Source organism: Lissotriton helveticus, chromosome 4_1 (assembly GCF_964261635.1).
Source record: "Lissotriton helveticus chromosome 4_1, aLisHel1.1, whole genome shotgun sequence".
NCBI lineage: Eukaryota > Metazoa > Chordata > Amphibia > Caudata > Salamandridae > Lissotriton > Lissotriton helveticus.
Genome location: NC_136063.1, coordinates 1,842,633,081 through 1,842,705,169, shown reverse-complemented (window position 1 = coordinate 1,842,705,169; position 72,089 = coordinate 1,842,633,081). Strand labels below are relative to the sequence as shown.

Sequence of the window (72,089 nt, the reverse complement as noted above, 5' to 3'; positions counted from 1 at the left end):
TTTTTTCATTTCAAACTCTCATTTTTTCAACTGCCATTTCATTGCCACACTTCATCTGACTGCAGGAGAACCTTCTCTCACCATGTTTTCTGTCTGGATTGTTGGTCATAGTTATATTCACTGGGCTCAAAGGTACGTTGAAAGCAGGAATTTACCTAACCTCAATTTACAAGATGTGGAAATTAAGTGGTTTGGCCACAGAGGATTAAAATGTCACCAATTGATACCATTGGTGAAAACCTTTATGCATTTGCCAAAACCTGACCTGTTAATTGTGCACTGTGGAGGTAATGACTTGGGCACTTTGACTGGTGTAGGTCTGGAAATGCTTTTAAAGGACACCTTTGAGCAATTAATGGCACTTTTTCCTCAGACTGCCTTGGTATATTCAAATATATGCCAAAGACAGAAATGGAGGTGGTCAAACCAATTTTGTCCACAAATTGAGAAGTCGAGGAAGCATGTAAACAAATCTGTTTCAGCTTACATGAGAGACCATGGAATGGGCTCCCTGTACAACAATAACTTGCGTTACTACATGCAAGATATCTACAGAGGAGATGGAGTTCACTTCTCAGATGAGGGCAACAGAATTTTCACTCTGAATTTAAAAATGTGCATTGGTACCTACTTATAAGTACCTAAATGTACCATAAACCCAAAAGCTCTTCTCAGAGCTACCCTACATCTAATCACTCACAATTATTATTTTACTCTAACTTTTTTCACTAATTTTCAACAAAGTACACTCCCTGGGGCGCTACCCGGTACGCGTACCGGGAGCTAACCTCGCGAAATTTTAAAAAAAAATGTTTTTTTTTCGCACATATAAACCTCCTCAGCCACCCTCAGAAAACCTAGGGGGTCAAGATAACTCTACCGTGCCCCCTTCTACCCATTCTGAACATTATTTGCCCTCCATCTTGTATCTTAATTCGACCGAAACACAAAATGGTGGACTCCCGGAACGCTTAAGGTACGCGAACCGGGGCGCTCAACGGTTCGCGTACCGGGTCGCTCCCTGGGAAGCGCACCATCAAAAAAGGTGGGAAAGTAGTTCACAGAAAAGCCACTTGAGACAATTTCACCAAATATAGATTAGCTCATACTACATACCAATCCCTACCATTTTCACAAATTTGATTGGAATTCCATTTAGCCATTTAGCCTGTAGACCTCTCTAAATACCGTGAGGTAAATTACTTCACAAAACACATCTGAAATGTTGGAATTGACAACCAATTAAAATGTTACTTTCATTTTATACTTTTTTTACCTGACATTTGATTGGTTATGTACCCGAATATATATAAAGGAAGAGAAGGAAACACAGCCATTTTGACTACTACTTCCTGGTGTACATTTCAATAGGATTTTCATTAATAACTTCAACTTCTTTTTAAAGGTAAGTTGTTATTTTTAAAACTGAAGTATATTGTGCACTTTAAGTTAATATGGCAAACTTTTTCTGTTAGTTATATACTATCCCTCTGTAGTACTTATACATTTAGATACACTTTTTTATATTCCTACTTCCACTCTGATACTATACACTGCCCAAAGATAAATTCTCTGTTAAAAACTGCCTATCTAAAATTAATCCCAACAGTGCCCTACCTCTACTAATATATATTTTTTTTATGCAAATTTCAGGGAAAATGGAAAGTGAACAAAACATTTCATTTGAAATTGTCCTTCCAGAGTCCAACACAGAAATCATTGATCCAAATGAGATTGAATTTATGGATGAAACTTGGGACCAAGAACTACTGCAATGTGTACAAGCAGTAGATAACCTCCTTGCAAATGAGGACATTTTACAACCTCAGAGACTACAATCTATATTCCATGATAATTATGAAATATCTGACAATGAAATGTTAGAAAGTTTAATAAATTATGAAACACAATAAAAAAAGCTTAAAAAATAAAAAAAAAGAAAAAATAATCAACAAAACCAACAATCAATTAACATACAGCATTTGAAAAGTCTATCATTCATTTTTCATTGTGGTACGCTCCCCAGAACGCTTCCCGGTTCGCGTACCGGGCGCTAACCACGAAAAAAAACAAAAAAAAAATTTTTTTTTTTTGCTTCGCGGGGCCCCTTTAAAACCTCCACATTAAACCTAGGGGGTCAGCGAGGATCTACTATGCCCCCTTATAGTTATTTCCCCCTTTGTTTTGGCCTCCTCTTGTCTCTCGATCCTACCGAGAGACAAGATGGCGGCCGCTCCGGACTGTTTAGAATGTTGACAGACACCGGAGAGCCAATCAGCTTTGCTACGCGAAGTTCCGTTACGCGTCAAGTACGCGAACCGGGGCGCTGCCTGGTCCGCGCTTACAGATATATATCTTTTTTTGAACGTTAATTTCTCAAAATCCACTGCAGCACATATATTGAGACCTACAAAAGGCACATCGGGCTACCAGTCCCTACAATTTTGCCAAGTTTCGTGCAAATCCATTCAGCCGTTCGGGCTAAAAGTGAGGCTAACCGCCCTATGGAAAACTCAATGTTAAAAACACGTTTTGGGACCCCCCTTTTTTCTCGGCCCCCCCTGGACCAACTCCCCCCAAATTTCCAGGGGCTGCTCAGAAACAAAATGTTCCATTTTCCAGAAAATTTCAGCCAATTCCGTCCACAAACGCCAAAGTTATTAGACATAGAATTTTCAAAAATCCCATAGGGAAAAAATCCTAACTATATATACCTACTGGCGACCGCCAGTAGGTAATATATATATATATATATATATATATATATATATATATATATATATATATATATATATATATATATATATATATATATATATATGCACTGGAAAACTAAACACCCACTTCCCTTATAAAGAAATGGAAAGATTGCATGTCTGCAGCCTTTTTTATTTTTCACCTTATTCATCTTCCACTCAATCAACACATCATCCACACATACACACACCTACTTGCTGCCTTTCTTGGCAGGGTTATCAATTATTCTTCTTTAATTCAAATTCAAAGTGCAGGCCCTTTATTCAGCCTTCTTGGTAACTACTACCCATGAATGGCAGTGGGTAATTTGCACACTTGCGTCCTTTCTTGCATCCTTTCTACCGCACACTGTGTGTACTTTGTGCACTAGCTTGCTTCCTTAGATGTGGTACTCGTTTCTCTTGCTCCCACTGCGGAATCCAACACCCTATCTGTGTAATGAGCTGTAAATCCAAAGATCCACTTCACTGACAAGGCAGTGGGTAGTTTGCGAGTCTCCAGCCTTTCTCATTTTTCACCTTTTTCATCTTCCACTCAATCAACACATCATCCACACATACACACAACTACTTGCTGCATTCCTTAGCTGTGATTATCAACTATTCTTCTATTTCATATTCCTATTCAAAGTGCAGGCCTTTATCAAGCCTTTTTATTGTAACAACTACCCCGGCCGAAGGCACAGTGAAATTTGCACATTTGCTCCCTTTATTGGCCGGGGTTATCAATTATTCTTCAATTTGATATTCTGATTCAAACTCAAAGCCCTTTATCGAGCCTTTTTGTTGTAACTACAGTTGCAGGGATTCTGCTCCTACACAGAACTGTGCATAAAGACTTAGGACCTCAGTGAATTACGGTGTTCCAAAACCCATCTTAGTATCCAAACCCCCTAACAGACTAACAATCAGTGACTCATTGGTTCTTCGTCCTATAGCAAAAACACCAATGACTAGTCAACCCAGAACATGCGACTTAGATTACCTTAAGTAAGGTGAATAACAAGTGCACTCTTTCGTTATAGTCTTACACTAGTCCAAAACAAGGAGTAAATAAAGACACGTGCAAGTTTGAAATGTTTATTTCTAACCCCGTTGCAGTACCTTAGATAATACAAGAAAACATATTATCAGAAACAAGGTTGTCAGCATTGCTACTATTCCTTAAAATACAAAGGGAGAAAGCATCTCATAATGCTAAAGGGAAACAGATTTAAAATATACCTAGATTTCACCCTCCCTACCTAGCAGGTTAGTTTATAACTACAGAAGGTCTCATAGGATTACATGGGCGGACCCATACATCTGGTACTCAGCAGTAGTGGATCACATTGAGTTCTGCACAAACTGTCAGGAAATGAATGCTCTCCAACTGTGTGTAATCATACCTGCACAGTGCATTATTAAACGCGCCAGTATCAGAGGTGGCCACAGCTGCATATGTGTTATGGCTCGAACGTGCGAGGATCATTCCGAATAACAGACACAGTGTCCAAAATAACCTTAATGTTCCATGCTCTCACTATACACACTAAACTAGCGAGGCAGTCTACAAATGTAGCATACCAAATTATTCTCATGTGAAGCAAAATACTCAACCTTCGCTAAACAATATCGCAAGTGTGTGTCGTGTGCAAAGCAGAGCAGGAAAGCAAAAATGGCGTTTAAGCTTCTAATAAACCCATGCTAAATTAACACGGTGTGAGTGCAAGGCTCAGCCCCACGGCACCCTTCCTTGATCGAAGCACGTGATATAAACGTGGGCGAATTACGAACGCAGAGTCCAAGCCTGAAAAGCAGAGTCAAGTTCAAATTTGCAAAAAAAAGTATTCGCTGTTCCATAGAAAGCAGTAACTAAATAATAAAGAATAGGTAGAAAAATCAAAGACTCTTATTCCAACAGAGTATAAGCACAGTATGTAGCAACAGCCTTCAAGAGGAAGTCATTGTTCTCATCTGAAAACATTTCAGCCATCCAATTCAATAGTGGGAATGAACATACATGTTCCTCAATGACCGGAGCCTCTATCACCATCGGAGGAAAACTCGGGTCATCTTCAATGTAACTACGTGCCAAGAAGTCATGCACCGCTGCAAAAACATTCCAACGTCCCATTATTCCATGAATCGCTGCTAAGGCCATAATCCCGCCGCCAGAACAGAGCAAGTCATGAACCACTAAGGGGCTCATCAGCTGGTCATAATCCACGTTGGGAGACACCGTACTGCAGAGACACAAATCCAGGGCCCAGTTGAAATCGCAGCTCAGGCAATGGAAGACAGGTTGAACGCATGTGAAAAACGAAAATCAAAATGATAATCCATAAGCTGCACTCAATGTAGCCACAGGCACCGCTCCGTAATAATTAAGCATTCGGTTGCGGACAAGAACCAGCCGAGAAATATTGTCGTGTGCTGCAGGATGTGCATCCATATTTAAGTAAACAAATTAATAAAAGCACACCGGCAACTAATGCGAGTATTAAGGGGAATCCACCAAAGATGCTGGAAAAAATCGAATGGAAAAATGCAGAGAAGACACCAAATATAGTTTGAAAAGAAGTCACAAGGCCACTGCTTATAACTTAAAAAAAGTAAGGTAACTCCGTAGTCAAGGACGCATTAACGATAGTCAAAATTAACTCCCCGAAATGCAGGGGCATGTCTGTATTTAATAAAGCATGCACTTCTGTGTGGGTGTTTGCTACATGAAGGACAAATGTTTCTCTAGCAGATGTAAGAGCAACCTCTTTTTGAGACAATAGCGCTCTTATACGGCTCATTTGGTTGATTCTGCTTTCAAGGTCTGAATCGATGGCCAGATAGAAACATCCAGCTTCTCATGCAGAGGAGTAAACACAACTTTTTTATAGCAAACCACACACTCAGTTACCGTAATCATGTAAGCGATGCCTGCTAACATCGCACAACAATCTGCATTATTACAAAGTAAATAACTCCCGTTTGCCAGTAAACTCAACGTTGTTATGATAGCAGGTGTCGGAGTGCCTTTCAAAACTCAGGCCTAATTAGGCGCATCTTGATTACAAGAGCCATGCAATTGTATGTGTCTACAAATTAAGGAGTGATCTGGTGCTATTGTGCAATCCTCGTCATTCAGATAAACTTATTTTCCTTCCCTCAGGCACCTATATGTAAATGGTAATAGCCAAGCTTCAAGGAGATAAGCGCTGCCTAAAGATCCATATCTGCCTATAGCATAGTATTTCATGCAAACCTCAAACTTAAACAGGCTAAAAGGTAACGTTGTGATACCGTGGATAAGCCACACAGCTGAATCGGATCTCCAATGAGTGACCACTTATAACCATTCTCATAGCGCGCCCTGTGCTCTGATTTGACAGTGAGAGAGTGAACGCACCATAGTTTGTACTGCTAATCATTCTCAGCATACGCTATGAATACGCTTTCACGTTACGCGTCACATTAAAGCTTCCATGTGACGTCATGTACGGCGCCGCGTACGCGAATGACGCAAATATTTTTAATTATTTAAAAACATATATTCATGTATTTAATGAACATACTAACAGAATACATTATATAGGGTAGTTATTAAAATAGTTTTTTTAAACTTTGAACAATCGTATATTACTTTTAAAAGCAATTACACAAATCACGGTGGAACGTCATGCGTACTCGCATCATAAGAGCACCGTAAGTACAGCGTAAGCGTACACACAGCCATGTGACTTTAAAAGAAGAGATTTGGCTCATAACACTTCCTAATCAAACTGTTGAAAGTTCCGTCCCATTTTAATCATTCTACTTTGACTTTCTAAGAAGAAGCATCTCAACTGAGAATCTTGTCAAATAGAAGGAAGATTACCATAATAACAGCAATGGACTCATCTTCCAGCCATTCTTCAGAGGAATATTTCATTCCTGAAGAACCTCCAAAGCAGACGAAAGAATATCTAATTTGGCAGTTTTTTACTTTTCCAGAAGGGCAAAAAAAGGTTAATGCTCCAAAAGTAACCTGTAAAATTTGCCAAACAACTCTTTCAAGGGGTGATCCATCTAAAAAATACTCCTATGGCACAGCAAATATGGAGCAACACGTGGAGAACTTGCACCCCAACAACTTTGCTCAAGCTGCAACATGGAGGTTGCAGGACAACTCCCCTGCTACTGCACCAAGCACATCAACTGGTGCAGCAGCATTTTCAGCAAGCAAGCCCCCCATTTCAGAAATAAATTGCCCCCGGGATTTGGCCCCCCCCGGGAGCTAATTAAGAATAAAATGGATTTCTAGTTGTTTTTTTTTCCTTTTCCACCGCGTACAAGTACCATACGCGTACCCCGCGTTTTTGGCCTAAAGATCAATGTGGGACCCCCTGAGCAGGCCTAGAGGGCCAATATGTTTCTACCCTCCCCACTTTCCTTATTTTTCAACTTTCTTTTACTGTTTTCTTGTGACTCTGTGCTACCAAGGCACAAGATGGCTGCCAACACTTCCTGGGTTGGAGTGTTGACAGACAGTTGACATCCAATCAGCATGCAGCTCGTGCTCGTAATTGTACAGATTTCCGGACGCGTGCAGTACTTCGTCTCTAGATGTCACTATGATTTTACTTTTGATTTTCTCAGGAACTACTGAACGGATTTACGCCATTTAACAAAAAGCACAATCTGCAAACCGAACTCTAACTCTCTGCCAAATTTGGTGTAATTCCGTTCAGCTGTTCGGACTGTAGCCATGGCTAAAGGTCCCTATGGAAAATTGCATGGGGAAAACACATTTAGGACCCTCCTTTTTTCTCGGCCCCCACTTAATGAATCACCCTCAAACTTTCAGGGAAGTAGCGGAACGGAGCAGGCCATTTTCTTTGAGGAATTCACAAAGATTCATTCACCAGCGCCAAAGTTATTCCAAATAGAATGTTGTGGCTCTCCTGTAGAAAGTAGGTCCTAACTATAACTACCTACTGGCGACCGCCAGTAGGTAATATATATATATATATATATATTACCTACTGGCGGTCGCCAGTAGGTATATATAGTTAGGATTTTTTCTCTATGGGTTTTTTGAAAATTCTATGTCTAATAACTTTGGCGTTTGTGGACGGAATTGGCTGAAATTTTCTGGAAAATGGAACATTTTGTTTCTGAGCAGCCACTGGAAATTTGGGGGGAGTTGGTCCAGGGGGGGCCGAGAAAAAAGGGGGGTCCCAAAACGTGTTTTTAACATTGAGTTTTCCATAGGGCGGTTAGCCTCACTTTTAGCCCGAACGGCTGAATGGATTTGCACGAAACTTGGCAAATTTGTAGGGACTGGTAGCCCGATGTGCCTTTTGTAGGTCTCAATATATGTGCTGCAGTGGATTTTGAGAAAATAACGTTCAAAAAAAGATATATATCTGTAAGCGCGGACCAGGCAGCGCCCCGGTACGCGTACTTGACGCGTAACGGAACTTCGCGTAGCGAAGTTGATTGGCTCTCCGGTGTCTGTCAACATTCTAAACAGTCCGGAGCGGCCGCCATCTTGTCTCTCGGTAGGATCGAGAGACAAGAGGAGGTCAAAAGCGAAGGGGCAAATGACCTTAAGGGGGCATAGTAGATACTCCCTGACCCCCTAGGTTTGATGTGGAGGCTTTAAAGGGGCCCCGCTAAGCAAAAAAAAAAAAAAATTTTTTTAGTTTTTTTTCGTGGTTAGCGCCCGGTACGCGAACCGGGAAGCGTACTGGGGAGCGTATCACAATAAAAAATGAATGATAGACTTTTCAAATGCTGTATGTTAATTGATTGTTGGTTTTGTTGATTATTTTTTTTTTTTTAATTTTTTTTTATTGTGTTTCATAATTTATTAAACTTTCTAACATTTCATTGTCAGAAATTTCATAATCATGGAATATAGATTGTAGTCTCTGAGGTTGTAAAATGTCCTCATTTGCAAGGAGGTTATCTACTGCTTGCACACATTGCAGTAGTTCTTGGTCCCATGTTTCATCCATAAATTCAATCTCATTTGGATCAATGATTTCTGTGTTGGACTCTGGAAGGACAATTTCAAATGAAATGTTTTGTTCACTTTCCATTTTTCCTGAAATTTGCATAAAAAAAATATATATTAGTAGAGGTAGGGCACTGTTGGGATTAATTTTAGATAGGCAGTTTTTATCAGAGAATTTATCTTTGGGCAGTGTATAGTATCAGAGTGGAAGTAGGAATATAAAAAAGTGTATCTAAATTTATAAGTACTACAGAGGGATAGTATATAACTAACAGAAAAAGTTTGCCATATTAACTTAAAGTGCACAATATACTTCAGTTTTAAAAATAACAACTTACCTTTAAAAAGAAGTTGAAGTTATTAATGAAAATCCAAATGAAATGTACACCAGGAAGTAGTAGTCAAAATGGCTGTGTTTCCTTCTCTTCCTTTATATATATTCGGGTACATAACCAATCAAATATCATGTAAAAAAAGTAGAAAATGAAAGTAACATTTTAATTGGTTGTCAATTCCAACACTTCAGATGTGTTTTGTGAAGTAATTTACCTCACGGTATTTAGAGAGGACTACAGGCTAAATGGCTAAATGGAATTCCAATCAAATTTGTGAAAATGGTAGGGATTGGTATGTAGTATGAGTTATTCTATATTTGGTGAAATTGTCTCCAGTGGCTTTTCTGTGAACTACTTTCCCACCTTTTTTGATGGTGCGCTTCCCAGGAAGCGACCCGGTACGCGAACCGGTGAGCGGCCTGGTTCGCGAACCTTAAGCGTAACGGGAGTTCACCATTTTGTGTTTCGGTCGAATTATGATACAAGATGGAGGGCAAATAATGTTCAGAATGGGTAGAAGGGGGCACGGTAGACTTATCTTGACCCCCTAGGTTTTGTGAGGGTGGCTGAGGAGGCCCATATGTGCGGAAAAAAAAACATTTTTTTTAAAAATTTCGCGAGGTTAGCTCCCGGTACGCGTACCGGGTAGCGCACCAGGGAGCGTATTTTGTTGAAAATTAGTGAAAATAGTTAGAGTAAAAAAATAATTGTGAGTGATTAGATGTAGGGTAGCTCTGAGAAGAGCTTTTGGGTTTATGGTACATTTAGGTACTTATAAGTAGGTACCAATGCACATTTTTAAATTCAGAGTGAAAACTCTGTTGCCCTCATCTGAGAAGTGAACTCCATCTCCTCTGTAGATATCTTGCATGTAGTAACGCAAGTTATTGTTGTACAGGGAGCCCATTCCATGGTCTCTCATGTAAGCTGAAACAGATTTGTTTACATGCTTCCTCGACTTCTCAATTTGTGGACAAAATTGGTTTGACCACCTCCATTTCTGTCTTTGGCATATATTTGAATATACCAAGGCAGTCTGAGGAAAAAGTGCCATTAATTGCTCAAAGGTGTCCTTTAAAAGCATTTCCAGACCTACACCAGTCAAAGTGCCCAAGTCATTACCTCCACAGTGCACAATTAACAGGTCAGGTTTTGGCAAATGCATAAAGGTTTTCACCAATGGTATCAATTGGTGACATTTTAATCCTCTCTGGCCAAACCACTTAATTTCCACATCTTGTAAATTGAGGTTAGGTAAATTCCTGCTTTCAACGTACCTTTGAGCCCAGTGAATATAACTATGACCAACAATCCAGACAGAAAACATGGTGAGAGAAGGTTCTCCTGCAGTCAGATGAAGTGTGGCAATGAAATGGCAGTTGAAAAAATGTGAGTTTGAAATGAAAAAAACTGTGGAGTTTCTGTGTTCATGAAGTAGTAACAGTGATTGGTGGATTTTGATTGATGAAAACAGAAAGTTAGGGTGTAGAGATGTGTTCTTTGAAAGATGTATTTTGAGTGGTCAATAAAAAATCATTAAATGAAAGAAAGCACTGGATATGCAGGTGCACTGAGAGTTCAGAGTTCAATTGCAACATTGTTGTGTGAATTTGCAAACACCAGAGTTTCTCCAAGAGGTGGTTGCTATGGAAAATAGGCAGAAAGGGCAGAGGGGGAAGGGTTTTCATTTGAAAAAAAGTGAGGGAAGAGTTTTGATTGGGTGACATGAGAAATATGTGTGAAGAATTACACCATTTCTGTGCTTTTGATAGCTGCAGACTCTGGAGTGCATACCTTTTGCTCTGCTGAAGACAAATTGGTGTGTTTCTGAGACTGTTTTCAAACTCAAAGTATTTGCTAAGGTGAGAAAATATTTCTTTACTTTAGATAGAGAATAGTGTGCTTTAAGGAGAAAATTATGATTTATGTGGCGCAATTTGCTGGTAAATATGCTCTCACATGTGCATGGAAATTTTTGATTTTGAATGTTTCTGTTATATAGCCATGTTAAAAGTGACTCAACCATGCTGGAAAGTCAATCAAAAAATGATTTCATGTATTTTAATGACATTTTAAGTCATTTTCTGATGTGCAGTGTTTAGAAATTATGATTTGAAAATCGTTTTTGTGGAAAAGGAATTGATTTTAAAATCATGACAAGGAAATAATGGTGTATGGTTATTTATAAGGCAATTGACTGTCCTTGATGTTATTTTTCTCATTTTATTGTAAGACCTTTCTCTGTGGCGCAAATTGCTTGTAAATATGCTCTTACATGTGCATGAAAATTTTAATTATCAATGTTTGTGTTACATAGCCATGATAAAAGTGAACCAACCATGCAGGAAAGCCAATAAAAAAACGCTTTCATGTGTTTCAATGACATTTTAAGTCATTTTCTCATGTGCAGTTTTTTGAAATTATGATCTGAAAATCGTTTTTGGGAAAAAGGAATTGTTTTTAAATTCAAGAGAAGGACATAATGGTGTATGGTTCTTTATAAGGCAATTGACTGTCCCTGATGTTATTTTTCCCATTTTAATGTCAGACCTTTCTTTGTGGCGCAAATTGCTTGTAAATATGCTCCCACCTGTACATTGAAAATTTTGATTTTGAATGTTTATGTTACATAGCCATGTTTAAAGTGACCCTACCATGCAGGAAAGCCAATCAAAATACGCTTTTATGTGTCTTAAGGACAATTTAAGTAATTTTCCCATGTGTAGTGTTTTGAAGTTATGATTTGAAAATCGTTTTTGAGGTAAAGGAATGTTGTTAAAATTTATGTTCGCCATATGCCACCAAATTTCTTTCTCAGGGTTGCAGCAGGGTGCTGTTGAGACACCCCTGCACTTTTGGAATAAATTCCTAATTTGTGATGAGCAAATTGTTAATCGCAAATTGCACCTTCATTTATATGAGCCTCCTAGCCCATGGAAATGAATGGGTAATTTGTAATTAGCAATTTTCTCATCGCAAATTTGGAATGGTAAAGAATCGCTATTTATTCCTTAAAATTCGCTTTTTTGGAAATGCAAAATAGTTATATGATACATATGGCGGTTGATGTCTAACAAGATAAGAAGCTTATGGATACATTTATGATGACTGGTGCAATGAAGTAGAAATCACTTACTTCATTGGTAGGCCTTTACAATAAATTATCTCCTCTGTATTCTTCATCAAGCATAACTTTAATCTGCAATCCTGAGTAGGCCTCACCTTAAACAAACCTCTGGATAGGCCACATCTTATTGTCATCCTGATTTAATCATTTATAATTCTAGGGACAGATTTATGATAGGTGTATACCTCTTTTGTGCCACTTAGAAAACATTGTCCATGGGGAAATGAATTAAAATGTCATTAAGACACATGAATGTGTTTTTTTTAAACGTTTGCAATTTTTTTGGGTCACTTTCAACATGGCTATGTGTCTGAAACAGTCAAAATCTAAATTTGCAATGCACTGGTGGGAGCATATTTACAAGGAATGTGCTTCATGGGGAAAGGTCTTATAATGTAATATGGGAAAAATGACATTAGAGATACTGAAATGCCTTATAGAGAAGCATACACCATTATGTCCTTGTCATAAATTTGCAAACCATTACTTTTCCCCAAAAACGATTTTCAAATTATATTTAGAAAACAGTGCACATGTGGAAATTACTTAAAATGTCAATAATTCAAAAATTGTGATTCCTTAAATGCAATGTATAAAAAAAAAATATGTAAAAAATGATATTAAGGATTTGGAAACTACCACCAACTTGTAGTTTGTGGTAATTTGCGAATTCTTTTCAAAAAGAATTTTTTTTTTAAAAAAAAAAAGGTCCCATATGACGCCCATACATGCCATTAGGGCATGTAGGTGTGCCATGTGCTCCCAAATTTCTTTTTCAGGGGTGCAGCAGGTTGTTCTTGAGATACCCCTGCACGCTTGAAAAAAATCCTATTTTGTGATGAGCTAATTGCTAATCACAACTTGCAACATTAATTCCTATGAGCCTCCTAGCCTATGGAAATGAATGGGTAATTTGCAATTAGCAATTTGCTCATTGCAAATTAGGAATAGTAAAGAATCGCTATTTATTCCTTAAAATTTGCTATTTATAATATGTAAAATATTTTGATGATACATATGGCAGTTCATCTGTAACAAGATAAGAAGCTTAGGGATAGATTTATGATGAGTGGCGCATCCCCAGGGATGTGACAGTCATCCTGCGCCACTGTTCCGCCACCCATGGTGTGCTGCATTTACAATGCGGCGCAGCATGGGGCAAAAAAGGCACAGATGTGTGACGCATCTGTGCTGTAAAGGTGGCGCATTGCTGGAGTTGTATCGTAAGTGCGATGCAGCTCCAGCAAGGATCAGGGGTGCCCCATCTATACAATGCTGCGTCAAGACCTATGCCAGCTTCAAGCAGGTGCAGGGTTTTGAAGCAGCTTTCTCCTATCTGATTGTAAATGCGGCACACCATGGGTGGTAAAGCAGTGGTGCACATTAACTGGTGCATGCCTGGGGATGTGCCATTTAATATAAATCTGCACTTTAACATTTGAGTATGTGCAGGGGACACAGAGTCGTTGAGGCTTATCCAAGGTTAAGAACAGATGAGTCCTGTCCAGTGAAAAATTAGACATAGGCTTCACCTGCTCAGCATCGCTGGACATGGCTAAATAATAGCTGCAAAATGTTACTCTTGTTAAATAATTTTACTATTATAATCTGTGAGATTTGTCTCTTACTCTGCAACATCTCATTGTTGTTGTCTTTCTTTAAAGATAAAGACAACCTCAACATGAGCGACAATCTGCAATCAGTTGATTTTGACCTCATCATTGAACTTGTAATTGAAACATCAGTGGATGTTGATCCATTGGATGATTTAAATCCTGAGGATGAAGAAGAGCGTGATGAGGATGCAGATTTGTCCGAATTATATGATATAGGATGGGAAGATGACCTGCTTGAGCCTTTGGAATTATAAACATTTATTTTTAAAATTTATAATCAATAAAAAGTAAAAAGGTAAACCGTTTAATTTAAAAATAAAGACACCTTCAAAAACAGGTTATGTGTAGTGTCTTCAATAAAATATTAAAATATGCTCATAAAATTAGATCAGATTCACATATAAAATAGCATAGGTAACATAAATATAAATCTCATTTCTTTTCTGCTACTTCTGTATTGTAAATTTGCAAGGACTAAAAAATCTTCTATTTAAAATGTCAAGTAGTGTGTTATGTTTTTGATCACTATTACTGATTTACTGTTTGATAATATTTTATTATTAACATTTTTATTATATTTTTCCTCAGATTCAACTATGCCTACAAAAATAAGAGAGATGAAGGCTGCAAAACGTCAAAGACAGCAGGAGAAAAAAAAAATGCAGCAGTCCTCTAACAAAAAGATTTCTCAAGCGATGAAGAAAGCACCGGGTAAGAGCTCTAAATATTTCATAAAAAATATTTCAAATAAAAAAAATATTAGTACAGAAAATGTTTCAATCCATAACAACAGAAGTAAATCAAATGGAAAGAAAAGGACAAATGAAAATGTTACTGCTAGAGCAAGAGATAAATCTGTGCATGATAGTAGAAGGAAACAACAGTTTACGGAGATTCGTAAACGAATGTTCCGTAACAGGATAATTGGCAATTTGTTAAAAAATATTAAGAAAGGTCAACAGAAATTAGTTTTTTATAGGAGAAAAAAAAAAGTTGAGAAAGTTATTGATCAGGCTTTTGAAATTAAACGTAAGTTATTTATTTTGATAATCAATAGAATTAGGAAGCTAAACAAGGCAATTTTTGATTTCAAAAGAAATAGTAGATGGAAGAGAATAGTTAATCGTAGTAATTTTTGTGAAGTTTTTTCTGGAGAATGGATACATAGTTCAAGCTGTGAGGCATTTTTTAATGAAGAGAGTTATTTCCAGGATAATGATTTGGTGCATGCAGTTGACATCAGTGGTCGTGCTTATGAAGTGAAAGATGGTTGTCCAGTTGAAAAAGAAAAACTTGTGACAACAGAGGCAGAAGAGTTGTTAGGTAATGAGGTTTTAGGAAGACGTGCTAAGGGTCCTGTGTACACCTGGAAGTGTAGTAGTATTTGCAGTGTGCGACAGGATTCTATCAATTTGCTTTGTGATTTTGTACGGTCATTTAACAAGAAAAGTTTGAAGCAGAAAATGAGGTTGTTGCAAGAATTAGATCCTTGCAGAGTGAGAGAAGTGACAGGTTTGCATGGTCATTCACTGGCTTGTCTTTCCAGGAGAGTATGCCAGAGTGTTTTTCATCATTTCAGGATGCTAGCAGTGCATCATAACAAAGTGAGGAAGTTAGTTAGACTGTTGTATTATGCTAAGAGTCCAGCAATTATGCTGAAACAATTATGTGCTGCTCTTCTGCATGGTTCTGAAATAGATGTGAGGAATATATGTGAAGAAATTGAGTTTTGTTACTTTGGAAGTAAAGAGGAGAATGTTGAAATTGAGCAAGAAATAGAGGGTCATTTGGAAGATACTGTACATGTTTCCAGTACAGATAATTTCCAGAGGGAAATTGCGACGTTTGACATGAAATCAAGTGAGAGGCCTAATTTCACTTGTGTGTGTTGTCGACGCACTTATTATAAGAATCAGACTAAGTTAGTGGATTTATATGCAAAAAGTGAAAGGGAAAATAATAGTGAATGGAAGGATTTTGCAACATACTTGATGGTAGAAAATTGTTTTGATTTGGGATTGGATCAACGTGTGTGTACTTATTGTTGTAACAAATTAAAACAAAACCAGATGCCTGCTAGAGCAGTTCATAATAATCTGGAATTGGTTGAGATTCCTTCTGAATTGAAGGATTTAAATACTTATGAATCTATTTTGATTCAAAGTATCCATCCCTTTCAGGCTATTGTAAGAATGGAGCCAAAGACAGGGAAATTGCCTCCATCAGATTTACAGAGAGGATTAAAGGGAAGAGTTGTTTATTTGCCTCTAGATTTGAAGAAAAACATTAACACAATTGGAGTAGAAAAAGTGGAAGAGGAACCTCTGGTTATCTTAGTTAATGGGGTTCCGACAAAGAATAAGAAAATATGGCAAGATTTAGTAGATGTTAGGAAAGTTAAAAAGGCAACATTGTATTTGAAAAAAAATAATAAATACTATAAGAATGTATATGTTGAAGAAGAGGAAGTAAGTGAGGAAGAGGATAGCGATTTGTGTGCTGGTCAAATTGAGAAAGTAGAACCCTCTACTAGTGAGGAAATATATGAACATTATAGTGTTCATCCTTTGCATTCAAAGGAAGTCATGGGGAATGCTATTGAGTTGTTTCAAATGAAACAAGCCAAAGGGAGTCCCATTAGTGTTTGGGAGCAAAGTTTGGAAGCTCGGTGTTTCCCACAGCTTTTTCCAACAGGTCAGGGAGGAAGATATGATGAGCGACCTCATCAAATTCCTGCTTCTGAATACCGGACTTTGCGATTGTATGCAGGAGATGCTAGGTTTCGACAATGCATTCCATATTTGTTTCATCTCCTGTTTGAAAGCGATCTGTCTGGACTGTCATATGCAGTGAACCACATCTTGAAAAGTGGTATACACATGCAAAACATCTCGGCAAGTGATTTTATGGATAAAGTGAATGTCCAAGATAGTATTTTGGATTCTCACCTGATTAATCTCATGGCGTGTCAGCGTGGTACTAATGAGTACTGGTACCGTCGTCATGGTGATTTAAAATGTATGCTGAGGAACTTAGGTACTCCCACATGGTTCCTCACTCTGAGCTGTGCCGAGTATGGCTGGGAAGACTTACTTGAATTTCTACGAGAGGCAAATGCTAACGTAGAAAACATCGAATTCAAGACACCCGGAGAACTGTGCTCTTTGGATCCAGTCAATGTATGTAGGTACTTCAATCATAGATTTGAAGCTATGATGTCTTTCATCATGAATAAGAAGAATCCACCTCTTGGAGAGGTGTTGGATTTCTTCTGGAGAAAGGAGTACCAAGCAAGAGGTGCTCCTCATATACATATGTTGCTGTGGATCAAGGATGCACCTAAATTTGGAACGGATCCAGATGACTCAGTGATGAGTTTCATCCAACAGTATTCTACGTGTGCTGTTCCAAACGCAAAGGAGAAGAAAAGCCTAAGAGAAAAAGTTCTGCGTTTCCAAAGCCATCGATGTGGAAAGTACTGCCGTCGTAAATTCCGAAACAAGGACAAGTTCTACACTAAATGTCGTTTCGGCTATCCACGACCGGTGATTTCTAAAGGAAGAGTAAACAGTTTGATGTCTTCGCTGCGACACAATGTCATGAAGAAATCACCTAAAAACACTTACAATTTGAAGAGGAACGAAGAGTCCAAGTACATCAACGACTACAACCCGGTGATTTTGTCCATGTGGAATGCTAACATGGATATACAGTTTGTGGCTGATAACTGTATGGCTGTGGCTCGGTATGTGACGTCTTACATCACCAAAAAAGAGAAGACAGAATTGAAGGATATGTGGGAGGACATTTCCCATGAAAAGAGCCTCAGCAAGAAGTTGTACAGTTTCAGTCTGAAGATGTTGTCGCATCGAGAAATCGGAGCGTACGAATGTTCTGACCGGTTGTCTTCAGCAAGTCTCTATGCCAAGTCCAGGAGTATCGTTTGGGCGAGTCTTGGTCTTGCTGCAACGCGTAATCGAGTTCTCAAACCTGTGCGGGAAATTGAGTATTTGGCGGAAAAGGAGCCAAACAGTACCGACATTTTGAAGACAAACATGTTGGATACATATTATCCAAATCGAAGCAGTCACCTAGAGAATGTTTGTCTGTATGAGGTTCTGCAAAATTACATGTTCAAGAGGAACATCAAAGAAGATACTGAGAAAGGAGTGTATGCTGTAATAGGAAGTGAGGGATGTCTGGTGAAGCAAAGAAAATGCCACTTGATAAACCATCGAAAATTGAGTGGCGAATCTCCTGAAAAAAAGGAGTTTTTCTATTTAGCACTTTTGCAACTTTTCAAGCCTTGGCGTGCAGAAGAGGAACTGCTTGGAGATTTCCTCTGTTATGAAGACTCTTTCAATGCCGCCAAGGAGACCATAGAATGTCCTGCTTTTCCCAAATATGTAGAAATGTTGAATGCGGAAATTGAGCAGGAAGCAACAATTGCAGCCGAGATTGCCAGAGACAGTTCTCAGGACAGTCAGAGTTCTGCTTCATTGAGTCAGGATCCACTAGGAGGACCTCTTATTGAAAATGAAGCTGCCACTGCTATGAATGAGGTGGAAAGAGCCATGGCACATGCTCAAGAGGATGTGGTTAACTTAGAAGAGTTGGAAAGGCAACTCAACGTTGAGCAGAGGAAAATATATGACGAAGTTACCATGCAAATTGATCATGGATTAAGTCATGATAAGAAAGAGTGCTCATGTACGTCGTTGAAGCCTGTCCGACTGTACGTGAGTGGAGAAGCGGGAACTGGAAAAAGTTTCCTCATTAAAGCAATTTCATGCTATTTGCAGGAAAGGACAGAGTCATCGCTGTCTTGTGTTGTCACTGCTCCAACTGGACTGGCAGCACATAATATTAAAGGGATTACTTTACATCGTTTACTGATGCTGCCAGTGGAGCATGACAACAAATTAGAATATCACAAGCTATCTGGAGATGCTTGTTTTGAAGTTTCAAGAATCTTGAGGAAAATGAAACTTCTTATCATTGACGAAGTAAGCATGGTTTCCAATGTCATGCTTGCCTTTGTGCATTTGAGGATGCAAGAAGTTCTCAAAACAGAGTATGATGTGTTATTTGGTGGCAAACACATCATTGTTTTCGGAGATCTTCTGCAGCTGACACCAGTGAAAGGGCAACCTGTGTTCAAAATGCTCACGCATGAAGATACCAGGAAGTGCCTAGGCAGCATTGGCAACGTCAATATATGGTTAAACTTCAATTATGCTGAACTGCATGAAAATATGCGTCAGGCAAAGGATGAAGTTTACAAGACTATTCTACAAGATGTTAGAATTGGAAAAGTGACCGAGCATGGAAAAGAAGCTTTACATGCACGATTACTGTCAAATTTATATCCAGAACAAGATGTTGTGCCTGAGAATATTTTTCAGAAAATTACTGATAAGAAATCTGGAATATGTTTGATGCCAACTCTTGCAGAATGTGCCAAATTTAACAACAAAATGTTGCATTTAGAAAAGCAAGAGATTGTGAAAGTGGAAGCTATTGATAGAGTAGAGCATATGGGATCAACAATTATTTTGTCTGAGAATCTGAAATCAAAATTGGATTCATTAGAGAAGACTATATCTAAAACTGCAGGTTTTGAAAAGACTCTGAATGTGTGCTTGAACTGCCGTATAATTTTAAGAAGGAATTTACATGTTGAAAGAGGTCTGGTAAATGGATCAATGGGTAATGTTGTTGATTTTGTGAAATACAGAAATAGAGATGGAATTGAATTTTTAAAAATTAAATTTGATGGCATTGAGGAAGTACAGCTAATTGCTCGTTGTTCTGCTAGATTTTTGCTTGTAAAAGACTTATATGTTCGCCGTAAGCAGTTCCCTGTTTGCTTGGCATATGCGGTGACAATTCATAAATCGCAAGGTTTAAGTGTAGACACTGCATTGGTGAATATTGGCAGTTCTGTGTTCAAGGAGGGTATGGCATATGTGGCATTGTCACGAGTTAGAACTTTATCGGGATTGTACTTGATTGAGTGTGATGTCACAAACATTTGTGCAGATCTAGATTGTGTTAAGGAATACAATAGGTTAAGAAGAGAGTATGCGCCACATTTGCCTCAGTTTCCTTTGTTTGAGAAACGTCTGGTAGGCCGGAAACGAAGAAATGAGAACAATACTGGGGAGGTTGTAGCAAAAAGACAAAAAGTGAATGAACCTAAAATTACAAGCAGAAACAAAGAGGATTCTGTTGAAGATGTTGTTGGTTTTCAGTTTGAAAACAGTTCTGGTGTCAACTGCTATGCTAATGTAGTAATGAATGTTTTGTTTTCTCTAAAAAATGTAAAAGAAGAGATTGTGGTCAATTCTGATCAAAGATTTTGCAGTTTGTTGAATTCTGTGTTAGAGAAATGTAGCACAGATAGAACAAAAATAGAAAGTGTGTCTGAAATTCGAAACCTGTTAGACAGATGTTCAGGGCAAACACAATTCTCTCAAAATATTCAGCAAGATTGTCAGGAGTTTTTAATGTATATGCTTGATGTATTACATGCTGAAGGTGTAGATGTAGATCAGCTGTTTGGGCTTTCTTATCAATGGCAGCATGACTGCGAGAACTGTATGGTATCAAGTAGTACTAGTGTAGACTCAGAAAGATTTATATATTTAACTTTGCCAGACAGTAAATCAGTCTCCTTTAATAAGCTAGTAAAAGCTGCTAATCACAGCATGGAGTGTAGCCAATGTAAATCTGAAATGATGTCCACATTATTTATACGAAAATATGGCCAGTACGTCATTTTAATGTTCCATCGATGTAGGCCTGATGGAACAAAATTGACAACTTTAATAAAAAATTTTGTAGCTTCGCAGTTGTCAATATCAGGAAGGACTTTTGTAACTACAGCAATTATATATCATGACGGCCCTTCAATATCATCAGGACATTACACAGCTTATTTAAAGTCTAGAAATGGCTGGTCATTCTGCAATGATTCTGTTTTAATTTTCAAAAAAAAATTGCCGTATGACCTTAAAAACTCTTACCTGGTGTTTTTAAAACCAAAATTTTAGGAAAATAATCTCGGGATATGATCTGTGGAATTTCAAGAAGTTCTAATGGCTCCTACACAATTTGGCCTTGAGGATAAGTGTAGTTCAGAGACATAACTTCTAATCAAAGGATTGGACATCATGGAGATGTATGTGCACTTTAAATGAGTTCAGAAAAATTGTTTCTTTTCATAAGCTAATTGAAGCAGCCAATCAAAACATGGAGTAGAGGGAATGTAAGTCTGCAATGCTGTCTACTGTTTTACATTGCTTTGTGATTAAAAGTGATGTAGAGAATTAAATAATTGTAGTACTCATAGAGGTAGTGTAAGTCTGCTTCATATTAAGCAGTATCAGTGTCATAGGAAATGTAGAACATGACTGACCAAGAAGGGGAAGATATTACTATTCCAGGATTGTGAAAATGATCTTCAACATTTTAATTCTGAAAGTTGCGGAAATGCCAAATGATGGGATTGGCTTACAAGAAATCCAAGAGTTATAAATATCTCTGACTAGATTTGGCCTTGTGGAAAATAGTGGTAGAGAGCAAGAAGTCATTTATTGCATGTAACGTGTTTTTAAAAACGATGGAGGTTTTCTTTCAGAAAGTGGCGGGCTGAAAGTAATAACAGCACAAAAGAGTGTAAGCTGTTCATAGGACATCCTTGGACGTCATGGAAAGTAAGTTAACTTTAAGGAGTTCTGAATTTTATTTTCTGATGTTGTATGGGTTTTTTAAACACAATCATTTTGATTGTGTTTTTTTTTCCCCGCTGTTACATGATGAATACCTTCAAGTCACTGTTTTTAGTGAATTTTGATACATTCTGAGAACAGCAAAAATAAACCATTTAACATGTATAATTAATTCTGTACTGTTTGCATTTATGATGTATATGTAGAACTGTGTAGGAGGCATGGAGAAGGTGAGTTTTCTGTAAGTGTTAAATTTATTGTATGCAGTGCTGCACTTCTACGTAATCTTTCATATGCTGGACTACATCTGCACAATGAGATACCTAAGCAAAGGAAACACAAGTGATGTGATTGTGAAATGAGCAAAATAAATTGCACATATTTCAATTACATCACTTGAGTTTCCTATCATTACGAATCACATTGTGAAGATCAAGTTTAGGTCTGTCCAGGGAAACATAGGAGGTTTCTACTTTGTTGAAGAGTGCAGTGGACATGACTCACTTCATTAGTAGACTTTCACAGATATTATCTCCTCTGTACACTTCAACAAGTGTAAATCTTATCTTGAACTCTGAGTAGGCCTCACCTCAAACAAATCTTTGGATAGGAGACATGTTATTGGCATACTGAAGCGACACTTTTCTGAAACAAGAGCAATGCAAAAGATGCACCATGTTTTAAGATAGTCCTCACTTCATCTGCATCAAGATACTGTTAGTTTAAAATGTATATCTTTAGCATTGTGTAGAGGACCTGGAGAAGCAGAAGCTTCTGTCAGTGTCAAAGTTGTTGAAAAACTATTTGTCCTTCAATATTTTCCCTTGTCTTTTGTAATTTTTAAATACATATTTTAATTTTTTTTTAAATGTTGGTTCTCTCTTTCACAGATTGAAAGTATAGAAATAAAATGTGATTAATTTAACAGCAATTACAAGGTAAATAGTTGTACTCTTTTCGTTACATTTCTATCACATTCACCTACTATTAGATCCACTGCTTCACTTCTTTAATCCTCAGTTTCCTGCCTTTGCTACTTTCCTCATTCCTTTCTCTATTACCTATTTACTCAACTCCTTCCACTCTTTTTCTCAGTCCCTCTGTTCTCATAGTTCCTCAGTCTTGTTCACTCACTCCATCTCTATTACTCTTAGTGTCTGTGAATTACTTTCCCAACTTTTTTTTTTTGGGGACCGCTTCCTGGGAAGTTGCCCGGTTCGCAAACCAGCAGCGTTATGGCAGTCCACCATTTTGTGTTTCGTTCGAATCAAGATACAAGATGGAGGGCAAATAATGTTCAGAATAGGTAGAAGGGGGCACGGTAGATGTATCTTGACCCCCTTGGTTTTCTGAGGGTGGCTCAGGAGGACCATAGTTCTTCACTCTTGTTCACTCTTTCTGTTTCTATTAATGTCACTGTTTATGACTGATCAAAAAAATGTTTTTTAAAAAAGAACAGTAACTATAAGGGAAGGAAATAGACAGTTATGTTAAAAGAAAGACAGCTAAAGGGAGTAAACTAACGATACTGTTACCTACAATCCACTGCTGTTGATGTTACTGACCATGTCATGAATGATGTAATATGTGAAATCATCAACAGTGGATTGTAGGTAACAGTATCCTTATTTCACTCCCTAGAGCTGTCTTTCTTTTAACATAACTGTGTATTTCCTTCCCTTATAGTTACTGTTCTTTTTTAAAAAATATTTTTTTGGTTAGCTTCCGGTACGCGTACCGGGTAGCGCTCCGGGAGCGAACTAAGAGAAATACAGGTTGGCAGAGTTCCAAATTTTCTACCAATTTTTTTATAATGGGGAGTTAGTTCTGAAAATAACTTTTTTTTTTATGTTTTTGTTGTTTTATATTTTTTTTAGTATTTTTTGAACATTTTTTTACTTTTTTTGTATTTTCTGAACGTTTTTAAAATTTTTTTGGTTTTTTTGGGGGGGGGGAAACAAAAACGATCCATTATAAAGGGCTCAACAGGAGCAAAAAAAAAAAATGAATTTATTTTTTGGTGCGTTTTGTGCAAACATTAATATGATTTTGAATTGCTCGCAAAATCAAAGTGATGCTACTTTCTCTGTAGCAGATGAAAGCGCCACATTCCACGCACACTTGTTTTACGTGACCAAACAACATTTGGATGTTTGCAATCACCTCCCTCGCCTCTGGTCCCGACACCTCTGGAACCACCGATCTTCTTGCCATTTTGAGGGGATGTTGTTGTTGGTCACGTAGCTGGGCAGCACTATAGTTATTTGGGTGCCACCTACTCATATGCCGATGCATAGTATGATTCCCATAACTATATTTTTTATCGGTGCCCCTTGACAATCTGTCACCGCATATGCGGCAAAACACGTAACGAGCATTCACTTTCTTTTGCCCCTCAGGAATTCTGTAGAATTGCCAGATATAATTCTCCTGTCGATTGTACCTCCTGGCCTCCTCTGGCAAAAACTCATGCTCTTCCTCCTCTTCCTCCTCTTCCTGTTCTTCCTCTTCTTGCAGAATTACTTCTGCAGGTGGTCCTCTCTTTCTTGGATTTGGTGGAGGTGGTGGGCTAGCACCAGCTGAAGCTACTAATGAAGCCATCACAAAGTCTCAATAAAGGGTCTTTCTCTCACCAAGATGAAAGTCAGAGTGATGAAAGAAGGAGGGGTTTTCATCATTTGGGAAAAACAAAAGTTCTAAACCAATGACAAGTGTCCATTTTAGATCACATGACCTTGTATTACATCATTAGGAAACCAAAAGTGAAATGAACCAATGAAAAGTGTTATTATCGAGTCACATGACCTGCTATGTTTACATTACGCGGTCGGCGCCGCGCCGCGGATCGCTTCCGGTTCGCGTACCGCTGCGCTTCCGGGTACGCGAACGTAGCACGTAATATGACGTATTACGCGAGAACGCGAAACGTCATGCTGACGCGAAGCGTCGCGATGTTGTTTTGTAACGCGAGAGGTGCGCAAAAGGAACGTTTACCAGTTCGCGTACCGGGTCGCGTCTCCGGATTGAGCTAACGGGGAGCTAACCGGTACGCGTACTGGGAGCGAAACAAAAAAAAATAAAAAAAAAATTGTATAAAAAACATGTAAAAAATATTTTTCTTTTTAAAGAATAATACATTGTAAAGGTTTTGATATTAGCTATTAAAAAACCAATGAAATTCACTGAAAAAACCATAGGTTATAGACCATATATAGTTAGGAATTAGCATTTAAAAAACCTTATTTTACTCACACAAAACCAATGAAATTCCATATATAGTTAGTTGCACTAACTATATATCGCGCACCCGCAATCCACTGCTGATCATGTCACATATTACATCATTCATGACATGGTCAGTGACATCACTGATGACATCACTAATGACATCTCAAATGACATCACTGATGACATCACTGATGACATCTCATTTGACATCATTCTTGTGCTAATACGATAAACCTCTTCAGACTCTAATATAACCTTAGATACACTCAGTGTATACAGACACTCACACACTGCCACTCATCCATGGAGTTACTCACACACCCAGTCAGTCATGCAAAGAAACAATCTCACCTCCATTTCTTCAACTATACAGTTAAACACACCTTACTTATTGAAACATATACTAACACATATTTACTCTCTTATACAATCCCTGATACAAGTTCACAATGATCGATACAACTACTCACTCATTCAGTGGCTCTCATGCACAGTTATTTATATATGCCAACTCTCACATGTACTGTGTTTTACATATGTACTTACTATGACATGTAGCATTGAGATATCCATTCACTCATCAATACACTCATGCACACAGTCAACTGCCCATGTAGCTGTTTCCACATGCCCTCTTGAACTCATACACCTAGTGAATAAACTGCTCACACATCTATGCATAGAGTCACACACCTTCCAGCCACCCCTACACAAACTCAATCTCCCATAGAAATACTTGGGCAACCAATTAATAACACATATAGCCTCTCGTATAGCTAATGATCAACACATGCAGCAGTTTACATCACAACAGACATAATGATGCACAAATTAAGACAGTTTAGTCACTAACCCGTGCATTCAGTAAGACGCATTTAATCACTCACTCATACAGTCAATCACGCACCTACTAAAACCTTCATTCAGACACTTATACATCCACTCATTCTTCAATATGTAAAACATATTTAAACTTTACAGAAACACATAATCACTGGATGTTGTCATCAGTGATGTCATCAGTGATGTCACTGACCATGTCATGAATGATGTAATATGTGACATGATCAGCAGTGGATTGCGGGTGCGCGATATATAGTTAGTGCAACTAACTATATATGGAATTTCATTGGTTTTGTGTGAGTAAAATAAGGTTTTTTAAATGCTAATTCCTAACTATATATGGTCTATAACCTATGGTTTTTTCAGTGAATATATATATATATATATATATATATATATATATATATATATATATATATATATATATATATATATATATATATATATATATATATATATATATATATATATATATATATATATATATATATATATATATATATATATTACCTACTGGCGGTCGCCAGTAGGTATATATAGTTAGGATTTTTTCTCTATGGGTTTTTTGAAAATTCTATGTCTAATAACTTTGGCGTTTGTGGACGGAATTGGCTGAAATTTTCAGGAAAATGGCACATTTTGTTTCTGAGCAGCCCTTGAAAATTTGGGGGGGGTTCGTCCAGTGGGGGCCGAGAAAAAAGGGGGGTCCCAAAACGTGTTTTTAACATTGAGTTTTCCATAGGGCGGTTGGCCTCACTTTTAGCCCGAACGGCTGAATGGATTTGCACGAAACTTGGCAAAATTGTAGGGACTGGTAGCCCGATGTGCCTTTTGTAGGTCTCAATATATGTGCTCCAGTGGATTTTGAGAAATTAACGTTTAAAAAAAGATATATATCTGTAACAGCGGACCGGTTAGCGCTCTGGTTCGCGGACTTTTCGCGCAACGGAGCTTTGTGAAGCGAAGCTGATTGGTTCTCCGGCGTCTGTCAACATTCCAAACAGTCCGTAGCGGCCGCCATCTTGTCTCTCGGTAGGATCGAGAGACAAGAGGAGGTCAAAACAAAGGGGGAAATAACTATAAGGGGGCATAGTAGATCCTCGCTGACCCCCTAGGTTTGATGTGGAGGTTTTAAAAGGGCCCCGCGGGGCAAAAAAAAATAATAAAAATAATAATTGAACGGCTGAATGGATTTGCACGAAACTTGGCAAAATATTAGGGACTGGTAGCCCGATGTGCCTTTGCTAGGTCTCAATATATGTGCTCCAGTGGATTTTGAGAAATTAACGTTCAAAAAAAGATATATATCTGTAACAGCGCTCCACTTCGCGTAACGGAGGTTTGCGAAGCTGATTGGTCATTCTGTCACTGGGCTATAGTTGGGCTACATCTGGCTGATATTTGGGCTACATTTGTTTTTTTGTGTGTCTGGCGGCCATCTTTGGGCTACATTGGGCTACATTGGGCTTCATTGGGCTACATTCGGCTAATTAGCAAATAGCTCATCGCAAACTAGGAATGGTAAAGAATCGCTATTTATTCCTTAAAGTTCGCTATTTAGGAAATGCAAATAACTTTGATGATACATATGGCGGTTCATCTCTAACAAGATAAGAAGCATAGGGATAGATTTATGATGACTGGCGCATCACCAGGGATGTGTTAGTCATTCTGTGCCGCTGTTCCGTCACCTATGGTGTGCTGCATTTACAATGCGGCGCATCACGGGGCAAAAACAGCACAGATGCGTGATGTATCTGTGCCGTAAAGGTGGCGCATTGCTGGAGTTGTATCGCAAGTGTGATGAAGGTCCAGCAAGGGTCGGGGGTGCCCCTGTCGCAGGGTTTCTGTTCTCACACAGAACTGTGGACAGAGGATTGGAACCTCGGCGAATTAGGGTGTCCCAAAACTCACGTTAGTAATCAAAAACTATTTAGCAAGCTAGGTACAGTGTCACATTGGATATAACAAACTCTCAATGTTTAGACAATCCATAATATGAACTTATAGTACCTCAGGATACGTGGAACTCATGAACAGTCGGTCGTTATATATTTCTTAGAAACCAGAACATGGAGTTAAGAAGAACACATGTGTATTTGAAATGTTTATTTACTAATGCCGTCTTCTCAGGCGTAGTACCTTAGATAATAAAAGTACACATATTATCAGTAGCAAAATTACCAGCATAGTTACTAGTACATAAAAAGTGAATGGTGATAGTATGTTAACATGCTGTAAATGAATAAGAGTTAGCAACACTTATAAGCAGCCGCGGGCCGTGGAGGGAGTTACGGTGAGGCAGGGAGGCGGGGAGGGGGAGAAGCAGGGTGGAGAATACAAGTACACATATTATCAGTAGCAAAATTACCAGCATAGTTACTAGTACATAAAAAGCGAATGGTGACAGTATGTTAACATGCTGTAAATGAATAAGAGTTAGCAACACTTATAAGCAGCCGCGGGCCGTGGAGGGAGTTACGGTGGGGCAGGGAGGCGGGGAGGGGGAGGGGCAAGGTAGAGAGGGCTCCACCCTGCTTCTCCCCCTCCCCGCCTCCCTGCCTCACCGTAACTCCCTCCACGGCCCGCGGCTGCTTATATCTCACCCTCCCTAATACACATATTATATTATTTGCTAAGAAGGTCTCTTTGTGTTGGTTTAGGGCGTGCCCATACTTTAGTGTCTTAGATTTGAAGGAATCACATCAGCATACACCAGCTCTCTCTTCATGTGAACCGCATCAACTGTTGTGTATGTGTGTTCGGCAAAGCAATATAAAACCCGCCTCATGCCCAGAATTGGCAGAAGTTGCACTTATGTTATGAGTATGAAGTCGTGGAGATCAGACCTCATAACAATTCTGTATCGTGTTGTTCTTGAAACTTTAGCACTCGCTGTACAGATATAGTTTAACAAGTAAAGCAGATAGTAGACCAATAACATATTATTCTCATGTAAACCACGATGAACTACTAGGTGGAAAGCTAAAGCAACAACTAAATGTCGTGTGCAGAAGTTGCAAAAAAGGAAAAATGGCGTTTAAACCGGTAATGAGCCCATGCTAACTTAACACGGTGTAAAGATATCCAGGACCTAGATGACACCTCCTCATGATCCGGAAACGAACTGAATAAGATAATAGAAGTGCCATCTCATGAGAGCAGATTGCAAGTTTATATGTGGACGGTCCGCAAGGTAAAGCATTAAAAACTAGGAAAATTCAATGCTAAAGAAAAATAAAACAGCCAAGTACTTTATCGAGTCTTAAGCCAATAGGCAAGGTAAATAATAAAAACTTGACAATTAAGTCAATGAATTGTCAATGAAATGCTAGTACTCAGCATATGAAACATGAAAAAGGTCTATGACATAACTGTGTATGCAAAATAAGCTGCAACAGCCTCCAACAGGAAGTCACCGTCTTCATCCGAAAACAGTTCAGCCATCCAATTTAAAAGCGGAAAAGAACATACGTGCTCTCCCAGCACCGGATCCTCTATCACCATCAGAGGACAGCTCGGTGGGTTTTCAAGAAAGCTGTGTTCCAAGAAAGACTGTGCTGCCGCCAGTAAATTCCAGGGACCAAGTAGTCCATGCATCAATGCCACAGCCATAATCCTTTCGCCAGGACAAATCAACTCGTGAGTAATGATAGGAGTCATCAGCTGATTAAAGTCGACGTCAGGAGAAACCGGTCCGCAGAGACACAAATCAATGGCCCAATCGAAATCACAGGTCAGGCAGTGAAATACAGGCTGGACACAGGTGAAGTACGAGAACCGAAAAGATAATCCATATGCCGTGCTTAATATCGCCAACGGCATTGTGCCATAATATTCTAGCATGCGATTGCGGAACAGTGTCAGCAGCTGCAGGGTCGGAGGTTGCATAGGAGGGACATCCATATTTAAAAATGTAAAAAAGCACAAGAGCGTCCGCTGGTAATGCAAGTTAAAATGCAATCCACGAACCAGAGTGGAGAAAATGGAATGAAAGGGAGCAGGGATGACTCCAAAGATTTTCTCAAATGAAGTCACGAGACCACTGGTAACAACTTTAAAAAAGTGTGCCAGGGATTTTGTGGAGGATGCGTTAAAGATAGTCGGAAACATGTTGCTGAAATTGAAAGGCAAACCTGTGTACGGGTGTTCGCTATGTGAAGTACGAAAGTTTCACGGGCCGAACTCAAGGCCACCTCTCTCTGAGACAAAAGAGCTCTTATTCTTGTCATGCCGTTGAAACGTGTCCCAAGGTTGGTATTTGTGGCCAGATTGAAAACTCCCTATGTTCATGTGTGGGAGGAAATAGAACATTTCTGCAGCAAATAACCCGTTCACTTACTGTTACGATAAAAGGAATACTTTTAATTAACTCAGAACAATCTTCATTATTGAGCATCAAATAACTACCATTTTCCAACAACTTGAACGTGGGGATGATAGCAGGAACTGGCGTGCCTTGCAACACGCAAGCCATATTTGGTCGGTGTTTGTTGCATGAATCGTGTAACTGTATGTGCCTACACATTAGTGAATGATCTGGCGTCTCAGTGCATTCCTCTCCATTCAGATAAACTTCTTGATCATCTTTGAAACATCTGTATGTGTATGGAAGCGACCAGACCTCATGAACAAAAGCACTACCTAAAGGTTCATAAAGACCTATTGGTATATATTTCATACAATTTGAAAACTTATATAAAGCAAAAGGCAGCGTTATTAAACCGTGGATAAGGCATGTTGCCAAAAAACCCGCAATCCTCTGCTGATGATGTCACTGAGCATGTCATGAATGATGTAATATGTGACATCATCAGTAGTGGATTATGGGTAATAGTATCTCTAGTTTACTCCCCATAGCTGTCTTTCTTTTAACATAAGTGTGTGTTTCCTTCCCTTATACTTACTGTTTTTGGTTCGCTTCCAGTTCGCGTACCAGCGAGCGAACTAGGAAGCGAACTAAGAGAAATAGAGGTTGGCACAGTTCCAAATATTGTACCAATTTTTTAATAACGGGGAGGTAGTTCTGAAAAGAACTTTTTTTTTTATTTTTCTGAACATTTTTTTAATGTTTTTGAATTTTTCGGAACAGTTTTATATTTTTTTGGGTTTTTCTTGGAGGGGGCAATGAAAACGATTCATTGTAAAGGGCTCAACAGGAGCAACAAAACAAAAAAAAGAAGTATTTATTATTTTGGGCGTTTCGGACAAACTTGCATATGATAGTCAATAGCTCTGTTGATCAGAGTGATGCTTCTTTCTCCGTAGGAAATGAATCCATCGCAAAATACGCAGGTGTGTTTTACTTCACCAAATCTCATTTGTATATTTGGCACCATCTCCCTGCCCTCTGGTCCCGTTACTTCCGGTACAACAGATCTTCTGGCCATAATAGGGAGATTATCTAGGTCGTTCCGAAACTGTGCAGCACTGTAGTTGTTAGGATGCCACCTAGTCATATGGCGATGCATTGTGTAGTTTCCGAAACTGTATTTTTTGTCGGTCCCTCTGGACAGTCTATCTTGACATATAAGGCAAGTTACGTATCTTGCATTTACTTTTTTCTGACCTTTGGGAATTTTAAAAAATTGCCAAATGAAGTTTTCTTTCCGGTGAGACGTCTTGGGCTGCTCAGGCAAAAACTGCCTCTCTTCGTGCTCGTCCTCCTGTTCCTCTTCTTCTTCTTCTTGTTGAATTACAACTTGAGCAGGTGGTCCACTCTTCCTTGGATGTGGTGGAGGTGGTGGGGAAGCACCAGCTGAAGCTACTAAAGAAGCCATTGCTCAGTGATCACAAAGGGTCTTTCTCTCACAATGATGAAAGTCAGAGTGAGGAAAGAAGGAGGGATTTTCATCATTTGGGAAAAACAAGAGTTCTCAACCAATCAAAAGTGTTCATTTTAGATTATATGACCTAGTCTTACATCATTAGGAAACCAAAAGTGAAATGAACCAATGAAAAGTGTTATTACCAAGTCACATGACTTGCTGTGTTTACGTTAAGCGCTTTGCAGGGCCTCCCGGTTTGCTTCCAGAAACCTGCGCTTTGCGACTCGCTTCGCGTACCAGTTCGCTAACGTAGTACGTCATATGACGTATCACGCGACAACGTGAAACGTCATGCGGACGGGAGGCGTCACGATGTTGTTTTGTAACGCGGCACTTGCGGTAAAGAAACGTTTACCGGCTCGCGGTCTATTTCGCGGCATCAAGGTCAGCTAACGGGAAGCTTCCCTATTTGCGAAGCGGGAACGAAGAAAAAAAAATATTTAAAAAAAAAATTATTCATAAACATATAAAATATATTTTTGGATTTAAAGAAGAATACATTTTACAGCTACAGATATTAGCTGTTAAAAAACCAATGAAATTCACAGAAAAAACCATAGGTTATAGACCATATATAGTTAGGAATTAGCATTTACAAAACCTTGAAAATTCACTGAAAAAACCATAGGTTATAGACCATATATAGTTAGGAATTAGCATTTAAAAAACCTTATTTTACTCACACAAAACCATTGAAATTCCATATATAGTTAGTTGCACTAACTATATATCGCGCACCCGCAATCCACTGCTGATCATGTCACATATTACATCATTCATGACATGGTCAGTGACATCACTGATGACATCACTGATGACATCTCAAATGACATCACTGATGACATCACTGATGACATCTCATTTGACATCATTCTTGTGCTAATACGATAAACCTCTTCAGACTCTAATATAACCTTAGATACACTCAGTGTATACAGACACTCACACACTGCCACTCATCCATGGAGTTACTCACACACCCAGTCAGTCATGCAAAGAAACAATCTCACCTCCATTTCTTCAACTATACAGTTAAACACACCTTACTTATTGAAACATATACTAACACATATTTACTCTCTTATACAATCCCTGATACAAGTTCACAATGATCGATACAACCACTCACTCATTCAGTGGCTCTCATGCACAGTTATTTATATATGCCAACTCTCACATGTACTGTGTTTTACATATGTACTTACTATGACATGTAGCATTGAGATATCCATTCACTCATCAATACACTCATGCACACAGTCAACTGCCCATGTAGCTGTTTCCACATGCACTCTTGAACTCATACACCTAGTGAATAAACTGCTCACACATCTATGCATAGAGTCTCACACCTTCCAGCCACCCCCACACAAACTCAATCTCCCATAGAAATACTTGGGCAACCAATTAATAACACATATAGCCTCTCGTATAGCTAATGATCAACACATGCAGCAGTTTACAGAACAACAGACATAATGATGCACAAATTAAGACAGTTTAGTCACTAACCCATGCATTCAGTGAGACACATTTAATCACTCACTCATACAGTCAGTCATGCACCTACTAAATCCTTCATCCAGACACTTATACATCCACTCAAGACATATTTTAACTTTACAGAAAAATACAGTCACTGGATGTTGTCATCAGTGATGTCATCAGTGATGTCATTTGAGATGTCATCAGTGATGTCATCAGTGATGTCACTGACCATGTCATGAATGATGTAATATGTGACATGATCAGCAGTGGATTGCGGGTGCGCGATATATAGTTAGTGCAACTAACTATATATGGAATTTCAATGGTTTTGTGTGAGTAAAATAAGGTTTTTTAAATGCTAATTCCTAACTATATATGGTCTATAACCTATGTTTTTTTCAGTGAATTTTCAAGGTTTTGTAAATGCTAATTCCTAACTATATATGGTCTATAACCTATGGTTTTTTCTGTGAATATATATATATATATTAATGTGCGTATGTGTGTAGAGTTACTAGAGGTAACAGGTGGGCGCGTTGGCCACTTAGGACCCCCAGCATCAAAGGGGACTTCCTCCCTCGACCAAGAGTGCACCAGGAGGCACCTGGAGGCGCATATGCAGAGTAGAGGAGAAAGAGGGCGGGCCTCAGGCGAGTTTGCAGCTTCCTTTTTTGTATTTTAGGAAGGGGGCTCTGTGGTCCTTCTTCCCTTTCACCCTTTTGGGCCCCTGGAACCCAATCCCCCGGCCCTGCCCCATTTAAAAAAAATTTTATTAAATTAAAAAGAGAGGCTTGACGTGTGCCACCCATCCCAAGACCGATTTCAGCCTGGAGACCCCATCCCCCGGGGCTAGACATATTTTTATATTTTAATTCAAAAGGGGAGGGGCTTTGCGGCTCCCCTCCCCATGCAGATTTCGGCCCGAGGGACGTCATCCACTGAAGCCCAACCAATTATTTCTTTAAACTGTCACTTTATTTTGAGAGAGAGGTTGCCGTGTGGCTCCCTCCCAAGCCCGATTTTGGACATGGGGATCCCACCTCCTGGGGCTTGGCAACATCATTGGGGGCAGCGGGGGAGCCTCAAGGCCCCCACGGTCCCTGCCGGCTCCCTGCATCTTGTAGGTTATGGCATTGCTTTTGGGTAGAGGGAGCTGCGAATATCCAGCTCCCTCTGTCCAAAAGCAATTCTGCTTTGCTTCATGGAAGCAAGAGCCTTTTTTCCTGTTCTTGCTTCCATGAAGCAAAGGAGAGTTTGCTATGGCTTTGCAGGAGCAGTGCTCCACCAAGCCATGGCAAACTGCAAAGTCCCCAGTGCCATGGAGGGCTCCTGGAGGGGAGCCACATGGCTACCCTTCAACAATATTTAAGTCCTGGAGAGGTGGGTGTCCCTGGGGCTGTGTGGGGGGCTCCACATTATTTTTTACCATAGCCCCGGGGATGTGGGGCCCCCGGAGCTGCTTGGGGGCAGGAGGCCCCACGCACTATTACAAACAGAACCCCAGGGAAGTGGTGGTCCCTGCCCCGAGTATGTGGGGCCCCCGGAGTTGCTTGGGGGGCAGGAGCCCCCACGCATTATTACAAACAGAACCCCAGGGAAGTGGTGGTCCCTGGTGTGGTATGGGGGGTTGGAACTCCCGCAAGCATTTTTGTACAAATGGCCCATGGGAGCTTGCATTACTATTTTTCATAGCCCCCCAGACCCGGCCCACACGGGGTCCTAAAGGAAACAAAGCGCAGAAGCCCACACTCGTTTTTATTTACATTTTCAGCCAGATTAATGAATCCACCATGTATCCCACCAAAAATAAAAATAAAATGCTTTGTTTGGCCCTAGGGTTCAGTGTTTCTACCCTGCCCCCTTATCTGATTTTTCTTGGGACTTGTTTCAACCCTTCCAGGTTTGAAGTGTTAGCAGCCAATCAGAGCCCAGGCACGAGATCGGGAGGGTATGTGAAAGCTCCATGGCCACAGTTGTATATCTGGGAAATTTAAAAATGTTATAGAACACTAACCCTAGCAGATACCGGAGGGGAAAAGAGAGGCACAGGGCGCTTGGAATCAGCTAGCCTCTAACCTAACATGAAACCACGACAGAAGCTGCTCCAAGTACAGTGACTGAAACCTAGATGATCCTAAGTTAAAGGGGTGATGGCATCTAACAAAAAGTGAAGGACTGTCCTCACACACCACCAGGTGTCATGCTTCATCATCGGCAGTCCTCGCTTTCCAAAAACTCATTTTGGTGGAAAGCGGGCCTACACCTGGAGATAGCCAGGCACTTCTAAAACTAAGTTGGGGCCCGAAAAGTGGGTGAATTTAAAAATTAGTATAATCGCAAGAATTAATTTATTCTGAAGAGGGGATTTTATGATATTAAGCTTCTGTCGTGTTTTCAAATCTTTAAATTTCTCAGGAACTACTGAATGGATTTACACCGTTTAACAAAAAGAGTGCTTTCTGAACCAAGTGCTCACTTGTTGCCAAATTTGGTGTAATTCAGTTCAGCAATTCAGGGAGTAGCCACGGCTAAAGTTAATGGAAATGAACACACACCCGAAGCGCAGTGGAACGTTTTGAAATGAAAAAAACAATGAAACAATAATAAACAACAATTAGAAATTTTTGTTTTATTGTTTGGTATAAATCCTCCTGTATATATATATACATATATACAACCCATGCAGCCACTTATACACAAAGTGAAACACTGATACAAACATTTAAATATTTAAACAATACTCGTCAATATATGTATTCACTAAGATATACTTAATAAGCCAGTTAACCAATCAAATTTTTTTTTTTTTAAAACATCCATTAAGACACTTATTTAAACATTTATTCTTCCATCGACCTTTACATATACATATATAAAACATATTTATTTTTCAGAAAGACACACATTCACTGGATGGTGTCATGAGTGATGTCATGAGTGATGTCACTGACCATGTCATGAGTGATGTAATATGTGACGTCATCAGCAGTGCATTGCAGGCGCGCAAGTTATAGTGAGTCCAACTAACTATAACGTGGGAATTTCAATGGTTTTATGTCAGTAAAATTTCCAGCTAACTATAACTGGTGTCAAACCTATGGTTTTTTCAGTGAATTTAATAGGTTTTTTAAATGCTAATTCCTAACTATAACTGGTGTGAAACCTATGGTTTTTTCAGTGAATTTCATAGGTTTTTTAAATGCTAATTCCTAACTATATAAGGCCTGAAACCTATGTTTTTTTCAGTAAATTTCAAAGGTTTTTTTCATGCTAATTCCTAACTATATAAGACCTGAAAGCCCACCAGGAATCTCCAGTATGCGCCAGGGGATTGCATTGCAGAGAGGTGTAATGAAGCCACGCCCCTTTTTACACCTCTCTGCAACGCAGCCCCCGTGCATGTTTGAAGAGGGGGAACTAATTCCCCTTGTACACTGGGGGCCAACTAGGCCACCTGGAACCTCCAGTATGCGCCAGGGGGCTGCATTGCAGAGGTGTAATGAGGCTATGCCCCTTGTTACACCTCTCTGCAACGCCGCCCCCTGCCGCGTTTGCAGAGGGGGAACTAATTCCCCTTGCATACTGAGGGTCCCTGGGGGCCAACTAGCCCACCAGGAGCCTCCAGTATGTGCCAGGGGGCTGCATTGCAGAGAGGTGTAATGAGGCCACACCCTTTGTTACACCTCTCTGCAACGCAGCCCCCGTGCATGTTTGAAGAGGGGGAACTAGTTCCCCTTGCATACTAGGGGTCCCTGGGGGCCAACTAGCCCACCCGAAACTTCCAGTATGTGCCAGGGGGCTGCATTGCACAGAGGTGTAATGAGGCTATGCCCCTTTTTACACCTCTCTGCAACGCAGGCCACTGGCGGGTTTTCAGAGGGGGGACTGATTGAAAATGACTTTTCTTGAGAAACATTTGGATTTGGATTATCATGTCCTATACTTTGGAATTTTTGAAAGACTGACTTTGAGGATGCTATAAATTACTCAAGTCTGCCCGAATTGTGTGGGTAAAATTGATACCTAGTCACTTTGAATAAAAATGTACTTACGTCTCGTCTAACATTTGGAAGAAATATCTAGTTATATGACAACAGGATACCGACATAACTTGAAGGAAATAAGAACGCCCTGAAGAAGTTCTGTTGTACAGAACAAAACGTTTCGGCTGGCTGTGGTACATAAACTTAAGGAAAATAAAAGCATTTAAATATACACCAAGATTCAGCGCTTCAATAAGGACTCTAAGTGATATGATTTGATTGGACTTATTGTGCAAGTGGCGCTGTGCCAAACCTTGGAATATTCTCCACTACTCTCTACTACTTACTCTCTCCTACTCCACTACTCTCAAATACTCACTCTCTACTACTCATTCTCTACTACTCTACTACTCTCTACTACTCTCTCTCTACTACTCACTCCCTACTACTCACTATCTACTACTCTCTACTACTCACTCTCTACTACTCTCTCTCTACTACTCACTCTCTACTACTCTCTACTACTCACTCTCTACTACTCTCTCTCTACTACTCACTCTACTACTCACTCTCTACTACTCTCTACTATTCTCTCTCTCACTCTCTACTACTCACTCTCTACTACTCACTCTCTACTACTCTCTACTACTCACTCTCTACTGCTCTCTACTACTCACTCTACTACTTACTCTCTACTACTCTCTACTACTCATACTACTCACTCTCTACTACTCTCTACTACTCACTCTACTATTCACTCTACTACTCTCTACTACTCACTCTCTGCTACTCTCTCTACTGCTCACTACTACTCTCTACTACTCACTCTCTACTCTCTATTACTCACTCTCTACTCTCTACCTCCCTCTACTCTCTCTACTAGTCTCTACCTCTCTACCGCTACCTCTCTACCTTACCTCTCTACCTCTACATCTCTACCTCTCTACCTCTCTCTACACACACACATATACACATATATATGCATATATATGCATATTCATTTATATATATGTATGTGTATGAATATACATACATATATAAACATATATAATCTGTATATCTATATAAATACAAATATAAATGCATGCATACATATACATATATGCATTCAGATGCATGTTATTTACATGAAAGTTTAAAAAACACTAATAAAAGCAAAGCTAAAAAGTCACCTCATTACAAACAGAATGGCTTTAACTTAAACGAGGGCGAGATCTATTGCATTTTCAATGCTTGTTTACTTTGGTTCCATCAAGAAGGCGTTCAGATGTGTCACACATTTGCCATAAATTCTGAATGTTAGCACTCTAGTTGCTCATTAGATCACTGTAGTAAAGCTACTGCTCACCAGGGAAGTTTGCTGCTGGTATTCAAAGTGCATGTTTCAGTCTGCATGTCAGAATTTCTTTAATGAAATAGAAGAGGATTTGAGAAGTCACTCAAAATGATCCCTAATTTTTCTTTCTGAAGCACTAATCATACTTTCTATGGCAAAATGAACCCCCTCATTTTGTTCCTTTTTAAATTAAATGTTTTCAGACTTACCACTTCATTCCAATCAAGATGGCTTCTGGTGTGCCATACATTTGTCATAAGTAAGACTGTTAGCGCTCTAGCTGTTCTTTAGAACACTCTGGGACATTCTGTCATTGAGCTATACTGGCTACATCTGGGTGATATTTGGGCTACATTGAGGCTCTTTTGTCTCTGGTGGCCATCTTGGGAGACTGCATGTCAGAATTTGTTAATGAAATAGAAGAGGATTTGAGAAGTCACTCAAAATGTGCCCTAATTTTTCTTTTTGCAGCACTAATAATACTTTCTATGGCATAATATACCCCCTCATTTTGTTCCTTTTTAAATTAAATGTTTTAAGAGTTACCACTTTATTCCCATCACGATGGCTTCAGGTGTGCAATACCTTTGTAATAAGTAGGACTGTTAGCGCTCTAGTTGTTCTTTAGAACACTCTGGGAGGCTGCAGTAGAACACAAAGGAATGCACTGACAGTCTCTGTCCTTGTTGGATGTACATGTTTTACTGAGAATGTCAGACTTCATTCTCACATGACTGAGAAAGATAATGTGAATTTACAGAAAATATGCTTTCAGTTTAGCTTATAGATCCCCTTCCAAACCACTGTGGGAAAATCATGAGATATTAGTTTTCTTTCCAACATGATTCATGATATCACAGCAGAAGGCTTTTTCACATGGTAAAATCACCTTAGAACACACCACAATTCCTAAAATGAGTATGGTACCGTCAACAAACGATTTATAATGTAACTAAAGTCCCAAAACCCTCTATTAACTACAATGTTTTTTAATGAGGTGCTATCATGTATATTGGTCCCAAGATGGCTGCCAACACTTCTTGGATGAAGTGCTGACAGCCAATCAGATCAGATGTGTGGTTAGGCTCCTCCCAGATATATATATTTTTTTTAACCTAAATTACTCAAAATCCACTGGAGCACATATCTTGAGACATAGCAAAGGCACATCGGGCTACCAGTCCCTACAATTTCGCCAAGTTTTGTGGAAATCCATTCAGCCGTTCGGGCTAAAACTGAGTCCAACCGCCCTATGGAAATTAACATGGGGAAAACACGTTTTGGGACCCCCTTTTATCTCGGCCCCCGCTTGACGAATCCCCCCCAAACTTTCAGGGAAGGAGCAGAGCGGAGCGGGCCATCTTCTTTGAGAAATTTGCGAAGATTCATCAACCGGCGCGAAAGTTATTCCCAAAAGAATGTTGCGTATTTCCTATGGAAATCAATCCTAACTATAACTACCTACTGGCGACCGCCAGTAGGTAATATATATATATATATACATATTCACTGAAAAAACCATAGGTTATAGACCATATATAGTTAGGAATTAGCATTTAAAAAACCTTATTTTACTCACACAAAACCATTGAAATTCCATATATAGTTAGTTGCACTAACTATATATCGCGCACCCGCAATCCACTGCTGATCATGTCACATATTACATCATTCATGACATGGTCAGTGACATCACTGATGACATCACTGATGACATCTCAAATGACATCACTGATGACATCACTGATGACAACATCCAGTGACTGTATGTTTCTGTAAAGTTAAAATATGTCTTACATATTGAAGAATGAGTGGATGTATAAGTGTCTGGATGAAGGATTTAGTAGGTGCGTGACTGACTGTATGAGTGAGTGATTAAATATGTCTCACTGAATGCATGGGTTAGTGACTAAACTGTCTTAATTTGTGCATCATTATGTCTGTTGTGATGTAAACTGCTGCATGTGTTGATCATTAGCTATACGAGAGGCTATATGTGTTATTAATTGGTTGCCCAAGTATTTCTATGGGAGATTGAGTTTGTGTGGGGGTGGCTGTAAGGTGTGTGACTCTGTGCATAGATGTGTGAGCAGTTTATTCACTAGGTGTATGAGTTCAAGAGTGCATGTGGAAACAGCTACATGGGCAGTTGACTGTGTGCATGAGTGTATTGATGAGTGAATGGATATCTCAATGCTACATGTCATACTAAATACATATGTAAAACACAGTACATGTGAGAGTTGGCATATATAAATAAGTGTGCATGAGAGCCACTGAATGAGTGAGTGGTTGTATCGATCATTGTGAACTTGTATCAGGGATTGTATAAGAGAGTAAATATGTGTTAGTATATGTTTCAATAAGTAAGGTGTGTTTAACTGTATAGTTGAAGAAATGGAGGTGAGATTGTTTCTTTGCATGACTGACTGGGTGTGTGAGTAACTCCATGGATGAGTGGCAGTGTGTGAGTGTCTGTATACACTGAGTGTATCTAAGGTTATATTAGAGTCTGAAGAGGTTTATCGTATTAGCACAAGAATGATGTCAAATGAGATGTCATCAGTGATGTCATCAGTGATGTCATTTGAGATGTCATCAGTGATGTCATCAGTGATGTCACTGACCATGTCATGAATGATGTAATATGTGACATCATCAGCAGTGGATTGCGGGTGCGCGATATATAGTTAGTACAACTAACTATATATGGAATTTCAATGGTTTTGTGTGAGTAAAATAAGGTTTTTTAAATGCTAATTCCTAACTATATATGGTCTATAACCTATGGTTTTTTCAGTGAATTTTCAAGGTTTTGTAAATGCTAATTCCTAACTATATATGGTCTATAACCTATGGTTTTTTCAGTGAATATATATATATATATATATATATATAGAGAGAGAGAGAGAGAGAGAGAGACGTAGCTCATCATTCAAACCAGGCAGCCGCCAAAGTTCTTCGCACAAATGATGAAAGCAGACCCAAATTCCGTGCTAATTCAAGGTGGTTTTATTTTTCCAGCCAGGCAGCCGCCATTACGCATTTTGCTTCCAACGAAGCTTGATCACATGGCAAATTGTGGTAGGCAGAGACCAATATTTAAAGTGACAGTGCATAGGGAATACAGAGTATCATCCGGACAACATAGAAAAAATACTACTATTCAATAGTTGTGCAAATTTACATGTTCGGTACAAATGCCGCATTTGAATAAATTTAAGATGAATAAATATGGTAAAATCATATAAAATTCATATTATTGTAGTATAAAATAATTATTCTTTTTTTGGAAAAAATCTCACTAGCGGTTTTCCATAGGATTACTCCTCATACATTTTTACAACTGCAGTAATGAATTCATTGTTAATACAAAAATTAAATACTGCGCAGTAGAGGAAATAATTATAAATAAGTGTGCATGAGAGCCACTGAATGAGTGAGTGGTTGTATCGATCATTGTGAACTTGTATCAGGGATTGTATAAGAGAGTAAATATGTGTTAGTATATGTTTCAATAAGTAAGGTGTGTTTAACTGTATAGTTGAAGAAATGGAGGTGAGATTGTTTCTTTGCATGACTGACTGGGTGTGTGAGTAACTCCATGGATGAGTGGCAGTGTGTGAGTGTCTGTATACACTGAGTGTATCTAAGGTTATATTAGAGTCTGAAGAGGTTTATCGTATTAGCACAAGAATGATGTCAAATGAGATGTCATCAGTGATGTCATCAGTGATGTCATTTGAGATGTCATCAGTGATGTCATCAGTGATGTCACTGACCATGTCATGAATGATGTAATATGTGACATGATCAGCAGTGGATTGCGGGTGCGCGATATATAGTTAGTGCAACTAACTATATATGGAATTTCAATGGTTTTGTGTGAGTAAAATAAGGTTTTTTAAATGCTAATTCCTAACTATATATGGTCTATAACCTATGGTTTTTTCAGTGAATTTCAATGGTTTTTTAATAGCAAATATCATAAGCTGTCGAATGTCAAGTACGTGGTAAGTAAAAACATTTTCGTGTTTATGCACACTGATCTGCTTTGAATGCTGCCCCCCACCCCTCATTTCTATTAGGAGTACTCTCTCTTTGCAGATAGTGAAGGGTAGTTAACGCAGGCCTTTGCCCCCGTTGTTATCCGTCGTGCCTGCTTCTCTCTCCATTTGATTGATTGTTCTCTTTGGTTCATTCTCTATTTACAAACAAGCACAGAGTCGCAATACTCTGTTTAGTCTTTGCAGATAGCGAAAAATCGTGTAAAAAAAGAAAAGGAATCGAGCAAAATCAGTAGGCCACTAATGGGATCTCTTTTTGACCTCCCTAAAATAGAAACATTAGGAACAACCTGTTGATAATACCAATGTGTATGTACATAAGCGGCGTTCATTTGTGTTCACAGTACCCCTTCTTGATTGTTTGAATCGAGCATTGAATTGTTCGAAGTTGGTTCTCTTAAGAATCTTCTCTGCCTGCAAACGAGGAAGAATAGGAATATTCTCTCTCCCTTTGCAGATAGTGAAGGGTAGGTAACGCAAACCTTTAACACGTCGTGCCTATTTCGTTTCTCATTGATTGATTGTTTCCCCAAACATTGACTGTTTGGGAATTGGTTCTTTTTGGAGGTATTCCCTGTTTGCAAATATACGTAGGAAAATCTTTGCAAATAGTGAAAGGGTACGTAATGCGGACCTTTCTCCCCCGTTGTAATCTGTCATGCCTATCTACTCCCCACTGATTGATGCACCTGTTTCACCCGGACCATTTACTAGAGATACGTCATCTGGCCCGACCAGAGAGCACCCCTAGTGAAAAGGACATATGCAATAATAACGAAGTGATCACTGTATCCTGTTAACAGAAACTTTAGCATGAAACAACCTGGAAAGAAAAGAATAGGAAAATGAAAATCAGTAGGCCACTGATGAACATAAACTTTTATTAAACAACGAACAAAGAAACGATAACATAACGTAATGATAAAACCTATTAATGTCCTAGAAACAAGAAAACGTTAGAAATATGCCAGTGGTGAGAGACCAGAAAAACAGTAAGAGAAACCAAATCACCCCTCGCTGTCCCACCGCCTGCCACGCCAAAAAAATCGATAGACTAGGGAAAATGCAAGTCAGTAGAACATCCGCCCCCACTCTGGAAACTTCCAAGGTGGGGCAGGGTTGCGGCTATGCCCAGCCGGGAGCAGCCCATATAAGGCAGATCCTGCTGCCACGCCTCGGCCAGGAGATCCTAACGTAGGGTGTAGCCGGAGGAGAGGCCGAGGCCAGCGGGACCCGGCCAGGGGATTGCCTTTACAACGCTGAAGAGTTTCAGGGGGGGGGAATGTCTCCTCGACCCTCCCCTCTCTCTCCCAGTCCGGCCGTGGTGGCCCTTGAGAGTTGCAGGTAGTCCCGCCACATGCTCTTCCGGTCCGGCCACCAACGGTCGGGGGGCCGAGGCCGACGGGATCCGGCTGCAGCCGATAAACCAAGAAACCCGTTCATGGGGCCAGAGCCAGGGGCGTCCTGCCGCCATCCACCGGAAGCCCGGCCCGAAGACGGACGGGACACTTCTTCTCTCTTGAATAATGGCTGCGACAACTCTGGGGGGGGATGTCTTGCACATGCCTCCGACCCCCCGCCCCTCGTCCTCATCGCCTGGTCCGGCCATAACAAATCTCAAGCGAGACGCCGTGGGGTGCACTGGGAGGGAGAGACGATGCGAACAGGCCGCTCCCGCCTCCCCAGTGGAGGCTTCCCACCTGCACCCTCGGCGCTCCAAGCGCCCGGAAAAGGGTTCTTCCACTGTGGCGATGCTGCAACGTCTCGCCCGGCAGGGTGGAGCCCGTCCGCTCATTTGACCCCGCGATCGCCAGTAGCTACCGAACTCTCAAAATGGCGGTCGACCTGCCAAGAGTGGGCCCAGCATAAAGAAATGGCCCGGTCACTGGTTGACTCCACCACCGTAGTCCTCCACGACCTTGAAGATTCTACAGGAGCCGCGGGAGTCTCCGACCCCCGCAGACACCCCCGATGGGGAATGACTGCCATGATCGCCCGTGGAGTGACGAAACTGTATCCGCGGGACGTCGGCGCTCCCATGCTGGCGCCAGCCTCACTTTGAATTACTAGAATCCTGCAGACCTCAGTTCCGGTGAAAGCACAGTGTGACCCGGTAGGAAAAATTGTTGCACCCCCTCCCCTTTTTGACTGATAGTTCAAACCACCGATCCTTTCCTTTGCCCTTTTAACGGAACTTTGGACTGCCTCCCCCTCTTTTACATTTTCTAGAGAAAACAAAACATTAACCACTACATTAGCATAGCAATTGACACCAGAACTGTTTTCAAATTGAAAACCAACAACATCTTCAACAGAATCCTTTTTGTTTCTGCTGTGACCCTGCTACAGCACAGGCATTGTCCCCAGCAGTAATTCTGCAATGCCGGTAAGAATAGCTGTGGTGCCTACTGGACTCACTCACCCCCGCGGCGCCCCACGCCGTTATTTGCTGGGCGGCAACTTACTAGACATCACCTTCGTGACATCCAGATTTCAGCGCTTTCTGCTGCCTTGGAACTATTCGCACAACAGACCGCTACTGACAATCCACCCCCCGCGGCGCCCCACGCCGTTATTTGCTGGGCGGCAACTTACTAGACATCACTTTCGTGCCATCTAGATTTCAGCGCGTTCTGCTGCCTTGGAACTATTCGCACAACAGACTGCTACTGACGACCCACCCCCAGGCAACATCTTCTGAATTTTCATAATTTGAAAGAACTAGTAACATGTCCTCATCAGGAATTCAAAAGAAATTGCCACGGTCTCTTCGTTGTTTAAATGTTTTTACTGTTTTTGTTTTGTTGTATATATTTATATGTTATTAAAGTTTTATATTCCTACTACTTTGTTGGAGTGCTATATATTTTTAATGTGACACATAATTGTAAAAACTTTGATGTACAAAGAGTCATTCCTGGAATCTTCCGCTTCAGGCTCGGTCCCCTCCCCAATCACAATACAGGATGGTTTTCAGATAGTAGGAACACGTGTGGTGTGACGGATCTCATCGGGTGTGGGCCTTGATCTACTATAACTCCTTTAAAGAGGGGTGATTCTTTACAGCTGGAGCCATAAACTACATCTGCAGGGCTAGCTGATAGCCTGGACAATCGGACACAGAGGAAGAGGAGTGTCAGAGGGTGCGGTAGTGAATAGGGCGAAAGGGAGGTGTCGGGCGGGCACAGAGTGTGATTCTCAGGGAAGAGCAGCGCAGATGGGGGGAGGTTTATTGCCCATGCATAAGACAGAGAGCGGGGGTGACCAGTGCCTGGGGAAGATGCTTGCGAGGGTGGGGAGCCATGCTACGAATCGACAGCGTGCAGAGAGTGGGTCTGGTCAAGGCATCTAAAATGGCTGCCGTACACGACAAAAGTGTGGCATTTCAAAAAAGGCAAGATGGCGCAAACAATGTTTTTCAACACTTCCTCATTTCCTTCGAATCGAACGTTAACAGACGTTGGTGCATATTACCAAAGTTAAGCGATATTTATCGCTAACGATGCTTACCAACGAATTTTTTACCGCTAAGCATCGTCAGAAATTATCGAAGATAAACCTTGCTATTATCAAGGTTTATCGCAAATGCGATAAAAAACGGCCGCAATGCATGAATATCGCTAAAAAGTCAGCGATATTCATGCATTACCGAGCTAATGCTCTTAGCCATGTTATCCACCTCCCATTGGATAACATGGCTAAGAACTGCTCAGGGCAGGTATAACTTTTTGGAGATATTCGCGCTTAGCGCGAATATCTCCAAAAGTTGGTAATAGGAGATAGATATCTTGCATGTTGTAATGCAAATTATTGTGGTATATGGAACTCATACCATAATCTCTCAGGAAAGCAGAAACTGATCCTTTTGGGACCGCCTGAAAAGGCCTACGGGGTGAGGGGTACTCTACTTTGCCCCCTTTTCACGTTCCGAACTATTTTATTTTACTCTCTTCTGTAATTACACAAAATAGCAGCGATAAGATGCATCGGAGACACACAGTGAGAGAAAGGAGGCCGGAGATGAAGAAGAGATGTCAAATACACATTGGAGATAATATAGTGGCAGAAGGGAAGTAAATATGAGTAAACTTACCATGTAACATAAAAATGTTGCACTCTATACTATAAGTCTCATGTTATACTACAATCACTTCGCTACAACCTCATAAATTAAAAATAAAAATGAATAATGTCTCAAACAATTTTTGATTTCTAAATATAAATTTATTCTTCAGAATTTTCTAAATTTGAAAGAACTAGTAACACGTCCTCATCAGCAATTTCCTCATGAAAAGTCTGCAATGATGATTCTTGTAACTCTATGGTCTCCAAACATTCGATAAATTCGCCATCAACAGATTGATCAAAAAAATCATTCAAGTCATCTCCTCCTTGTGACAATATTTCATTATTGGTGCTGTCAATTTCAATCAATGTAGTGGAATCATTCAAGTCATCTCCTCCTTGTGACAATATTTCATTATTGGTGCTCTCAATTTCAATCAATGTAGTGGAATCATTCAAGTCATCTCCTCGTGACAATATTTCATTATTGGTGCTCTCAATTTCAATCAATGTAGTGGAATCATTCAAGTCATCTCCTCCTTGTGACAATATTTCATTATTGGTGCTGTCCATTTCAATCAATCTAATGGAATCATACAAGTCATCTCCTCCTTGTGACAATATTTCATTATTGGTGCTCTCAATTTCAATCAATGTAGTGGAATCATTCAAGTCATCTCCTCCTTGTGACAATATTTCATTATTGGTGCTGTCCATTTCAATCAATCTAATGGAATCATACAAGTCATCTCCTCCATGTGACAATATTTCATTATTGGTGCTCTCAATTTCAATCAATGTAGTGGACAATTCAAAAGAAATTGCCACGGTCTCTTCATTGTGAGCCATTTTATTTTGAAATTGCTTGCTGTAAATTCCAGAAAAAAATAATCACTTTCATTTATCGTTTTTAGTAATACATAATATAAAAATAACTTTATCAAGTATTTAGTATAACAGAAAGGACTGCAAATAAATAACAGAAAACATTTTTCAAATTATCTTCAAGTGTACAACATAGTTCCCCTTACAAATTAACAACTCACCTTTTTAAAAGTAGGAGAAGTGTTAGTACTGTGTAAATCAAACACCAGAAATTCACCACCAAAAATTCCTCACAAATGTACCTCAGACAGTAGTATCACAAAATTGCTGTGGTTTCCTCTCATTTGACATATATACATAACCAATTAACTTTCATCACACACAAATACAAAACCAAAGTAACATTTTAATTGGTTCTAAATTTCAACACTTTCAAATGTGTTTTCCCCATGCAATTTTCCATAGGACATTTACATACGTCTACAGCCTGAATGGCTGAACGGAATTACACCAAACTTGGCAAAATGGTACATCAAACCTAAGAGGTCAGGAAGGATCTACTATGCCCCCTTATGGTCATTTCCCCCTTCGCTTTGGCCTCCTCTTGTCTCTCGATCCTACCGAGAGACAAGATGGCGGCCGCTACGGACTGTTTGGAATGTTGACAGACGCCGGAGAACCAATCAGCTTCGCAAAGCTCCGTAACGCGAAAAGTACGCGAAGCGGAGCGCTGTTACAGATATATATCTTTTTTTGAACGTTAATTTCTCAAAATCCACTGGAGCACATATATTGAGACCTAGCAAAGGCACATCGGGCTACCAGTCCCTAATATTTTGCCAAGTTTCGTGCAAATCCATTCAGCCGTTCGATTATTGACATTTAGATACGTCTACAGCCTGAATGGCTGAACGGAATTACACCAAACTTGGCAAAATGGTACATCAAACCTAAGAGGTCAGGGAGGATCTACTATGCCCCCTTATCGTCATTTGCCCCTTCCCTTTCGCCTCCTCTTGTCTCTCGATCCTACCGAGAGACAAGATGGCGGCCGCTACGGACTGTTTGGAATGTTGACAGACGCCGGAGAACCAATCAGCTTCGCTTCACAAAGCTCCGTTGCGCAAAAGTACGCGAACTGGAGCGCTGCCCGGTCCGCTGTTACAGATATATATCTTTTTTTAAACGTTAATTTCTCAAAATCCACTGGAGCACATATATTGAGACCTACAAAAGGCACATCGGGCTACCAGTCCCTACAATTTTGCCAAGTTTCGTGCAAATCCATTCAGCCGTTCGGGCTAAAAGTGAGGCCAACCGCCCTATGGAAAACTCAATGTTAAAAACACGTTTTGGGACCCCCCTTTTTTCTCGACCCCCCTGGACGAACCCCCCCAATTTCAGGGGCTGCTCAGAAACAAAATGTGCCAATTTCCTGAAAATTTCAGCCAATTCCGTCCACAAACGCCAAAGTTATTAGACATAGAATTTTCAAAAAACCCATAGAGAAAAAATCCTAACTATATATACCTACTGGCGACCGCCAGTAGGTAATATATATATATATATATATATCATATCGAGACCAAGAGCTCAGTCATTTTGCTGCCATATCTGTTGATGGAAAATGCAAAAGACACACTCCACGCCATGCCACACTACTACACCACTCCACTGAATGACAAGCCGCTCCACTCTACAACACGCTGCTTCAGTTTGTGACATGCCACTTCAGTTTATGACATCACTTTGCTCTATGTCACTCCATGCCACTCCCCTCTACAACATGCACTATACAACTTGCCACTCTACTGTACGACACACCACTCCATTGTACGACATGCCACTACATTGTACACCACTCAACTCTATTCACCTCCACTCTAAGAGACTCTATGAAATGCTCTTATATGCCACAGCACTTCACTCTATGTGCGAAATGCCACTCCACTCCCTGGTACCTACTGAAATCAAACCAAAAAAATTACATATGACAAAAGATACTCCACTACATGCCATTCCATTCCACTTTATGAAATTGCACTGTATGACATAGCACCCCACTGTATGACACTTCACTCTTCTCTACCACACGCAACTTCACTATATGCCACTCCATGCTAGAATGCTCTACTCCATTTAATGCCCCTCTACTCTATGCTACTCTACTCCAACCTACAGCAACCTGCCACACTCCACTGTACAACATGCTGCTCTATGACACACCACTCAATGACACTGCACTGTACAGCACTCTCCTCCACTCCACTCTATAACACTATTCTTAACAACACTCCACTCTACAACACTGTACTCCACTCTATGTCCCTCCACTCTATAGCACTCTAGTGCACTCTATGCCACTTTACAAGACTGTACTCAACAAAACTCCATTCTACTCCACTCCACGACACTCCAGTCAATGACATTCACTGTACGACACTCCATTCTATGATACTTCACTCTATGACACTCCACTCAATGCTGCTCCAGTGTACTCTGTGACATGCCACTCCACTGTATATCACTCCACTCTAAAATAGTATACTCCATTGTAAGGGCCTCCATCATTCCCAACTCTACTCAACTGTACTCCACTCTACGACACTCCACTATAAGACACTACACTGTATGATGCTCTTCCCTACTTTACTCCCCGGTACCTATTGAAATCAAACCAAAGCCAATATATATCACAAAAGACGCTCTCCAACATGCCACTCCACTTCACTCCATGATATGCCATTCTACTACGTGATATTCCACTTCACTCTGAGTATCCATGTAATTCCACTCCACGCAACGGCACTGGATTTCACGTTACACCACTCAAAGTTACACCACTCCAGTCGACCCCACTCCACTCATAGCCACTCTGCTCTAACCCACTCTACTCTATACCACTCCACTCTATGCCTCTTCACTGTACTCTATGAGCTCTACGCCACAACACTCTATGTCACACCATTGCATGCCAGGATACTCTATGACATGATACTCTATGCCACTTCACTCTACGCTATTCCACTCAAAACCACTCTACCTTGCACCAATTCACTCTATGCAACTCCACTCTACATGCAAGACACTGTACGACGCGCCACTCTATGACAAGATACTCCACTCTACTCTTCGACATGCCATTCAACTCTACACCACTCCACTTGCACATGCCACTCCACTCTATGCTATTCCACTCTACTAAACTCCATTTTATACTACTCCCCTCCTCTCTGTGCTACTCCACTCTATGCTATCCCACTCTATGTCACTCCACTCTATGCCACTGTATTCCATTTCACTCTACACCACACTGCTCTACACCACTCTACTCTATTCCACTCTCTGCCACTCCACTCTTTTTCTACGACATTCCACTCTATGCCACTCTATGCTCCCCATCCATCAACTGGTCCCCACAAATTGAGGGAGACCCTGCCCTTAATTATCTTTCTCAGAAACCGACTGAAGTATGCCTTAACGGTAGATGAGGTGAAAAAGATTTGCATGCAGCAACTCATCCAAAATGACGGCAAGGCCCGCACTAACATCAGTAACCAAGCTGGATTGATGGATGTCATTCGTATAGAGAAGACTGGAGAGCATTTCTGTATAGTATATGACACCAAGGGGCCTTTCACAGTTCACCATATTACAGCTGAGGAAACTAAGTACAAACTGTGCAAGGTGAGTAAGTTTGTTGTAGGACCAAGGCAATCTTATGATTCCCGCTACATCAGCTACCCTGACCCTCTCTAGCAAGGTGAATGACACCGGGCAGATTGATCTGGAAACTGGTAAAGTCACTGACTTCATCAGGTTTGGCACCAGTAACCTCTGTATGGTGATTGGTGGTACTAACTTGGGGCCAAGAGGAAACATCACCAACAGAGAGAGGCGTCCAGGCTCATTCAATATTGTTCATGTGAAGGATACTAATGGCAATATCTTTGCCACCTGACTTTCAAACATTTTTGTAATTTGCAAGTGTAACCCCATGGAAAGGGCATCCGTCTTCCAATCCCTGAGGAAAGAGACAAGAGACTCCAAGCTAAGCAGACCAGCGGCTGAGCTGGATAGGAACTCCGGAGGAAAACATGTTTGCAGTTGTGGAATAAAATCTTTAATAGTAAGCAATGCAGATTTCATAATTTTTTGTGTTTGTCAAAGTTTTGGCTTAAATACTCCCCCCTCTGTGACACTCTGCAACACTCTACTCCACTCTATTACACTCTAAGCAACTTCCTCTCTGCCACTCCAACCCACTTTACTCCATTCAACTCTATGACACACTACTTCACTCAACTCCACTCTCCTTCACTCCACTCCACTAATCCATTCTTTGCCACTCCACTCTACACTGTCCCTTGACTCTACAACACTCTTTCCACATGATTCTACCTCACTTTAGGGCACTTTCGGAACCTCTACAGAATGCCTACTCCACTTAATGACACTTAATTCCACTCTACAGTACGCTACTCCATTTGACTACACTCCACTCTACAATATTTTAACCCACTCTACACTACTGTATGACAACTCAGTCTATGCCACTCCATTTGACTACATTCTACTTCACTCTATGAAACTCCATTCTCCAGCACTGTACTCCATTCTATGCAACTGTATGACACTCTACTCTACTCTATGCCCCTACACTTCACTCTACAACACGCTACTCCACTCTATGCCATTGCATGATCTACTGCGCTCTATGCCAACTCTGCAACACTCAACCACTTTCTATGACACACTACACAACTCTGTCTACTCTACAACACACTATTCTACTCTACTACTCCACCCTATTCTATGCCACTCCATACTACTCTGTGCCACTCCATTCTGCCATATTCTACAACACTCTCCTCTACACCACTCCACTCTCGTCTACTCTATTCCATTCCACTCTATTTAGACTCTTTTGAACACTCTAGTACACACCACTCAACTCCAATGCATGACTTGACACTCCAATTTATTGCACTTTTCTTGACTCTATGCGACGTTACTCCACTCTATCCCATGGCGCTCTACTCAACGAAATGCCACTCTACTCAATGATACTTTCTTGCAATCTATACCACTCCATTCTACGATATTCTACAACACTGCATGTAACTCCGCTGTACAACGCTCTACTACATTCTCTGTCTCTTTACAAAACTCTACAACACTTTAGTTTATGCTATGCCATTCCACTGTATGACAAGGCACTCCACTCTACAAAACTCTCCTCCACTCTCCTCGATGACACACCACTCAACGATACTTCACTCTACAACACTCTACTGTACCCTACTCCAATCTATGGCACTCCACTCTACAACACTTGTATACACTTTTTGCCACCCCCGAACCTCCACTCAATGAAACTCCACTTAAAGAAATTCCACTGTACTCTATGACACGCCACTTCATTCTACCCTGATCCACTATAGAAGACTCCACTCCACTGTATACCCTTCCACTTTACACCACTCTACTCCACGCTACAATACTCAATTCCACTGTATGATACTTCACTGTACGCCACTGTAATCCACTGTACAACACACCACTCTGTGACTCCACGCAACTACATTACACATGATGATGTTCCACTCGATGATGCTCCACTCGACGTCACTCCACTCGACAACACTCCAATCTGATTTGAAACACATTTTTAATTAAAAAAAGATTTAAATTCAATGAGAAAAACTGAATTTAAAGATTAGTTATAGTTAGAAAACATTATTTATTCTTTCTAGAAAGGCAAATTAATCTACATAAGTCTTAGAAATTCTAACATTTTAGTTATAACTGACAGTTATGACTTGTGCCCCATCTGTGCGCAGTGTTGTGAACTCCTAAGCCCAGCACATTAACTACAGCTCAACACTCTACCATAAACAGTGTTCTCTAACTAATTTAATTAGACATGTCATCAGTCTTGTAAGGAATGCTATCATTAACATGCTGTAAGTGATGTAATGTGAAAGGTTATAAGTATTTCATGTAGATGCCGCATGTTACAGTTAATGTAGTGCAGCCAGTGATTTCACAACACTGTGTACGGAGGCGCACAAGTTATAACCTTAGGTTGTGTATCCTAATTTTGAGTTGCTTTTGTATGGTAATAATAAAGACAATTTTCCAAACTACAACGAAGCTTTAACCATAGATAGATAGATAGATAGATAGAGAGATAGATAGATAGATACCAGTGGTGGTTGCCTGGACACAATAGTTTCCCTGCCCTCAGGAGCGCAGGCAGGGAAGGGAAGTCTGCTCCCACCCGGTAGGAGCTTTGAAATTGTTCCCACCGGAGAGTCGCGCACCACAACCCAAGATGGCCACCTGACGCTGCGGCTCTGCTCTTCACCTGACTTTACATCAGACCCAGAGCGGTTCTAGCGCTTAGCATTATGAAATAATGCTGATTACTGAATTGGAACATCACCGCCTTTATATGCGGTGTTCTGCTACTTTAACAATTGCCTGGACGAGGAGAAATATGCAGCTGATGAACTTCACTTATTAGCGGCCGCAATTTATTTTTTTCATTTCCTTAGTTGCAAGATGTGGTTTATTCCATCCATGTCTCTTCAAAATCACCTTTCTCAACAAAACTTCCACTTTTGAGGACCCAGCTGACCTTCGCAGATTTATTCAATCTCACTCTACCACGTCAAGGAGACGGCCCCCTCTTCGTCTGGCTCCTGACTCTTCTACCTTACCTTGTCTGTCCTGTCTCATTGAAATTATTGTCTTATTTCACTTTTTTTAAACTTCATTGCCATTTCCCGATTCGATTTAATTAACCCATTGCTTCCTTCACAGGTACATTGGTGTAATTTTTATCTTCGTCTTTGTCGTCTACATGTTTTTATCTCATTTTGTATCCTTATTAAGCGTCCTTTTGTTGAATATGCATCCCCGCATCTAACTCATCCTATGTTTATTTGTTCCTTTTTTCAGGTTTAATATATGCTACAGTCTCCATTCGTGTTCCATGTTCCCGCTCCCGCTTCTATTCATTTTATGGATTTCCTGATGTGCTGTGTCGCCCCTTGTTGGGTGTGCTGTATTTATTGTCTCTTGCCGCCTCCCATTCTTTTCTTTGTTTCTTAAGGTACATTTTACAGTTGTCATTTTGACATGTACTGTCTTCTTTTTTTCTTATTCTTTCTTCCCTTACCTCTTTCTCCCTCTCTTTTTCCTATTACCTATGTTTACCTCACTGCTCCTATACTCCTCTGTTTTCTACTGGCTTTTCTATCTCTCTCTTTCTGTATTTACTTATTGTTTACTCCACTCTTTCACTTTGCATGTTTTGCATATTTTGTTCTTTATGTTTTTTTGAAGACTTGAATTCAGAGTTATCTCATGGAATGTGGAAGGTTTTATTAATCCTATCAAGAGAAAGAGAATACTTTCTCATCTTGCCTCTTAAAACCCTGATTTGGTCCTTTTACAAGAGACCCATTTTACAGAAACCGAGGCATTGAAATTAAAATGAGGTTGGTTGGGTTCAGTTTTATTCTCTCCTACTTCGAACAAGAAAAATGGTGTTTTAATTTTGTGTCACAAAAACTAAGTTGCGAAATGATATTGCAAGAAATCGATACTGAAGGGAGATGGTTGTTAGCTAAATTGTTAATAAATAACATTTCTTTAAAGTTTTTAATGTTTATGGGCCTACACATCCAGATTATTCTTTCTGGCCTCTAATTACACAGAAATGTATTCAATTTAGAGACGATTATTTTATTTTAGGAGGTGACTGTAATCAAGTTGTTGACCCCTTTGTTGACCGCCAAGATCAGGTTCGCTTCACTCCTCACAAAGCACATAAACAATTTATTTACACTATATCCCAATTTCATCATGTGGATTCTGGGAAACTCTCTCATCCTGATACTCTTGACTTCTCCTTCTTCTCTCCTCCTCACAATTTTCTCTCTTATCTAGACTATATTTTACTCTCTCAATCCTTGTCTCAAAGGAGCATATTAGCAAGGAACCTCGTTAAAATTATCGTCGATTTATCAGCAGGAAACTGCCGATAAAACGGCGAAAATGGGCATGCTAATATGCGTTATAGAATTCCTATAGAATCCCAGGTTAGATTTACAGGACATCTATATAGAATCCCAGGTTAGATTTGCAGGACATCTAACCTGGGATTCTATAGGAATTCTATAACTTTAACGAGGTTCTTTGCTAATATGCCCCTAAATCTCTTATCCTCCACTATTGAACCTATTGTTATTTCTGATCATGCTCCAATTATAACTGATCTTGATTTTCTTCCACCATGCTGTCGATCTTCTTGATCCTACTTTCTCTTCCTCCTTTGTTACTTTTTCCAATTAATTTTATGATTTGAACACCACTACTTCTTCTTTCCCCCATATTTTATGGGAATATTTTAAAGCCACTGCAAGAGGCTTCATTATAGATTTTGTTTTTAAAAAAAAGAAATGTTTCCTTCAACAAAACAAAGCTACCCTAGCGCATATTAAATCCTTACAGCATGAGTTTTATATGCCATCGCCGGATTTCGTACTTGCAGCCTTGATACGTGCCAACAAAACATTTAACATAATTTCTACTGATAATGCTTCTTCTATTCTTTTATGCAGTACTGCTCGTTATTATGGAGGTCAAAATAAGATTGGAAACTTTTAGCAAAGTATTTGAAAACCCGCAAAGATTGTACCATGATCGATTCTACATATTCTACAGATGGTTCCCGGCTACACAAGAATCAAGATGTTCTTGACACATTCAAAATGTTTTATATGGATCTTTATACCCGAGAATCCCCTCCCTCTAGTTCCCTCATTCAATCCTATCACAATAATATACCACCACCATCTACTTCCCACCTTAATCTAACAGATTTTGAAACAGATATATCTTTAACTGAATTATCCTCTGCGCTAAAAGTTTTTTAAAAAGGGAAAACTACTGGGCCGGATGGTTTTTCTGTTGAATTTTATTTACATTTTTCTAAATTATTGCTTCCTAAACTTTTAAATCTTTTTCATTCTTTCTATCTTTCTGGTAAAACAGAGAGCACTTTTCAAGAAGCCGCCATTTGCCTTATTCATAAGGAGGGGTGTCATCCCATGTTTTGTAAAAATTATTGCCCGATTTCTCTGGTTAATGTAGATTATTAACTCTTTGCCAAAACACTCACACTACGTTTAGATCCCCTTATGCTGCACTTGGTTGGTAAAGAGCAGTGTGGGTTCGTCAAAGGTAGATTGACTTCGGATAACATTTAAAATTAGAGTCCCTCCCTTTCCACATCTTTAACGGCTATTTCTGTCGATGCTGAAAAGGCATTGTATAGAGGGGATTGGTCCATTTTATTTGCGGCTCTTAAATGGCATGGCTTCAGCCCCAAAGTGATCTCGCTAATTTCTTTATTATATTCTGCTCCTTGGGCGTCGGTACTAATTAACGGTTCCATTTCATCCTATTTTCCTCTTCAACGAGGAGTCCACCAAGGTTGTCCTCTCTTCTTTTTGTTCTTACTCTTGAACCCTTTTTATCTTCAATCCGTAATAGCACTTCTATTTCTGTTTTCTCTTATGGCGATCAACATTTAAAACCTTCCGCTTATGCCGATGATATTTTACTTTTTATCTTTGACCCTGAAACCTCTATTTCCTCTCTATTACGTGAATTCACTTCTTTTTCCCTTGTCTCTGGGTATAAAATTAACTTGGATAAGACAGAAATACTCCCTCTTACCAAAACATGTCTTCCAAATTCCTTTTCTTCTACTGGTTTGCTTGGAGTGGTTCCAAAATCAAACACTTAGGTATATGGTTCTGTAATTCCATCGCTGGTACCATCAAATTAAATATGTCTGTGATTCTATCTCGGATTGCTAAATTACTTTCCTCTTGGAATCCTCTTTTTCATTCATAGTGGGGCCGTTTCGATTCAATCAAGATGATGATTACCCCTATTTTAATTTATGCCCTCTCTATGCTTCTTGTCCATTTTCCTGCTTTTTATTTTAAACAAATTGATTCCTGTCTCTCTAAATTCCTTTGGAAAAACAGAAGGGCCAGAATTTCTTTATCTTCGCTGCGTAAGGCAAAATCTAATGGAGGTGTTAATTTTCCTGATTTCCGTCTCTATCACAAATCATTCAACCTTCGCCAAGCCTCAAAGTGGCTTATTTCTGAATTATCCCCCTTCACTCCCCTTTGGCTCTCCATTGAACGTGACTTTTCTTATTGCCTTTCTCTTTTAAAGAAGTTCTCACTTGCTCTGCAAAAACCTTGTATACTTCTCTCCCCTTATTTAGATATACTTGTTCTTTATTAAAACCTCTCATTTCTTTAAAACCTATGTCCAGGGAATTTTTTTCAGAGCTTGCTCTTCAGTCTCTATTTTTTGGGAGAAAACTTGCTCCTATAGCTCTCGTATATTTAATATTTCTATTCCCTATCCCATCCCTCTTTTTTTTCTGGTAGTCTGTAAGATTCTTTAGATCTTTCTCCTCACACACATGGTCTCTTTGACCTCATGCTTGATTTAGCTTTCCACCATATTACACTTCACTGGAAAACACTCACAAAACTTTCAGTCCAACATTGGTGGAATAGTCTCTGTCACTTTCATAGAAATGGCTCCTCCCACTGTGGCAGGTTCCTGATAATTGGAGGTGCAAGACGCTATTTAGTGATTGCGATAGTGACGCCACTGAAGAAGGGAAGCTGATTCTCGAAACGCGTCTGATGGGCTACAAAAATGAGATGGACTCTTTTGTGCCATTTGCCTGCAGTTAGCTGTCTTGAGTGAATAAACATCGAAGATTGCACACGTACCTGTTGGCTTCTCTCATTGGGGCAAACTTGTGGTGGATATATATATATATTCACTGAAAAAACCATAGGTTATAGACCATATATAGTTAGGAATTAGCATTTACAAAACCTTGAAAATTCACTGAAAAAACCATAGGTTATAGACCATATATAGTTAGGAATTAGCATTTAAAAAACCTTATTTTACTCACACAAAACCATTGAAATTCCATATATAGTTAGTTGCACTAACTATATATCGCGCACCTGCAATCCACTGCTGATGATGTCACATATTACATCATTCATGACATGGTCAGTGACATCACTGATGACATCACTGATGACATCTCAAATGACATCACTGATGACATCACTGATGACATCTCATTTGACATCAATGACCACATCACTGATGATATCATTCATGTGACAATACAATGCATCTCCTCACATTTTAATATAACCTCTGTTTCACCCAGTGTTAAATACAGAATATAATTTTTGAAACCATTGACACACCAATACTAGTTACTACATACGCACTCACTGATTCCTACGTCTACACACACCTTCACTCATTCACCCATACTATCATTCATACATACAATCACTCATCTTTACAACACTATCATATGCACTCATACACCTATACAGACACTCACAGTCTGCCACTCATCCATGGAGTTACTCACACACCTAGTCAGTCCTGTAAAGAATCAATGACACTTCCATTTTCTTGTCTATACAGTTAAACATACAGCACCTTACATTTTCAAACATATACTAACACATACTTACCTTGTTATACAATCATTGATACAAGTACACATTGATCTGCACAGAGTCACACACCTCCCAGCCAGCCACACACACACTCAGTCTCCCATACAAATACTTGGACAATCAATCAGTAACCCATATAGTTAATCATATAGCTACTGATCAAAACATGCAGCAGTTTACAGAACAACAGACATAATGATGCACAAATTAAGACACTTTAGTCACTAACCCATGCACTCAGTGAGACACATTTAATCACTCACTCATGCATTCAGTCATGCACCTACTAAATCCTTTGTCCAGACACTTATACTTCCACTCATTCTTCAATATGTAAGACACATTTTAACTTTACAGAAACATACAGTCACTGGATGTTGTCATCAGTGATGTCATCAGTGATGTCATTTGAGATGTCATCAGTGATGTCATCAGTGATGTCACTGACCATGTCATGAATGATGTAATATGTGACATCATCAGCAGTGGATTGCAGGTGCGCGATATATAGTTAGTGCAACTAACTATATATGGAATTTCAATGGTTTTGTGTGAGTAAAATAAGGTTTTTTAAATGCTAATTCCTAACTATATATGGTCTATAACCTATGGTTTTTTCAGTGAATTTTCAAGGTTTTGTAAATGCTAATTCCTAACTATATATGGTCTATAACCTATGGTTTTTTCAGTGAATTTCAATGGTTTTTTAATAGCAAATATCATAAGCTGTCGAATGTCAAGTACGTGGTAAGTGAAAACATTTTCGTGTTTATGCACACTGATCTGCTTTGAATGGTGCCCCCCCCCCCTCATTTCTATTAGGAGTACTCTCTCTTTGCAGATAGTGAAAGGTAGTTAACGCAGGTCTTTGCCCCCATTGTAATCCGTCGTGCCTGCTTCTCTCTCCATTTGATTCATTGTTATCCAAGTATTTACTGTTTTAGAATTAGTTCTCTTTGGTTCATTCTCTATTTACAAACAAACACAGAGTCGCAATACTCTGTTTAGTCTTTGCAGATAACGAAAAATCGTGTAAAAAAAAAGAAAAGGAATCGAGCAAAATCAGTAGGCCACTAATGGGATCTCTTTTTGACCTCGCTAAAATAGAAACATTAGGAACAACCCCTCATGACAAATACAAAACTAGTGAGATGAACTGAACTCCACACAATGATGGCTGCAAAACAGCTCGGCTCCGCCACCCACCCCGCCCAAAATAACGATAAAGAACGGCTGCCATGATTGGTTGCGGAATGACCACGACGGAGCTACGAAATGGTGCTGCTCTCATGCTAACCCCAGCTTCAGTCTGAAACATCCAGAAACACTGTAGACTACCAATTCGATCAGTTCCGGTAGCGCCCCAATGTAACCCGGTAGAGAAGAACTAGCCCTCCCCTCTTTGACTGATGGTTCTTGTTGCCTGTCCCTTCTGTTGTCATTTAACAGAACTATTTAGCCTGCTGAAAGGGGTTGTGTTCCGACCGCTGGTTGGTGGAGACATTTTGACTATATTCTGTACCTGCGTTGTCGCGTAATGCGTCATATGACGCGCCGCGTTAGCGCATCCGGAAGTCATCCGGGGCGCGCAGCGCGTAACGTAAGCATAACAAGTCATGTGACTTGTTAATAAAACTTTTCATTGGTTCATTTTACTTTTCTTATTGTAATGATGAAAGGCTTGGTCATATGACCTAAAAATTACGCTTTTCATTACTTCCGAACATTATTTTTTCTTAAATATATGTTATAATGTTCCAGGCTAATGTACTTTCCCGGAAATTTTACAACTGTCCTGCAAGTAAAATATATTCTTTTTTCGAGAAAAAGAGCGTTTCTTCGTCCCATGACGGAGCCGTTGAGCAAAAGAGGGTCGACCTGCTGTCTTAGTCGCCGATACGCCTGAATATGAGATTCTTATCGATCACTTTATGTTGCAGGAATAGAAAACACAACAGCCCTTGACCATTTATCTTTACTGCGTTCCTTCGTATTATACCTTTTACCCTTCATGTAATTGGTCTGCTTTATTTCACTTGCCTTTTAATGATTCTAAAACAGTGACTATTATTAAAAACTTTGCCAATGTATATACTACTACCATGTTTTCTTTTAAAAACCTTTATTGTGAAAATTTCATTATACAAATACGAGCCTATAACCACGTGGGCCGGCCACGGAGCAAACTGTAATCGTATATGATGAATAGACATTTACACTGTAGAGGAACGTAACGGGCGGGCCATTACGTTGCAAGAACTAAGGTGTCTAACAGTTACGGAATCGGTGGACGTACATTTTATAATTAAAATACGACAGGGCCAGTTACAATAAAATTATCTAGATATACATTTGCGGGCAAGTACCATGGGTGACGTTAATTCGAACTTTCAACAGTACAGTAATCAATAACACATCAGAACTTAATATCAATAGGGATGTCGAAATATTCAATCAATTCTCGTCCCCGCCCGCCATTTGCTTCAAAACTGCATACGTATCTCGTGATTTCAAGGTTCTGCAACCAGTACACAACAAGGAGTTACGAGTCCCATTTATTCTGGCGCCATTTTGGGCGAGGACGGGCAGGTCCAGGATATAGTCAAAATGTCTCTACCAACCATCGACTATGATGATGTTCATATGCTGTATTTATTAGAGTAACACTCATCTGTCCACATGAAATTAATTTGCCACAATCTAAACATGTCATTTTAATCTTTCCAAAGTTCTTCTAAATATTTGGGACCGTTTCCCTTGCCTCTGAAGCTCTCAGTGCCACTTCTTTGATGAATGTACTAGCAGGTCAGGGGGTCTCCTCCAAATCTCTCTTTTATGCAGCACTATAATTAATTGGTGCCACCTCTCCATATGACGATGCATGGTATAGTTACCACAACTATATTTTTTTTCGGTTCCTCTGGAGAGTTCATCGTGGCAGATGAAGCGTGTAACGTACCGGGCATTTACCTTTTTTTGCATGTACAGGAAAGGAAAAAAAAATCGAGCGTCCGAGTTCTAAGGTGTCCCAGGGCCATTTTAGTGGACCAGGCCCAAATCCAAAGAACAGGCCGCCATTTTGAGAGTCCTGTTGCAGCCGCCTGTCGCTGTAGCATCAAGAGCAGCCGAAACTCAGCTGAATGGCAACTGAAACGGTAAAGGGGCGCCCCACTACAGCAGACGAGCCAGGCCCAAATCCAAAGAACAGCTATCTCACAGGCTAATGGGGCGACCCACGCCGAGTTTCAGCATTGTAGGATGACCACACAAGTACAGCAACTTGCTAGACATCACCTCGGTGCCATCCGGATCTCGGCGCCCCACTGCAGATGAAGTGCCTCTCAACTATGAAACCACCACGGTGACATCCGGATCTTGGCGCGTTGTGCTGCCTTCGGCCTATTCGCACATCGGTCCGCTACTGACGCCATCTCACAGGCTAATGGGGCGACCCACGCCGACTTTCAGCATTGTAGGATGACCACACCAGTACAGCAACTTGCTAGACATCACCTCGGTGCCATCCGGATCTCGGCGCCCCACTGCAGATGAAGTGCCTCTCAACTATGAAACCACCACGGTGACATCCGGATCTTGGCGCGTTGTGCTGCCTTCGGCCTATTCGCACATCGGTCCGCTACTGACGCCATCTCACAGGCTAATGGGGTGACCCACGCCGAGTTTCAGCATTGTAGGATGACCACACCAACTTGCTAGACATCACCTCAGTGCCATCCGAATCTTGGCATCTCAACGCCTAGTGGTATCTTCCATACAAAAAATATTGTTACGCTGCCTTTGGCCCCATTCGCACATCAGTCCGCAACTTAGACATCACCTCGGTGCCATCCGGATCTTGGCATCTCAGCGCCTTGTGGTGTCAGTCAGAAAATATTGTTGTGCTGCCTTCGGCCTATTCGCACATCGGTCCGCTACTGACGCCATCTCACAGGCCAACGGGGCGCCCCACGCCGACTTTCAGCATTGTAGGATGGCCACACCAGTGCGGCAACTTGCTACACACCACCTCGGTGCCATCCGGATCTTGGCATCTCAGCGCCTTGTGGTCTCTTCTACACCGGAAATATAGTAGAAAATATTGTTGCGCTGCCTTCGGCCCCATTCACACATCGGTCCGCTACTGACACCATCTCACAGGCCAACGGGGCGCCCCACGCCGACTTTCAACATTGTAGGATGGCCACAGAAGTGCGACAACTTACTAGACACCACCTCGGTGCCATCCGGATCTTGGCGCGTTGTGCTGCCTTCGGCCTATTCGCACATCGGTCCGCTACTGACGCAAACTCACAGGCCAACGGGGCGCCCCACGCCGACTTTCAGCATTGTAGGATGGCCACACCAGTGCGGCAACTTCCTACACACCACCTCGGTGCCATCCGGATCTTGGCGCGTAGTGAACCTGCAGCAGCTGCAAATAAGCTTCAGACAGTGTTACAACCGCTGCTCAGAACTCTCAACTATGACACCACCTCGATGCCATCCGGATCTTGGCGCGTTGTGTTGCCTTCGGCCTATTCGCACATCGGTCCGCTACTGACGCCGCCTCACGTGCCAACGTATTTTCTCCGCATTTTATACCCTATGCCGCATAACAGGTCATGTGACTTGTTTATAAAACTTTTCATTGGTTCATTTTACTTTTGGTTTCCTAATGATGGAAGGCTTGATCATATGACCTAAAAACAACACTTTTCATTGGATGAAAACTTTTTTTTTCCCCCAAACGATGAAAGCCCCACCTTGTTTCTGGATGTTTCAGACTGAAGCTGGCGTCACCATGAGAGCACCACCATCTCGTAGCTCCGTCGTGGTCATTCCGCGAGCAATCATGGCAGCCGCTCCCCACCAGAAGCCTGCAGGAGTCGGGGCCCCCAAAACTTTTGATGAATTCTCAAGGCGGAGGGGACGCTTTCGAGAATGGGGTCCAAGACCTAGCAGACAAGCGTCCGATTTCCAAGGTGTCCCAGGGCCATTTCAGTGGACCAGGCCCAAAAAGGAAACAGCCTGCCGCCATTTTGAGAGTCCTGTGACAGCCGCCTATCGCTGCACCGCAAGAGTGGGCGCAACTCAGCTGAATGGCGGATTTTGACACAGTGGACCAAAAGCGGACGCAATGGCAACTGAAACGGTAAAGGGGCGCCCCACTACAACAGACGAGACTCCACCTGGAGAGGCCCGTTCACGCCGCCTCCCCCGGGGCGCTCCACGCCGTTATTCGGAGCAGCATTGTAGGATACCAAAACCAGTGCGGCAACTTACTGGACATCACCTTGGTGCCATCGTTCTGCTGCCTTGGAACTATTCGCACAACAGTTTGCTACTGATGACCCACCCCCCGCGACGCCCCACGCCGTTATTTGCTGGGTGGCAACTTACTAGACATCACTTTTGTGTCATCTAGATTTCGGCGCGTTCTGCTGCCTTGGAACTATTCGCACAACAGTTTGCTACTGATCACCCACCCCCCGCGACGCCCCACGCCGGAAATCTGGACGTTGTGCTGCGTTGGGACTATTCGCACAGCCGACCGCTACTTCGTTGTTTTTCTCTAAAAATGTTTATATGTTATTACTATTTTTGTTTTCTTGTATATATTTATAAATTATTAAAGTTTTATAATCTTACTACTTTGTCGGAGTGCTATATATTTTTAATGTGACACATAATTGTAAAAACTTTGATGTACAAAGAGTCATCCCTGGAATCTTCCGCTTCACGCTCGGTCCCCTCCCCAATCACAATACAGGATGGTTTTCAGATAATAGCAACGCTTCTGCTGTGACGGATCTCATCGAGTGTGGGCCTTGATCTACTATAACTCCTTTGAAGACGGGTGATTCTTTACAGCTGTGGCCATAAACTACATCTGCAGGGCTAGCTGATAGCCTAGGACCGGCCTGGACAATCGGACACAGAGGAAAAGGAGTGTCAGAGGGTGCGGTAGTGAATAGGGCGAAAGGGAGGTGTCGGGCGGGCACAGGGTGTGATTCTCAGGGAAGAACAGCGCAGATGGGGGGAGGTTTATTACCCATGCATAAAACAGAGAGCGGGGGTGACCACTGCCTGGGGGAGATGCTTGCGAGGGTGGGGAGCCATGCTAAGGATCGACAGCGTGCACAGAGTGGATCTGGTCAAGGCATCTAAAATGGCTGCCGTGCACGACAAAAGTGTGGCATTTGAAAAAAGACAAGATGGCGCACACAATGTTTTTCAACAATTCCTGATTTCCTTCGAATCGAACGTTAACAGACGTTGGGGCATATTACCAAAGTTAAGCGATATTTATCCCTAACGATGCATTGCAAAGATTTTTTTACCGTCAGAAATTATCGCAGATAAACCTTGCTATTATCAAGGTTTATCGCAAATACGATAAAAAACGAGCGCAATGCATTAATATCGCTGAAAACTCCGCGATATTCATGCATTACCGAGCTAATGCTCTTAGCCATGTTATCCACCTCCCATTGGATAACATGGCTAAGAACTGCTCAGGGCAGCTGTTACTTTTTGGAGATATTCGCGCTTATCTCGAATATTTCCAAAAGTTGATAATAGGAGATAGCGATGTTAGCGACTGTTTCCAGTCGCTAACATCTTGGCATGCCCACTTTGCATGTCATTAGTGATAAATATCACTCACATGCAAAGTGGGGCCCAAGATGGTCGCTATCTCCTACTAGCCGTCGCTAGCTGGTGTTAGCAACAGCTACGTAATACAGATATAATTTTATCTCCGCGAAGCGGTGCGCTGTTACAGATATATATCTTGTTTTTGAACGTTAATTTCTCAAAATGCACTGAAGCACATATATTGAGACCTAGCAAAGGCACATCGGGCTACCAGTCCCTAATATTTTACCAAGTTTCGTGCAAATCCATTCAGCCGTTCGATTATTATTATAATTTTTTTTTTTTGCCCCGCGGGGCCCTTTTAAAACCTCCACATCAAAACTAGGGGATCAGCGAGGATCTACTATGCCCCCTTATGGTCATTTGCCCCTTCGCTTTGGCCTCCTCTTGTCTCTCGATCCTACCGAGAGACAAGATGGCGGCCGCTACGGACTGTTTGGAATCTTTACAGACACCGGAGAGCCAATCAGCTTCGCTTCGCAAAGCTCCGTAACGCGAAAAGTACGCGAAGCGGTCCGCTGTTACAGATATATATCTTTTTTTGAACGTTAATTTCTCAAAATCCACTGAAGCACATATATTGAGACCTAGCAAAGGCACATCGGGCTACCAGTCCCTACAATTTTGCCAAGTTTCGTGCAAATCCATTCAGCCGTAAGATTATTATTATAATTTTTTTTTTTTGCCCCGCGGGGCCCTTTTAAAACCTCCACATCAAACCTAGGGGGTCAGCGAGGATCTACTATTCCCCCTTATGGTCATTTGCCCCTTCGCTTTGGCCTCCTCTTGTCTCTCGATCCTACCGAGAGACAAGATGGCGGCCGCTACGGACTTTTTGGAATGTTGACAGACGCCAGAGAACCAATCAGCTTCGCTTCACAAAGCTCCGTTGCGCGAAAAGTCCGCGAACCAGTGCGCTAACTGGTCCGCTGTTACAGATATATATCTTTTTTTAAACGTTAATTTCTCAAAATCCACTGGAGCACATATATTGAGACCTACAAAAGGCACATCGGGCTACCAGTCCCTACAATTTTGCCAAGTTTCGTGCAAATCCATTCAGCCGTTCGGGCTAAAAGTGAGGCCAACCGCCCTATGGAAAACTCAATGTTAAAAACACGTTTTGGGACCCCCCTTTTTTCTCGGCCCCCACTGGACGAACCCCCCCCCAAATTTTCAAGAGCTGCTCAGAAACAAAATGTGCCATTTTCCTGAAAATTTCAGCCAATTCCGTCCACAAACGCCAAAGTTATTAGACATAGAATTTTCAAAAAACCCATAGAGAAAAAATCCTAACTATATATACCTACTGGCGACCGCCAGTAGGTTATATATATATATATATATATATATATATATATATATATATATATATATATATATATATATATATATATATATTACCTACTGGCGGTCGCCAGTAGGTAGTTATCGTTAGGATTGATTTCCATAGGGAAATCGCAACATTCTATTGGGAATAACTTTGGCGCCGGTTGAGGAGTCTGCCTGAATTTTTCAGCAACTTTGCCTCGCGGTGCTCCGGTCCTTCCCTAAAAGTTTGGGTGGGATTCGTCAAGCGGGGGCCGACATAAAAGGGGGGTCCCAAAACGTGTTTTCCCCATGTTAATTTCCATAGGGCGGTCTGTCGCACTTTTAGCTCGAATGGCTGAATGGATTTTCACCAAACTTGGCAAAATTGTAGGGACTGGTAGCCCGATGTGCCTTTGCTATGTCTCAAGATATGTGCTCCAGAGGATTTTGAGTAATTTAGGTTCAAAAAAATGTATATATCTGTAAGCGCGACCCGGTACGTGCACCGGGGAGCGTACCAGGGAGCGTACTTTGGTGAAAAATAGTGAAAATAGTAGTGTAAAATAATCATTTTGAGTGATTAGAGGTAGGGTAGCTCTGAAAAGAGCTTTTGGGTTCTGTGGCTGATTTAGGTACCTACAAGTACGTCCCACACACACCCACACGCACACAACCCCACACCCCCACACCCACACACTCCCCACACACACCTCACACATGCACACCTCCACCCACATCCAAACACCCCACACCCCCACACCGACACCTTACACATCCACACCCACACCCACACATCCCACACACCTAAACTCACCCACACACCTCACCCCCCCAACACACACACGCACACACAGATACCTCACAGACACACCCCACACATCCCACACACACACCTCCCCCCCCCCCACACACACACACCTCACAGACACACCCACACATCCCATACATACACACATATCCTACACACATACCCCACACACCCACACACCTCCCACACACACCTCACACACCCACACCTCCACCTACACTCAAACACCCCACACACCCACACACACACCTTACACACCCACACCCCCACCAACACCCACATACCCCATATACCTACATACACCTATACACCTCACCCCCCAGACACATACACACACACACCTCACAGACACACCCCACCATCCCCCACACACACCTCCCCCCCCCACACATGGGGAAAACTCTGAATAGAGTTGTTGTGTTGTGTGGGTGATTTAAGTACCAACATGTAGGTACCAATGTAGAGTTTTAAATTCAATGTACACCGTCTCCTCTGTAGATAATTTGCATGTTGTTACAGAAGTTATTGTGGTATATCGAATCCATACCATAGTCTGTCAGGAAAGCAGAAACAGATCCTTTAAGTACTTCCTGAGAAGACATACGGGATCATGGGTTGTCTACCCTGCTCCCTTATGATGTTTTAAAATTGCACAATATATTGTAAGTTTCACTTTATACTATAATATAAACATAATTATTTTGGTAGTACTTCATGAATTAGATATAAAGATATTAGATATAAAAATGAATAATGTCTCAAACAATTTTTAATTATTAAATAAAAATGTATTGGTCAGAATTTTCATAGTTCAATAAAACTTCCAGCATTACATCATCTGGAATCTCCTCAAACATGCATGTTTCTATGTCTTGTAAACATTCAATAAATTGTTCCTCCAAAGACTGATCCATAAAATCTTCATCCCAAAAATCTTCATTCAGAATCTCCTCAGATGTAATCTCGAAGGAAATATTGATATTTTCTTGCTTCCCTTCCATTTCTTTGCTGTAAATTGCATAAAAAATAACTATATCAGTAGATTTAGGGCAGTGTTGTGTTTAAGTTCAGACAGGTAGTTCTGTTTTTTTAACAGTTAAGTTAACTTTGGGTAGTGTATGGTAACAGGCAGGAAGTAGAAATAAAAAAAAGTGCCTGTGAAGAAGAGTAAGTAAATTCATATTTATAGCAGAGAAGCCTAAGTCAATCGATAAATATAACAGAGGAGCCTATCTCTATCTTTAACTATAGCAGAGGGACAGTAAATAATTATCAGAAAACGTTTTTACAAATTAACTTAAAGTGCCCCTAACAAATTATCAACTTACTTTAGAGAGAGGTGGAGAAGAAAAAATGCGAAAATCCTTTCAAGATGTACCTCAGGTAGTTGTAGTCAAAATGGCCGGGTTTCCCTCTCATTTTTCATTTATATTCATGTACATAACCAATCAAATGTCAGGAAAAAAAAGTAGAAAATGAAAGTAACATTTTAATTGGTTGTAAATCCTAACACTTCAGATGTGTTTTTGTCATGTAATTTACCTCAGGATATTTAGACAGTGCTCCCTGACCCTCTAGGTTTTCTGAGGGGGTGTTAGGAGGCCCATATAGGCCAAAAAAAAGAAAATTATTTTTAAATTTTCGCGGGGGGAGCGCCCGGTACGCGCACCGGGGAGCGTACTGGGGAGCGTACTTTAGTGAAAAATAGTGAAAAAAGTGAGAAAAAGATAATCATTTTGAGTGATCAGAGGTAGGGTAGCTCTGAAAAGAGCTTTTGGGTTCTGTGGCTTATTTAGGTACCTACAAGTAGGTACCAATGCACAGTCTTAAATTCAGAAGGAATATTCTATTCCCCTCATCTGAGAAGTGCACACCATCTCCTCTGTAGATATCTTGCATGTTGTAATGCAAGTTGTTGTTGTATATTGAACCTATTCCATAGTCTCTCATGTAAGCAGAAATAGATTTATTCACATGTTTCCGTGCTTTCTCAAATTGTGTATTAGCAACCAAGAGTTGGCTCTAATTAGTTAGGCTGAGCACTTATATCTATAAAGCAAAAGAGAATGCCTAAACTGATACAACTAGTCACAAGTAATTTAAACTCAACTAGGAAGAAATCGCATTTCCGCCCGAGATTTTGCTAATTAATAGCGGTTTATTTATTCAATTTTTAAGAAAAAAGTTTTGCAAATTTTTTTTCATGTTATATACAATAGGACACTACACCATTAAACTAAACACTATTTTGACACTATAGATACTCATTCATACTAATCAGACATATCACAGTCATTCAAAAGTACATACATCCATTCATACACAATCTAGAAAAAGAAAAAGAAAAACAGAAGTTGCTCAATAAATCAATACATAAGGTATAATACATAAATACATATCAACCTGGAACAAAGTACACTTGAACTAGACATAAACTAAATTATTCGATGAAAAACTTTTGTATCAATGTGTACAAAACTCAAGTACAGTATTTGTCAACACTTGGGTTTTAAAGAACAGAGCAACACTTAATACAAGGGCCTACGCGTTTCGAATCCCAATCGAAGTCAGAAAGGGGATTCTCCTCAGGGCCAATGGAATATCTGGAAAACATAAAAATGATCTCTAAGTGAAGAAATTCATGGGTGACTCTATGAAACTGAATGAGTGAACCACCACCAACTCGAACAGCTTACCCTACTGGTCTACAAGGCGACTTGGAAGGTGTGGTGGAGCAAAGGTATCTGCAGGGGAAGGGAATACTTGAATGAGGGGATGAAGATCATCAACCCAACCAAAAAAAGTTTGTCATGAAGAAAGGAAAACGTTTGTCATGAAGAAAGGAAAAATTTCGGTACCTGTCTAATAAGGCTGAGGATCAGCAAACATGAACTGAATCTATATGGCAGGCGCAGCCAAAGTCTTTTCGTGGAGACGGTCTCACTATAAAGTGAAAAATACAAATGAGAATAGCCAATGCCTATCCTGCTACGGAATACAAAGGTCTAAGGTGATAAAGATTTTTCACAAGTGTCTTACCAAGCTGTGTCGTCAAGGGGTCCGTTGTCAATATACGGTTCCAAGAAGGTCGGGGACAAAAGGTTCCTCGTCTAATTTAATTGAAAAGTCCTACAAGACCAAGAGGGAATTGCTTGTAGGCCCATTAGAAATTATTGGGCAGATATAATCACATAACATTCACAATGTGCCAATCTAATTACACACTCTATAAAACGCTGCGTATACGACAAAAGCGGGGTTAATTACCTGCACTGTGGCAGACACTTGGCTTAGTGAGGGGACGGGAATGTGGACCCGTGAGTTGTCATCACAAGGGGAAGTAAATCCTAAATGCAAAAAAGGCAAAAGGATTTTTTAATCATCACGCTACAATTGTGAGGAGAAAACAGAACTGCGGCTGCTAATAACAGTTCTTACCTCATGAAGAATAATCGCACGCCGCAAATAGGGGGCCGACGTGTCGTTTGGGCGTCTGGGTAGAACTGATCTCTCGCGCATGCGCAGATCGGCTGGTGTCTGTCTCAGAAATAGACAGGCGAGCTGAAAGAACACTAATCGCCCGCGCTTGCGCTTCACAAACATGGAAAGGAGTGGAATTGGAATATTTATTGCTACACCTAACGGTGCTGGCGGTGTGAAACGGGCATGAAGGGGAAGGTGCTGGTTAACAATTTTTTGGCAAAAAATGTGTGTCACCTTCACACACAAAAAGAGTGGTCAGAAATTCGCAAACAACGTTCAGATAATCGCAATGCACAGGGCCATGTCATTTTTAAAGTTTATAAATCTCTGACAATTCATTTAGGCCTATAACGGCCGTATTAAACTTGACAATAAGGAGCGCTTCCCTTTTGGAGAGTCTAGCATCCCAGTCACCTCCTCGGGGATCGCGCTCAACCCTGGAAATGATAGTCCATTTTAGATCTTTGATTTGGTGACTCAATCTGTTCCAATGATTGACCAGGGGTGCTGTTTCTACTCGATTTTTTAGTCTGGATTTGTGCTGTGAAATTCTTTGCCGGACCTCCTGATTCGTTTTGCCGATATACAAGAGTCCGCAGGGGCAAAGAATGCCATAGACAACGTATCTTGACTTGCAATTACTGAATGTCTCGTGTTTCCACGAGACACCTTTATGCTGAAATAGAGAACCCTCTATGGTCGTCTCGCAACACAGACAGGTCCCGCATTTATGGTGTCCTGTGATGGGATTGAGACCCAACATTTGTCGAATGGAAGGGGGGGCTTCCCTCACAATTGCTGCTCTAACCACGTAGTTGGCTATGCTCTTTTCTTTTTTAAAAGCAAAAAGTGGCGGTTTGTTGAGGCCCTCATCTAGATTTTTAACTAGGTGCCAATTTTGGTTTATTACTTTTTTTAGCTGGTTGGCATTTGGGCAGAATGTCGTGACACACACCTGTGCCACAACTGTGGTTTGCTGCGTCGTTCAAGTAGCGTTTCCCTGGGGGTCCAACGTGCCCT

At 40.6% G+C, this 72,089-nt stretch overlaps 1 pseudogene; it reads left to right on the top strand.

Moving 5' to 3' along the window:
* The first annotated feature begins 50,585 nt into the window (after positions 1–50,585).
* On the top strand, positions 50,586–51,275 carry LOC144828231 (small ribosomal subunit protein eS4-like; annotated as a pseudogene).
* Positions 51,276–72,089: the final 20,814 nt, after the last annotated feature.